This window comes from Physcomitrium patens, chromosome 7 (assembly GCF_059467195.1).
Source record: "Physcomitrium patens ecotype Gransden chromosome 7, ASM5946719v1, whole genome shotgun sequence".
NCBI lineage: Eukaryota > Viridiplantae > Streptophyta > Bryopsida > Funariales > Funariaceae > Physcomitrium > Physcomitrium patens.
The window spans coordinates 2,599,620-2,671,708 of NC_143416.1; the positions used below are offsets into that span (position 1 = coordinate 2,599,620).

The 72,089-nt window shown below is 30.9% G+C and overlaps 3 protein-coding genes across 4 annotated transcripts; 1 reads left to right on the forward strand and 2 right to left on the reverse strand.

Moving 5' to 3' along the window:
* Window positions 1-24,264: 24,264 nt before the first annotated feature.
* LOC112285025 (uncharacterized) lies at window positions 24,265-26,030 on the reverse strand. The gene is made up of 4 exons (XM_024525480.3): window positions 25,838-26,030; window positions 25,523-25,616; window positions 25,095-25,328; window positions 24,265-24,793 (listed from the first exon to the last, which is right to left on the reverse strand). The coding sequence occupies exons 1-4, from the start codon at window positions 25,868-25,870 to the stop codon at window positions 24,510-24,512; spliced, it is 645 nt and encodes a 214-aa protein (XP_024381248.1). The 5' UTR covers window positions 25,871-26,030; the 3' UTR covers window positions 24,265-24,509.
* Window positions 26,031-28,696: 2,666 nt separating this feature from the next.
* On the forward strand, window positions 28,697-33,197 carry LOC112285024 (receptor-like cytoplasmic kinase 176). Of its 2 annotated transcripts, XM_024525477.3 has the most exons (7): window positions 28,697-29,050; window positions 29,456-29,760; window positions 30,207-30,342; window positions 31,397-31,435; window positions 31,576-31,712; window positions 32,027-32,150; window positions 32,474-33,197. In XM_024525477.3, the coding sequence occupies exons 1-7, from the start codon at window positions 28,948-28,950 to the stop codon at window positions 32,950-32,952; spliced, it is 1,323 nt and encodes a 440-aa protein (XP_024381245.1). In that variant the 5' UTR covers window positions 28,697-28,947; the 3' UTR covers window positions 32,953-33,197. The 2 variants fall into 2 exon arrangements, with proteins under 2 accessions (XP_024381245.1, XP_024381246.1); XM_024525478.3 differs by lacking the exon at window positions 31,397-31,435.
* Window positions 33,198-33,661: 464 nt separating this feature from the next.
* Window positions 33,662-37,531, reverse strand: LOC112285023 (uncharacterized). The gene is made up of 8 exons (XM_024525476.3): window positions 37,392-37,531; window positions 36,377-36,654; window positions 36,097-36,240; window positions 35,754-36,012; window positions 35,476-35,646; window positions 35,236-35,361; window positions 34,500-35,089; window positions 33,662-34,319 (listed from the first exon to the last, which is right to left on the reverse strand). Exons 2-8 carry the CDS (start codon window positions 36,632-36,634, stop codon window positions 34,032-34,034), a joined length of 1,836 nt encoding a protein of 611 aa, XP_024381244.1. The 5' UTR covers window positions 36,635-36,654; window positions 37,392-37,531; the 3' UTR covers window positions 33,662-34,031.
* Between the last annotated feature and the right edge of the window lie 34,558 nt (window positions 37,532-72,089).

Genomic DNA, 72,089 nt, shown 5'->3' on the forward strand with positions numbered 1-72,089 from the left:
GTATTAGCTTTATGTCCTCAATCCCATTCCTAGCCCTTCTTATCTATTTTTGTCCAAGCCACCTATCTATTCCAACCCCATTCATGTATCCATCTTCCTTCTCAATTCTACTCTATATAACAAGTTTTTATGTAAGATATTCATATAACGTTTTTTTAATTACTTAAAAATATTCTTTTAATTATTTTATTTTAAAAATATAATTTAAAATATATTACTAAAAATAAAATTATATGTATTTTTGAATCAATTTTTTAAAAATTAAATAATAATGATAAGTTAAATTTTATTTTTAATAGCAATGCTTTTTTTAATTAAAGATTTGGATTTAAAGAAAACTTCAAAATTTTTGTATTTTTCATTAAATTATTCAATCATAAGACTACATTGTTAGTAGTATTATATTTTCTATTACTTGATAAATACTATATATAAATAATTAAAAATTTATTAATCAATAAATATTTTTAATAGTATAAAAAAATTAAAATCAAAGAATTAATCAACTTTAACAAACTATAGTATAATAACAACCAAATTATTATTAATATTAGTATACTGTAAATACTAAAATAATATTAATACTTGCAATACAAAAAAAATAATATATTTCTTTTGTTAATTATAAAATAAAATGATAATATTATTTTAAAGATTACTATGATTTTTATTTTATTATTAAGTAATATTAGATTTAATATAAGAAGGATTTAATCAAATAAAATAAGTGTCTTGAAAAATTTTATAATTTTTTCTAAAAATATTTTTTAAAATCATATATTATTTAAAAACTTACATTTAAACCACTAAGATTAATATTTCTTATAAAAACCTACCAAAAAACATCATAAATTTCTTCAAAGCTTAATAATTGTATATTAATTATATAGAAGATTAATATTTTAATTAAATGATATGCTAATTGGCTATGAGACTAACATATAAATGAGGACTCTTATACTAGGACAACATATAGAAGGGCTTTGTGGAATATCTTTTTATAAAAAGATTTTATAAAACTAAAAAATTACATGATGAAGCACATGTACAAGTTTATGATGGTGGTCGAAGTAATAATAAGGTAAAAATAGGAGTGGAGACAAGGATGGGATAGAGGCGATGGTGGAGAGGAGAATAAGGTAGTGGATTCAGAGGTGGAATTGGTGGCTAGAAAGAGGATACATGAACACGGAACATGAGTCATTGAATAGAAATAGGGTCATGGATATGTAACTAGTACAATTTGAATCATTTAGTAGAAGAAAAGAAGCGGAGCTGTGGCTTTAATAATATTGAGATGTAGCTTTTATAAATATCTAAATTAATTTTTTCTAATATATTATTTTTTATTTATTCTAAATTATATACTAACTATAAAAATAGAATTTTTATTTTTATTTTAAATTTGAAACTTTAATAACAAGAGTATTAAATAAAGCTAAGATTTGACAAGGCAAGGCCACTTAGCTATTCATCCTCATTAACTAGATGGCATATATTAATTATAATTTTTAATCAATGAAAATCAATAGAAATAAATTAATCATTGAAAATAAAAAATTAATAATTATGTATAGTAGAACAAAGTCAAATTCCAAATGTTTGATTACTTATTGGAGGTAATTAGTTTTTGAAGGATTAACTCTTAAAAAGAGTAAAGTATATATATATATATATATATTTAATAAGAATAACAGAAATATATATATATATATATATATATATATATTTATATATATAACTACATTAGTATGATTATTTATTTTTTAATTTTTTAAATAAATAAAATTATTAAAATATATATATATATATATATATATATATATATATATATATATATATATATATATATATATATATATTATACAATACTTAAATATACATAGATATATTATCTTTAAAAAAGATTTATTACTTTACATATAAAAAAACTCATATTATTTAGAATTTTAAAGAAAATCTATCAAATATAATTCAATCTATATAAATATTATAATTTTATTCATTCTTGAAAATACATAATTTAAATTTCTATTTTGAGATTATTTATAATAATAATCTATTTTATTAATTATAATCTTATTTTTTTATTTTTTATTATTAGGACTTAAATATGTACATAATTTATCTTATTAATGATTGTTACAAATATAATATAACTTGACGATCAAATAATTAGAATAATAAAATGATAAAATAATATGTTGTAAAATAATAATCATCACACATATAAATTTATAACATATAATATTAAATTTTAGTATTAATTTAAAAGTATATATATTTATGTTTTAAATTTTTTATTGTCATAATATATTTATTTTAAAAAATTTATATTTATGTGTAAATATGTATATAAATATAAATTTATATATAAGCATTAGAATTTTATTATTAATTATGTATTTTAAATCATATAAAAAGTATATTTTATAAAAAATTATCTTAAAAAAATTTAAAAATTAGATTCTTAATAAAAAATATATATATTTTATATTCAATTTGTCAATAATAAATATAGATCGAGAATATATATATATATATATTCTTTCTATATATATATAATATTTAATTTAATTTTTTATCATATATAAATTTATTATTTTATAATAAACTCAAATAGAAAAATATGTTTTAAGATAAATTTGGGTAATTTAAAATTTAGAATAATTTTTAGCTTTTAAATGATATATTTTTTTATAAAGTTAATGTATAAAATAAAATAATTTAAATACATCAAATCAAGTCTATGTATGTAATAATTAATATATTTATTAAAAGCATTGCATTCTAAATTATAATTAAGCCTTTATTTTAAAAAAATATTAAAATAACTCAAGTTTTTATTAAATTGACCCATTTGACTTAACCATCCTGAAAAACAATTAACTTCTAGATTTTATTTTCTACTATTGAATCAACAATCAACAAAAACCATTTGCATTCATCATTATTCTAATCTTAATTCAAAAATTAATCATAATAGAGTTGTGTGGTAATTCGACTTTATAGTAAAAAATAAAATCATGGATGTTATTTTATAAGAGCCTAATAGAAAGTTATAGTAGAAAGACAAGGATAAATAATAAGAAGGTAGTAAAAACTTTAGTCTTAATGCTCCTTTCTATAGAAAGAACTTCTATTTACTTTGTAGAGGTATAAATGTCTCAAATCAAAGTAAATGAGATAAGTAAATAATATAGACATCTTTAGGAGAGAATTAATAATAGGCTTAAGCAAATAATACTTCAAATTACCAAAAATTGATATCCAAAGAGGATCAAATGTAAACTTGAATCAAAATTAGACCTCAAGGCTTAAAATTGTGCATCTATAGCAATTTTAGAATTCTTTTATCAATCAAAAGCTGGAATTTGAAAGAACACTATTGAAGAGATTTTTAAAAGTTAGTTTCATATCGTTTGAATTAGTATTAAGGTTTTGAAGGATTTTCAAAGTTAATAGTATATTTAGTAGATTTAGATTTTAAAAAATAAAATTAAGTTTATAAATTTTAGGATTTTACAAATTATATAGCATGTTTATGGATAAAAATTTAGCAACTTATGTCACAAATATATATTTATTGTAATTATTATCTACATAATATGAATAGGTAGCAGTATATAAAGTTAAATTAATTTCATAATATCTTCTATAAAAGCCTCCTACAAGCTCCATAAATGTTGCTTTGACTTTATATATATTTGTAGTTGATTGGTTGGTTAAAAATTTGGTCAACAAGTTAACCACATACTATACATATTGGTAGCTTGTAAAAAAAAAGCTAACTATGTGGCACCCGTATAGAAAACTTACCTTAAAAATAAAGATACATGTTGTGCAAAGTCAATACATTTTGGAGGTCTTATAAAATGTTGTCATATAACTCCTATGTAGATAGTATATATAAAAGTAAGAGTGAAGCCTTCTTCACTCTTGTCAAATCTTTTCTTGTTTTTAGTTTAGTTTTATTTTCATTTAATATACATACTTCTTTATTTTTATTTTATTATACTTTATTGAAAAAGTTTTATGGTTTTTTTTTTTTTTTTTTTTTTTTTTTTTAATCAAATTTTTATCTTTAATAGATTGATAAGAATATACTTACAATATTTAAAATTTGTCTTTTTTTATTATTAAGAATAGATTACTCCTTTCTTTTGATCAGACATAAGTGTATTAGAAGTTATAAATTATCTTCTTCTAAACTGTTATAAATTTCTTTGTTTTTAAATTCCTTCTTTTATATATGTTCAATAATAATAGATATTTCTTTTCTTCTAAGTGTTATAATAGAGCTTTTCAAAATAAAAAGTGCAATGCCACAAATGTAAGAACAATTGAACGAATTAATACTTGCAATACATTAATTTAATTTATTGCCACAAGGAAGAACAAAAATGACAAAAAAATAGAGATATACAAATGATTGAAACTGCTTCAATATTTGTATGAAATTATATCCCTTTTCCTATTATGAAATATCATTCAAGCACTAGAGAATCAAGAATTGCCTTACTTGAGAAGTTTGATGGTACAAGATCAAATTTTTGAGGATTCATCAATCATGTATAATTAGCAATTGAACTTCAATTCTAAAACTATCTAATTTTAAGATTACAAGTCGAGTTTATTGGAACACTACTTTTTGATTCTATATTATGATAGTTTTCATCTTTTTTTGAATAACATGATTTAATATTAGATAATTTAGAAGCTTTTTTGGAAGAATTTTGATATATGTATGGAAAATATGATATAGTTTGTGTTGCAACAAACAAGATCTATATTTTGTGACAAAAAAATAAATTTTTAATATATTATGCTTTATAATTTAGACAACTTATAATTGATATCAAGTGGGATGATGTTGCACTCATTAGCCATTTTTTTATAGATTATAATATGAGATAAAGAAATTAATTTTTAATTTATTTGATCCTCAAATATTGAGTCAAGTAATTGATTTTGCTGTAAAGTATGACAATCTAATTTTGATCTAAGAATTGTATAAATAGGCCTCAATGTTATTATAATTCAATGGCAACATAAACATCTTTTGTGAATTAAAATAATCCCCCATTAGTTGAAAGTCTATTCTAATCCAAAATAATTTTAATTAATTCTTAATTCTACCTTTTTATGATTATCTTATAAATAATGTCCAATAAGTCGTACAACCCTCTTATTATGAAAAAAAAAAAAAAAAATCCTTCTAATTCTGGCTTAAGATCCTAAGGCTTTAAGTATTAATTAAATCTTACCTTTACACATTCCACAACAATACAAATCACTTGTATAATTCACAATTATAGACATAAAGATAATTTATCTTTTTTTATGAATCAATTTTTAATTCATGTAATTTTAATTTTAATTTTAATTTTAATTTTAATTTTTTTAATATTAATTTACATAAAAAAATAAAAATTCATCTAAAGCAATTTCTCATTTACAATCAAGTTTTTATCGAAGAATAACTTTTTATCCATATTTAAACCACCATTTATTTATAAATAATTTAATATTAAAATTATTTAAAATTTTAAATAATTCATCTAATTTAAAACACCATTCATTTATAAAGTATCATCCAAATTTAAACTAAGTTCATCCAAATTTTAAAAATCTGCCTAAAATAATTCATTCTTTAATTGCATCTTAGCCTAATTTATTCCTTGCTCGCAACTTAATTCATTCAAATTTCTAGAATTGAAGGTGAATTTGGGACGCCTCCACTTTGATTTATTGCTCTAGATGCTCCCACTTCTAAACTGACTACTAAGTAAATAAGATCGCCTTTTGCCAACAAGATTATCTTCCTTGCCTAATACTCTTTTGTCATCCTCTCAACTTACTACACTAAATTTCCTTCAATCACAATGCACTAAATGTTCTGCTCTTTCGTTAATGCCTTTGAGTGGATTTTGTGGTCAAAATTGAATTGGATTAATATTGCAATAATAGACATGCTAAACTATTCCTACAAAATCACGATCACCATCTAGTCTCAAAAGCTTGTGTAGCTCTAGATAATTCTCCTTGTGTATAGATTTGCTGAAATTCTATGAATTTATACAAGAATTATTGGGCTACTAGATTTATGATCTAAGTACCCAACCATCACATCTTTGCTACTTAGTACTAACACATGAATTTAAACTCTGCACCTCTAACCTAACTAACTCATAGCTTAGATCTATAACTTGCTAATAATCACCATTCCTTGAGTGATTCGACAACACTCTAATACCACATACCAACCTCCTTGAAAGTCAATGGCAGCTTGAAATAATCCACCATCACAATCTCTTTGTAGCTTGAATGGCTTTTGAATTTTATACAATAGCATTGAATTGGATCCACAACTCATCAAGTCAAAGCCCAATATGAGTTAGATCCAATTGAGCTCCCAACCCTTATTGACACAATGTTGACAATCTACCTTTCTTCAGCATCCACTCCATCTTAATCATTGCAACCAATGTAGCTTGATATTACCAAATCTACATCGCCCCTTGTGGACTATTGAATTGTAATCAATATAAGACTACAGATTAGATCTATAATTTTCTTGTAATAGAACAGAGTAGTGCCAACAATAGATCCAAGTTGCTTTTATGTTCAAGTATTAGATTCTAAGAATTGCAGCTGAAATTAGATTCAAAGATTATTGTACCCTTTGTTGTGAGTCACATACGTAACATGATATATTCCTTTGTATAGATTGCAAACTACTCTGATGAGACCCTTGGTGGTTGCGACAATTGTACTATAACCTTTATTGAAGAAAGAACCTTCAACTTTATATCTAGAGAAATTGAGTATAGAATATGGTTTGAGAAGCCTATACCAACTAGCTTAGACAAGACTCCTCTCATCTTTGGAAGGACCTTTTCGTAACTTTGTATGTTGATAATGATACATCCGCCAATTGAGGGAATCAAATGCATATATTAGCTACCATCCAACAACTTTAGGAACTAGATCTACGAGATCTCTAGCCACAACACCACAATTATTAGAAACAAGGCAGCTAATGACTATAAAATTGTTATCTCTATTATTGGAACAAATCATAGTACTAAATGGAAGAACTAAAATACTAACAACATAAACTTCCTTGTATCATTGACTCTAACAACATTGACATCAATGCATTGAAACATGCACTTTCTAAAAACTAGAGATTGTTGCCTCCATATCGTATGGAATTAAAACTAGTAGAAAAAGATCGGACAAAGAACCATTTACGACTCAAATCAAAATTACAATGTAGTTAAGCCTTACCAAAATCATAGCATCTAGTTGCTCTACTTAAATAAGTATGTGAGTGTAATCTCTACAGTCGACCGTACATCACTAAATCTGGATCTTGTTCCAGCTTGTTCAAGTGCTACAACTACACCAATGAAGAAAAAGTATCTTTTGCAACCACCTTGAACTTTGAAGATCCATAACAAAAATACACACTACAATTAAAAACCAGAAAAGAAAGTGCCACACTATAACATATCCATAATATGAAGGAGACAAGAGGAAGAAAAAAAAAAAAAAAAAAAAAAAAAAAAAAAAAAAACTCATTTAAATTTTAGCTCTATTAAATATTTAATGGAAATAAAACTACTATTTAAAATCTTAATTTTTTTTAGCTAATCTAAAGGGACGATTCTTATACTAACTCATTAAAATATTTTAGTGACTTAGTATAGGAATCTAAATTAAAGAACCTTTGCTTGGTTTTTTAGATGAAGAATTTATTCAATGACATAACATATTTTTAGTAAAAAAAATAAAACTTGTTCATGTAAAAGTTATAGATGGTCATCCATTGTCTTCTAAAAGCATTATTTATAAAATATTTCTTCTAGAAGTAGTATCTAATGGTCATAGTAATTTTGTAGTATTTAATATCATTAGATCTCCTTCTTATTCAGTTATTTTAGATTTATTGTGGTTAGAAAAGTGTAATCCTTGAATAAATTAAATTTTTCTTGACTTTTTTAAAATCATAATTAAGAAAATAATTAATCAAATAAAAAGTCATAAGTCTAGTACAACCAAACATATATTTGTAGGTGCAAGAGTTTTCTTGCATGCTGCAAAAAAAAGATCACCTTGTTTCATTTACATCACATTTGTTTTTAACGGTAGAAAGACTTCAAATAGAATTTTGAGCCAATATTAAGATTTCAAGATGTATTTGAAAAGAAGAACATAGATATTCTTTCAAAATATCATCCCTATGACTACTCAATTGACCTTCAAGAAAAAACCTAACCTCTATTTGGACCAATCTATAGTTTATCATAAAATGAATTGGTTGATTTCAAAGAGTATATTGAAGAAAATCTAGCTAAGAACTTTAAACACCATTCCTAATCATTACTATGAGCTTTAATTTTATTTATAAAGAAAAAAGATGGATCATAATTGATATATGTTGATTATCAAAGATTCAATAAGATCACTATCAAGAACATATATCTGCTATCTTTGATATTTATACTTCTTAATCAGTTGTATTAAGCTAATATCTATACAAAAATAGATCCACAAGAGGCATACAATTTGGTATGCATCAAAAAAAGAGATGAATAGAAGATTACATTTCAAATCAGGTATAGATATTTTGAATAAAATGTCATGCTTTTTGGACTTACAAATGTAGTAACAATTTTTCAACATTTAATAAATAATATCTTTTAAGAGTTTTTAGATAATTTTATTGTTTATTATCTAAAAAATATCTTAATTTATTCTAAGAATACAAAAGAAAATATAAATTTTATATTGATCGAGTAATATATTAATACATTAAAAAATATAGAACTCTATGCTAAGATAGAAAAGTGTATATTTTATACTACTCAAGTCAACTTCTTAAAATACATCATTTCAAATGATGGACTTATAATGGATCCTAAAAAAGTTCAAACTATTATGGATTGAAAGATTTCAAAAACGATAAGAGATGTCGAATGATTTTTAGAATTTGCCAACTACTATTGGATCTTCATCAAATACTTCTCTCAAGTTATAGTTCTACTTACATGTTTTACTTATAAAGATAAACTTCAATAGAATCAAGAAGCAAAAGTAGTATTTGAAGCTTTAAAAAAAACCTTTGTTTTTGCACCAAACTTACATTGTATCAACTTTTTTAAGTCATTTTTTATAAAAATGGATGCATCAGACTTTGCTTTCAATGCCATGTTGTTACAAATGGAAATAAAAGATAAACTTTATTTAGTAGTTTTTTATTTTAAAAAAATTTTACCAATCAAGATCAATTATGAGATTTACATCAACAAACTTCTTGCAATTGTGGTTTTATTTTAAAAATAGTGCCATTATCAAAAAGACACTCTTAATTCAATCACCATGTATATGGATTACAAGAATCTTTAGTATTTTATATCAATACATATTTTAAAACTTTGTTAAGCCTGCTAAAGCATGTCTATGTCAAGATTCAAATTCAAGATCACTTATTGACTAGAAAAACAACAAGGTTTGTTAGACGTATTCTTTAGATAATCTTATCTTACAACAAAGGAAGAAGATGCTACTTTTAATCAACAACAAGTAATTCTCTTAAAGACAGAGCATTTTCATCTTTGAGAAATAAAATCAATACTAATCATTGATTCAACTTTTATGAAGCAAATTCAGTCAAGTATGTCTTTTGATTTACTTATTTGTAATATTAAGAAAAATCTTTCAAAGTCTCATGATACTTTTAAGTTTGAATTCAAGAATAATTTATTATATTTTAAGAATGTTTATATGTTTTAAAAGGTGAAGCTTGATTATATGTTCTTCAAGCTTATCATGACTTTTCAATAATAAGATATTTTGGATATAATAAGACTTTAAAATTAATATCTAAGAATTTTTAGTGGCTCGAAATGTGGAAGGCAATTAAAGATTTTGTACAATCATGTGATACTTGTATAAAATCAAAAATTCCTTGTCATCAATCTTATAGACTTCTTCATCCATTATCTATTCCATTACAATTATGATCTTTAATTTCTATGAATTTTATCACAAATCTTCCAATTTCAGATTTTTATGACTCTATGTTTGAGATAGTAGATTATTTCACCAAAATGACATATTTTATGTTATGTACAAAATCTATCATAAATGAAGAAATAACTAAGTTTTTTCTTAATAACATCTATTACTATCATATATTATCTAAGGATATGATATCGAATAGGAGAACTTAGTTTGTATGAAGATTTTGAAGAACTCTTTTCAAGTTTCTAAAGGCGGATATAAAATTATCTTTGTCTTTCCATTCTCAAATTGATGGACAGCCAAAGTATGTAAATTAAGTTTTTGAAGAGTATTTGAGGTGTATCATCAACTACCAACAAGACGAGTGGACAATTCTTTTTTCATTAAAAGAGTTTGCTTATAATAATATGATGTATTTTTTTATATGATAAATATCTTTCTTTGTTAATTATGATTATCATCTATGATTTGATACTTTTGACTTTTCATAAGTTGATAATCTTGTGGCAAAAGATTTGGAAAATCATTTATTTGAGTTATATACAACAATAAAAGAACGACTAAAAAAGACTCAAGAACAACAAAAAAATAATGCGAATACTTATTACATGCAACATCATTTCTACATTGGTGATAAAATATCATTACATTCTCATAATATTAAAACTGTTCATCCTTGTAATAAGTTGGAATATCGTAGATTTAGACTATTTTCTATTTGTGAATAAGTCAATTCAATCACTTATTGATTATATCTATTGGAGTCTATGAAAATCCATCTCGTATATCACATGTCTCTTTTGGAGCTATATAAGATAGTAAATATCTTAGAAAGAAGACAAATAACACAACATCTTATAAAAGTGGATAACAATTAAGAATTTGAGGTTGAAGAAGTTTCAGATTTGAAGTAGCACCAACTTGGGTTAAAATATCTTATTCATTGGCACAAATATGATATTAATGAATACACATAAGAACCACCAAAAAATCTTACAAATGTAGCAAAGAAGATCAAAGATTTTTATTAACAACATCTATCAAAATCAAGATAAAGGATAGCAAATCTTTGCTACAAAAAAATATAATTTAGGAAAGATTTTATTCTACCTTCTATCAATAGCTAGTAGATTCAATTTAAGAGCCATCATTTGTTGACTTATCAAATAAGACATTATAATAATCAGAGCCTTTAAGACAACATAATAGAGATAAAGATCTTCAAGAGCGACATATTTTTCCTTGAATAGATAGCAAAATATAATACATTTGATATTATAACTTGGAAGGAAGTCTCGATATATGGTGATTTTTTTAGAGGTAAGAATAACTTTTGATGATATTATAAATATTTTATTTGAAGGAAGTTACAAAGATCTCAACAATTTTTAAATAACAAGGTGATTTTCTTGCCTTGAAATCAAACATTATTAATGGTTGAGAAGATTTATCAACTACCTTTGAAGGGAACAAAGATCAGATTATGTAGCAAATATAATTCACCTATCTTAGACTTCTTTGATATATGATCACCATTGTTTGTAGAAGTCATCCTTAGAAGGAGAAGTAATGTCACAAACATGTATTAACTGTAATTATTACTTTAAAAATAAATAGATAGAAGTATGTAAAAATAAATAGATAGAATATGTAAAAATAAAATAATTTCATAATATCTCCTATGGAAGCTTTTTTGAAGCTTCATAGACTGATTTGACTTTACATGTGTTTGTAGTTGATTGGTAGGTTAAAAACTTGGTCAACAAACTAACTACATACTATACATGTTGGTAGCTTGTGGAACAAGCTAACTATGTGGTGCCTATATAGAAAATTTGCCTTGTAAGTTAAGACACATATTGTATAAAATCAACACATTTTGGAGGTCCTATAGAACATTGTCATATAGCTCTTAGGTCAATAGTATATATAGAGGCAAGAATGAAGCATTCTTCACTCTTGTCAACTCTTTTCTTGCTTCTAGTCTAGTTTCAAGAAGTCTTTAGTTTCTTGTCTTTAAGTAATATCCATTCCAATTTCTTTTTAATATACATACTTCTTTATTTCTATTTTGTTATAATTTTTTGAAAAAGTTTCACGTGTTTATTTATTTTCATGAAGTTTTTGTCTTTAATAACTTGTTCTTGTATCTATTATGAATGTATTTGAAAAATTTGATATCAAACAAGTAGTTAAATTGAAGAATATGAGAGTTTTTGTAGGTAGTGGTCTCAGATAATTAGAATTTAGGATTAGTGAGGGATTTCATAATCTAATAATATCTACTAGTTTGATTGAAGCAAAATTTAGTGAAAGAAATTTAGACTTCAATGTTTATATATAACCTAATTTTAGAATATTTTTATTATTCAATAAAAAGAATATATGTTGAAAGATCAACATTCAAGTCGAAAAAGGAGGGTGGCCAATAACCAAGAGGTTTTGAAAGTTTTTCTTACAATTAATAAGTTTATTTTTTTTCAAATTTTGTATGCTTTTTAATTGCTTGTTAGTTGAATTTTACATTAAAATTTAGTTAAGATCTACAATTCAATTGATATTTCTTGAGGTTTCAAATAGCTATAATTTTTTATTAAATTTTATTTTTATTTTTCTTAGAATTATTTAAGATTTTATTAGAGTTGATCTAAAATTTAGAATTTGGTTAACATTCATTATAATTTAAATTAAGTTTTTAATCATAACTTAATTAGAATTTGACCTAATATTTGATTAAGATTCATTAAGGTTTCAATTAGGATTTTAATTAGGATTTGATCTAAAATTTGGCTAAAATTCATAAAGATTTTAATTTGAATTAAATTAGGATTTAATTAGAATTTATTTAATATTTACTTTTCAAATTTACTTATAATATTTATTTAATATATTTAATATATTTATTTAATATATTTAATATATTTAATATATTTATTTAATATATTTAATATATTTATTTAATATATTTAATATATTTATTTAATATATTTAATATATTTATTTAATATATTTAATATATTTATTTAATATATTTAATATATTTATTTAACATATTTATTTTTTAAATATTTAATTCTTATATTTCTTTAGAATTTTTTGTTATATTTCTTTGAAATTAATTTGTGACTTCTTTGTGTTTCTTTTGTAGCTTCTTTTAAATTTACTTGGATTGATTAAAGTTTGATTAATATGATTAAAGATTATTTAAAGTTTATTTAAGACTCTGTTAGACTTAATAGAATTGTTGTTACATTTCTACTTATCTTCCACAACAAGACGCTCAATGTATTTTTAAGTAAGAATAAAATTAATATGACAATGGCTACCTAAGCTTCCGTCTCTCATGGAAAAAACTTACATGTGTATCTAAAAGGAAGCTAAAAAAAAGTCTTTATCTAATCTTCTCTCTATTCCTTTCATTTCCCTCTAGTATTATGTTCTATCTCTTATAAAGTGTTCTTATTCCATAGTTGAGAAATTGATATATGAAGAGGTGATATTGATGCAAGGAGACAATGTATAAGGAGATGATCATACTATAAGGAGACGATATATGAAGAAGTAATCCTATTCCAAAGAGACAATACACAAGGAGGCAATCTTGCTATAAAAAATTAATTCATAAGAAGACGATTCTATTGCAAGATAATCATGTTGTAAGGAGTTAATCCATAAGTGGATGATCTTGGCACAATATGATTCTCTTATGAAGAGACGATGCACAAAGAAGTGATTTTATTGTAAGGAATTGATCTACAAAAAAATGATCTTGCTACAATGTAATCATTATGCATGGATACAATATATAAATAGGTGATTTTGTTGTAAAGAATCAATCCATTGGAGTGGTATTTAAGCCTTTTAATGATGCATAAGATGAGCTTGTGAAGATTATTATGTTGCTACAATTAAACTCATTGGCTTATCAATACTTTTTAACTTCTTGTAAGGCTATTATTAATAAATAAATAAAGTAATATTTCAACTTCTTTATTTTTTTACTTGAATTATTTCTATTTGTTTGAGTAGTCCTTAATTACTATGTATTTAAGCCTTATATTATAATATTAGCAATGCTTGAGCACAGAACTAAGAGCCTTTTAGTCTTAAAATAAATCTTTTATTTAAAACCACATAATTTGAGTATCATAATAAGATTTGTCATATAGTTCTATAATTTAGTTAAGTTTTGAGTTTCGATATTTTTAGTATATAGGCTAATTCTTTAGTTAATGTGGATGTAGTTCATTAGAAGCAAAAGTATTTGGATTGAGTGTATCAAGTTTTGGAATATTAAGCATGGTAGAAATAATTTTTTTTACTTTTATTGATTTTATTTTTAAATCCTATTTCATAGTTTTCTTCCCTTCATTATACAAAGTTATAAATAAGACCACATTAATTCTTCTACAAAAAATTATATATGACTAAATAGTATATTGTTAACTTCAAGTACAATATAGTGAGCATCTTGATTTATTAAGCTTATTAAATAAAGAGCTATACTAGCACTCAAGTAATTTGGTCAATCTCACATATTTTAACTATTATACATCAATAAGAATAAAAAGGATGATTTCATGTCCAATGAACTTATATTAATCCTTAGACACTATAATTGACAATCTATAGACTTCACTCCAAGATTCTTCAAATTATTGGTGTAGTTCCAAAAAAACATCTGATTTCAACCTTAGTGATTTATGGAATTCTTTTCATGAATGGAACAAGTATAGGACTAGTGTGCCTTTGACATTGATTACTGATAAGAGTATGGTATAGTCCTATATATCTTATTTGTCAATCCTTTAGCTATATACAATGGTGTCTTGGCAACTAATTTGCTTCTTTGATATGTGTAAAAAGATATTTGCATGTACATACAAATTCTAGGTAGTTGAAAAGATGTAGGTTTGCAAGTTGGAATCATTGAGTGTGTTCTTTTGGAAGCTCTATTCTTGCTAATGGTTATCTATAGTTGTAATAGAAGTTATCTATGTAATTCCATATTTAATAAACTACTCTCAAGTTGATGTTTAAAATTCAAAGTCATATTAGATACTTATAAATATCCTAAATCAACATTACTATAGTCTTAGCTTTAGAATCTATTGTAATAATTATATAATGATTATTAGATGTGGTATTTTTTTTGGTAATTTTCATACACACTAGTATTGCAATCACCAAGGGAGGTAAATATTCATGTTATTCTACTATTGCAATACGAAGATAATTTCAAGATGTAATTTAAAAACACTCTATTATTAATTTTGTTTTATTTTTTGTGTTTTTGAAGATACTACAATTGATCCCATGTTATTAGGATTTTGAATCCTTGTTGATTTTAGATCCTTATTGGCTTCTTTTGGAAAGATATAAATGTATAACCTTATACATTTAATTATAATCTGCTAACAAAGAGACTTTTTTTAATTGATATGTGTATTATTATTATTTAAGTTGTATTGATGTGTTAGTTTATATTGTAGAACAGTAGCTAAAAGATAATGTTTGGTAGATGATGGTGCATGCTTATTTGATGCAACTCAAAAGGATTTACTAGCTCTTATGGCATAAATATTTTTGAAATGTTAAATTGAATTTTAAAAAATCCATAACTAAATGCATGCAAATCACTCTAATTTGACCAATTAATGTCACGGCCATAATCATGTAAGCTAATAATTACACATACAAATAGGTAGAAATAAGTAAAAGTAGGTAAAAGTGAGTTAATTCTATAATATTTAATATGAAAGCTTTCTAGATGCTTCCTAGACGCTGCTTTGACTTCATAGGTGTCTTTAATTGACTTTTTGGATTAAAAACGTGGTCAACAAGTTGGCCATGTGCCACACATGTTGTTAGCTTGAAGATCAAGCTAACTATGTGGCCCACACGTAGAAAAACTTGTCTTGTAAGTCAAGGCATGTGTCCTACAATGTCAACACATATTGGAGGTCCTATAGAACGTCGCCACGTAGCCCCTAGTTAGATAGTATATATAGAGACAAGAGTGAAGGCTTCTTCACTCTTGTCAACTCCTTTCTTGCTTCTAGTCTAGTTTCAAGGGTCTCTAGTTTTCTTCTCTTTTGGCAATAGCCATTCCAGTTTCTCTTTCAATATATATATATTTGTTTATATCTATTTTGTTACTTCTCTTTGAGTGAAGGCTCACTTGTCTGAATTGTTTTTTCATCGAGTTCTTGTCCTTGATAGATTAACAAGAGTACACCTACAATATCAGAGCTTTGTCTAATCTTGATTAAGAGTGGATTACCTCTTTTTCTTGATAAGATATAAGCATATTAGAAATTACGGATTACCCTCTTCTAAACCGATATTGTCCTTAGTATTTTCTTTGTCCGCAAGTCCTCTCTTCTATTTGTCTTGAGCGATATTAGACATCTTCTCTCTTCTAAGTGTTATCATGGTAGAACTTCTTGAAATGAAGAGTGCAATGGCACAAATGCAAGAGCAATTGAGGGAGTTAATGCTTGCAATGCATCAACTCAATTTACCACCACAAGGAGGAACAAGATAGGCAGGAAGTGAAGATATAGAAATGGTTGGAGCTGCTTCAATATCTGCACCAAACCATGTCCTTTCTCCTATGGTGGAATACCCTTCAAATGTTAGAGAACCAAGAATTGTCCTACCCGAGAAGTTTATTGGCACCAGATCCAAGTTTCGAGGATTTATCAATCAAGTGTAACTTGTGATTGAACTTCAACCCCAAAGCTATCTAACTCTAGGATCACAACTTAGATTCATTAGTACGCTTCTTTCAGGTTCGGCACTATCGTGGTTTTCATCTTTTCTTGAACGACAAGATCCAATATTGGATAATCTAGAGGCTTTTTTGGTAGAGTTTCGATCCATATATGGAGAACATGATGCAATTCGTATTGCAACCAATAAGATCCGTATTTTATGATAAGGCAATCGATCAGTAACGTTATATGCTTTAAAATTTCAACAATTTGCAACTGATATCAAGTGAGATGATGCTGCACTTATTAGCCAATTTCTCTACGGATTATAATATGAGGTAAAAAAATTAATGCTCAACTTACCTGATCCTCAAACATTGAGTCAAGCAATTGACTTTGCTGTGAAGTACGACAATCGCCTTTTTGAATTCCGATCTGAGAACCGTACAAGTGGACTTCAACGTTACTATAATTCAATGGCAACACCAACATTTCTTCAACACATACATTCGGAAGTAGACGATATGCAAATTGATGCAGTACGTTTCAAACCTCTTACTGAGCAAGAGAAGACTCGTCGTCGTCAAGAAGGATTATGTTTATATTGTGGAGAACCAAAGCACACTCCTCAACATTGTCCAAAGAAATGACGCAATCACAAAATGAGGAGTATGGCTATAAAAGAAGATAATATGTCGGAAAACGAGTTTGTCCAGCTATAATAGGGACCGTGCGGCTGGAACCTTGCACAACATCTAGTAAAGGTCCTATTCTCTCCTCAAAGCCCTCTCCTTGTTTTACATTAAATGTTATTTTAGGACCTAAACATTACAAAGTCTCTGCCTTATTAGATTCAGGAGCCTCAGCATGTTTTTTAGATGAAGAATTTACTAAAAGACATAGCATATCTTTAGTAAAGAAAACTAAACCTATTCATGTAGAAGTCATAGATGGTCGTCCATTGTCTTTTGGAGATATTACTCACGAAACCCTTCCTATAGAAGTAATAATCAATGGTCATAATAGTTTTGTAGTATTTAATATCATTAGATCTCCTTCTAATCCAATCATTTTAGGTTTATCGTGGTTAAAAAAATATAACCCTCAAATAGACAAGATTTCTCGAACTCTCACTTTCTCTAAAAGCATAACTAACAGTATAGTTAAGCAAGTAAAGAGTCATAAGTCCAGTTCAATTAAACCCATATTTATAGGTGTAAAAGCTTTCTTGCATGCTGCTATCAAAGAATCACCATACATTATTTATGCTACACCCGTTTCTACTGGTGAAAAGATTTCAAGTGGCATTCCAAGCCAATATCAAGAATTTCAAGATGTATTTGAAAAAAAGAATGCGGATACACTCCCGGAACATTGTCCCTATGATTGCTCAAGTGACCTTCAAGAAGGAGCACAACCGCCATTCGGACCAATCTATAGTTTATTACAAAATGAGTTGGCTGAATTCAAGGAGTATATTGAAGAAAATCTAGCCAAGAATTTCATACGCCATTCTAAATCTCCGGTAGGAGCTCCAATTCTATTTGTGAAGAAAAAAGATGGATCATTGCGGATGTGTGTTGATTATCGAGGACTCAACAAGATTACCATCAAAAACAGGTATCCACTATCTTTAATATCCAGACTTCTTGATCAACTGAATCAAGCTAAGATCTATACAAAAATAGATCTTCGAGGAGCATACAATCTAGTACGCATCAAAGAAGGAGATGAATGGAAGACTGCGTTTCGAACTAAGTATGGATATTTTGAATACAACGTCATGCCTTTTGGACTTACAAATGCACCAGCAGCTTTTCAACATCTAATGAATGATATTTTTCGAGAGTTTTTGGACGATTTTGTGGTATGTTATCTAGACGATATCTTGATCTATTCTAAGAATCTAAAAGAACATGAACTTCATGTTCGTCGTGTGTTACAAAAATTAAGAGATGCAGGACTCTATGCCAAGATAGAAAAGTGTGTATTCTACACTACTCAAGTCGATTTCTTAGGTTACATCATTTCAAATGATGGACTTATGATCGATCCTAAGAAAATTCAAACTATTATAGACTGGAAGATCCCAAAAACGGTAAGAGATGTCCAATGTTTTTTGGGATTTGCCAACTACTATCGGATCTTCATCAAAGACTTCTCTCGAGTTGCAGCTCCACTTACATGTTTGACTTGTAAAGAAAAACTCCAATGGAATCAAGAGGCGGAATTTGCTTTTGAATCTTTGAAGACGGCGTTTGTTTCTGCACCAATGTTGTATCGTGTTGATTTTTCCAAAGCATTTTTTATGGAAATAGATGCATCAGACTTTGCTCTGGGTGCAGTTTTATCACAAATGGGAACAAATGACAAACTTCATCCAGTAGCCTTTTATTTAAGAAAATTCTCAATTGCAGAAATCAATTATGAGATCCACGACAAAGAACTTCTTGCAATTGTGGATTCTTTTCAAGAATGGCGTCATTATCTAGAAGGCGCTTCCAGTCCAATCACCATGTATACGGATCATAAGAACCTCGAATATTTTATGTCAGCACTCGTATTAAATCGTTGCCAAGCTCGTTGGAGGATGTCTTTATCAAGATTCGAGTTCATCATCACTTATCGGTCAGGAAAACAACAAGGTTTATCCGATGCTTTGTCTAGACGTTCTTATCTTGCACCAAAAGAAGGAGATGCAGCTTTTGAGCAACAAAGAACGGTTCTCTTGAAGCCGGAACAATTTCATCTTTGAGCAATAAAATCAACATTGACTGTTGATTTGACTTTTCTTAAGCAAGTCCAGTTAAGTATGTCTTCAGACCTTCTTGTTCATGATATCAAGAACAATTCTTCTAAATCTCATGATCCATCTAAATTTGAATTCAAGAACAACCTACTCTATTTCAAAAGATGTCTATATGTTCCAGAAGGAGAAGCTCGTTTACGTGTTCTTCAAGCTCGTCACGACTTCCCAATAGCAGGATATTTCGGATATAATAAGACTTTGGAGCTGATATTTAGGGATTTTTGGTGGCGTCAAATGTGGAAGGCAGTTAAAGATTTTATAGAATCATGTGAAGTTTGCTCAAGATCGAAAACTCCTCGTCATCGACCTTTTGGACTTCTTCAGCCATTACCCATTCCAGAACAACCATGGTCTTCTGTTTCTATGGACTTCATCACGGATCTTCCAATCTCAGGTTCTTATGAATTTATATTCGTGATAGTAGATCGTTTTACTAAGATGGCACATTTTGTACCATGTACAAAATCTATCAGAGGTGAAGAAACAGCTAAGCTCTTTCTTGACAATATCTATCGCTATCATGGATTACCCAAGGAGATTATATCAGATAGGGGAACTCAATTTGTATCAAGATTTTGGCGAACTCTTTTCAAGATTCTTAAAGTGGATGTAAAACTATCTTCGGTATTCCATCCTCAAACTGATGGACAAACGGAGCGTGTTAATCAAGTTTTGGAGCAATATTTAAGATGTACCATTAATTACCAACAAGATGATTGGACAACTCTTTTGCCATTGGCAGAGTTTGCTTACAATAATACGGTACACTCTTCTACAAAACAAACACCTTTTTTTGCTAATTATGGTTATCATCTATGACTTGATACTTTTGACTTTTCAAAAGTTGATAATCCTGCTACGAAAGATTTGGCAATTCATTTATCAGAGCTACATGCAACAATGAAGGCGCAGTTAAAAGAGGCTCAAGAACAATAAAAGGCCAATGTGGATGTCCATCGAAAGGAACAACCATCATTCATATTAAGTGATAAGGTATGGCTACTTCATCGCAATATCAAGACCACTCGTCTTTGTGACAAATTGGACTATCGAAGGCTAGGACCATTTTCTATTTCTGCACAAATCAATCCAGTTGCATATCGTTTACATCTATCGGAGTCAATGAAAATCCATCCAGTATTCCACATGTCTCTTCTTGAACCATACAAGACAGTGGACATACCAAGAAGACGACAAGCTCCACCTCCTCCTATAGAAGTGGACAATAATGAAGAGTTTGAAGTAGAAGAAGTCTTAGATTCAAGGCGACGCCGAAATAAATTAGAATATCTTGTCCATTGACACGGATATGGTATTACTGAACGCACATGGGAGCCAATAAAGAATCTTACAAATGCAACAAAGGCGGTGGAGGCTTTTCATCGACGACATCCATCAAAATCAAGATGAAAACCTTCTTTATAAAAGAAACAACATCTAGGCAAGATAACATTCTACTTTCAATTCTTGTTCGTAGCTTCGTTGTAGTAGTGGCGCTCAAGAGATGGAGAACCAACAACCAGTGGATTCAACTCAAGAGCCTTCATTTGCTGACCTACCGGGCGAGACATTATGATTGTCACAACCTTCAAGACGACACAATCGAGATGAAGATCTTCAAGAACGACATGTTCTTCTTCGAATAGATGGTGAGATACAATGCGTTTGGTATCACGATTTAGGAAGGGACTCCCGATGTTTGGTGATTTTGCTAGAGGTAGGAACAACTCCTCATGGTATTCCAAATATTCTATTCGAAGGAAGTTACGAAGGCCTCAACAATGATCAAATAACAGGGTGGTCTTCCCGCCTTGGTATGGGACACTACCGATGGTTGAGAGGCCCTATCAATCATCTTCGAAGAGAACAGAGATCAGAGTATGTGGCGAATACAATTCGTCGCATTATAGATTTCCTCAACATATGATGACCGCTCCTCGTGGAACTCGTCTCTAGAAGAGGGGGTAATGTCACGGCCATAATCATGTAAGCTAATAATTACATATACAAATAGGTAGAAATAAGTAAAAGTAGGTAAAAGTAAGTTAATTCTATAATATTTAATATGAAAGCTTCCTAGACGCTTCCTTGACGCTGCTTTGACTTCATAGGTATCTTTAATTGACTTTTTGGATTAAAAACGTGGTCAACAAGTTGGCCATGTGCCACACATGTTGTTAGCTTGAAGATCAAGCTAACTATGTGGCCCACACGTAGAAAAACTTGTCTTGTAAGTCAAGGCATGTGTCCTACAATGTCAACACATATTGGAGGTCCTATAGAACGTCGCCACGTAGCCCCTAGTTAGATAGTATATATAGAGACAAGAGTGAAGGCTTCTTCACTCTTGTCAACTCCTTTCTTGCTTCTAGTCTAGTTTCAAGGGTCTCTAGTTTTCTTCTCTTTTGGCAATAGTCATTCCAGTTTCTCTTTCAATATATATACTTGTTTATATATATTTTGTTACCTCTCTTTGAGTGAAGGCTCACTTGTCTGAATTGTTTTTTCATCGAGTTCTTGTCCTTGACAATTAAATACAAACATTTGAGAAGTTGTATAAGAACTAAATGTAGACTTCTTGCACAATTATGACCAAAATCTTCTTTACTTCATAGAACAAAATAATTCTTCACTAATCGCATATGAATATTCTTTTTATTAAATAAGTATTTGTACATAATCGATAAAAGCTACATATTATTATTGAGAATCTCTTATAGATGTTTGTCAACTTATCATAGGTTGTATAAGACAAGTTTAAACATTATGTCCACAACCATTGCAATTTTTGCAATGCCTCCCACTTTTTGTCCCTTCAACAACTTCAAATTCTAAAAATATTTGTTGAGTAGAACATTTATTTTGTCTTGCATTATTAAGTGTTCCTTGTATTTGTTCTTTTTGTTGATTGACAATGGATTTTCTAACCTTATATTCATTAAAGCAAGCTCTAAGAAATAAATACAAAGTCTTTCTTGTTGATGAATTGGTAGTAACTCAAATGAGCAACTAATTATATCAAAGACCATTTGAAGGTCATTAAACAATACAAATGTATGTCTTTTTGGTAATAGAAGAAGTAAATTAGTTATATTTACTAAGTGGTATTGAGAATGAAAGTCGCCTATTGTTAAAACACCTCCATTTCAAACAATACTTTGAATTATATGTTTATATATAATTCCTAATGTCTTTGTTAATGTACTTGTACAAAAGTTGACATTTAATGTTCTTTTTGTATCTTTGAATTGCTCAAACACAAGGTTGAAAGCAAACATGAAGACTTTTTTCAGAATATTTTTGTAAAATGAAATAGTATGTTGATAACATATGCAAGTTCTTTCTAAACTTTCTTAGGCATTAACCTCTTTTGTTGTATTTTCAAAAAATTAAGAAACAAATTTGTAATTACATAAATAAGAAAATTTATATAAACTATTGCATTAGACTTCTATAAGTGAAACTATTAAGAGCTATTTGACGCAATTTATAATAGTCTTAATAAATAGTACAAGCAATAATATGAGTACTAGGATTTCTTTTATATAATACAATGATAATTTTCTTTGGTAGAACTCATCCTAAAAACATTTCAACTAGCATTTCTTTTTGTGTTGGTTGCAATTGTCTTACTAACAAATTTCTTATAAGAGAATGTGATAGGCCATGGTTATGATGACTATTTCAAATTATTAGTTGTTATTATGTATTACTTTGGATAAATTATGCATGCAATACAAATAGACATTCAATTAATCAAATTGCAGTATTATGTTGGCAAATTGGATTAGTCCACTTATAATAAACATATCTTCTATCATATTTAAAATCTATACAATCTTTGTCACACCAATGTTTACAAACAATATAATCTTAAGTAGAAACAAATTCATTTATACTATCTTTCATTTGTTCTAAAGAACCAAAAATCCCCTCAAGTGGAAGATACATATGTGACATATTATTTATTTCTAAATTTAAATACTCTAAAAAATACCTCCCTTTGAATATAAAATACAATATCACAATGTAGAATGATTAGCAAACATCTTGAATACATGAGAATATATATACTAACAATAGAAGGCAAAGAAAAGAAACCATTAAATATAGCCATTTATAATTAGTTGTTATTGAAAAGATGACTATCATTACATTATATCGATTTTTAAAAAACCATTATTTTCTTAATGGAAATGCAAATAAGAATAATGATGATGTACTTACAACCTTTGACTAAATTGATCCATCCATCATCACATTAGTAACATCAATGGGTGAAGAACATCAATGGATCAATTAAGACCATTTTAACATTTCCTTAATTTTAAATTAAACTTTAGATATCCAAATTAGTTATGTTAAATATTTTATTTTCATTTAACCTTATTAATCCTTAGTAATTCAAACGCCTTGTAGATCCTAAGCCAACATGTCAAAAAAAAATCAAAATTTCAAAATTCGACTTTATCCGCATGCATCAAAACCATTTAATACTTTTCTTCCGTTTTATTTTGTTTTGTTTTGTTTTGTTTTTTTTTTTTCATTACATGCGAACATTACATGGTAGCCATTTCAATTAGCTACATGCTATCTAATGTTTTGTAAGCCAGCGATTTGTACAACCTTCAGTTTGATGGTACTGAAATGTTTCTAAGATTGTTCAATTTTAAAAATCACATAACCCCCAATGATGATAATCGCCAGTTGAAGTGAAAAAATAGTCACTGCATCAGTCGGGAATCAACTTGTATATTTACTGTTCTCCCATGAAATAGAGGCATGTAGAACTTCAGGTACGATCCGAGTCTTCCAATACACTGTAGTCTTTAATAACAACCAGAGTTTAAGGGTAAAATTCTTTAAGGTGTAGCTGAAAATAGTCCCCAGCAAATCTCTGATATTCGCTTGCTTCAGTACGATCGTAAGAGAAAATGGGCATGGAAACCAGATCACGACTTGCCCCTAGTTCGCAACATCCATTTGATATCTTGCAACATGCGCGCAGACATTAGTTCTTCATCTAACCTCTCTCTGCGAGAGATTAACAGGAGTACCACACCCACGAGTGTGTACAGTGTTCCCAAACATGTGAATCTTGATCTCCAAACCTGATGATTGGAACATTGACCTGTGTGTCTTCTTAAAAGCTTGAAATTCGTCAGTGGTATCTCTCTCAACGAAACTACACTTTCAAGGGTTCGTGGGTCGACTTGAAAAGTCCACTCTTGAGGCTCTGTAAACAAAAGCTAATGTTATTCAAGATAGACCAAAAAATCGCTGTCTAGAGTGTTTCATTTGTAGGAAATCAATGCTATTTAGTTCCGTATCAAGTACATGCAAGGTACTGAAATTCTATGATGTATAGGTTGGAAGAGCTGTCATTTGCTACCGATGGAGGCACATAATAACAATTACTTTAAAGAGGGAAAAGTTCCTTCCGAAACAGATAGCATACAATGGTTATAAAACGTTATGAAGAGAGAAATAGAGAGGGGGGAGGGGATAGGGAGAGCTCTCCCTCTGAACACACTTGCCTGCATAGCATGATGTCCCTGTTTCTTCACAATTTACTGCAAATGTGTAATTTCCCTCTCTGAGATCTTCAAAAGCCAGTGAAGGTTTTGCAGGCATTTTTGACAAAAGCATACACTCCCTGCGGCCAGGTTCACTGCATGCATGCAGGGATAGGCTGCATGTCGCCCAGCAATTGGCATCATTCTCTGTGCTTTCAATTGTGACTGTATGTAAGGTTGACGGTGAAAGAAAACCTGCATGGCGAGTAAGGTAAAAATTCAAAACCAACAACATGAACTGCCTCGAAAATTGTCACAGATCCTATTCCGAAGAGCGGTACGCGTCAGAAAACATACACCCGCATTATTTACATCTTAATTTACCACACTAAAAGCTAAACCGTCATTAGGAAGTCATGGAGGTGTAAGTGATGGAATTAGACACAAACCTGCAGAAAATGACGTCGCTCTGTATTCGTACTTCTCATCGTCGTCTTTGAATATTTCAAGCGGCTGGTCACTCACCGGCTGTAAAACACAATTCTGCATTCAATCCGCATAGTAAGAAGTGAAAAGAAATAGTGTCCCAACGTAAAATCGAATGCAAGAAGTGATTTTCCGACATCTCTATTTCTTCGTCCAAGTAATAAACTCATTAGGGCTCTTCCGAATTACACAAGGAAATAAAATCAGAAGTAGCTAGAGGAGGACACCAGCAAGACCTAGCCACGGTAAAATCTGTCTGTACAATGAATTGAAAGTACCGTGAACAAAAGGCTAGAGAAACAAAGATCCATACAACTCGAAATCAAATTCTCGCTTGTAGCCCTAGAATTGACAACAACGCGCAAAATAAAATTTCCTGCACCAATTGTAAACGATCGACGACGAAAGGATGTAAGCTTCGACTCTGCGAAGGGTTCTTGTAATGGTTCTTGTAATGCATCACGTTCCAATACAAAGGTAGCTAATCAATGGATACACTTAGTAAATTTCACAAAAAAAAAAAAAAAAAAAAAAAAAAAAACACACACACACACACAAGCATGAAACTCGACCAAACCAAAATCCAAGGCCCTAATTCAAAATTGCAGAAAGCTTCCAGAACAAGAAAGGTAAGTTTCTCAAAAATCTACATAGCAAAAATTGAGCGAGTGGAGCGAATAGATCAGCGCGAAGACGGCGATGAAGAGCGAGACGCTTGCAGTGCGACGCCTCCAAGCGGGGCTTCTATGGCGAAGAGGTACTACTTCCATCGCCTGAGTGACGACGCCAGTTGAGGACAACGAAAACAACAACAACGACGACAACAATAACAACATCAGCAACAAAAGCAAGCAACGAGAAATAAAGTAAAAAGGTACTAAACTGAACTGACGACGAAGACGACATCGCGGGGTGTGGCTCCCGCGCAGCACGGTCTCCCGGACCTGCTGACTCACCTACTCATCATGATTGCGTTTTCACGGATTAAGGCCCTCGAGGAGCTCGCCCAGAAGTCGGTCAGTCATACCTGGCAGCTGGCCCCGATGTGGACACGGTGATCGGTACCTTTTCCCACCTTCTTCCTTGCTCGTGCACTTATGCGTGGACCACAATAAATCAAGAACGAACTAAATTTTATCTATGTATTTTATTTTATTTTATTTTTTTGGTGCATTATGCGGTATTTACAGTGATTCCAGTACAGTGACGTTGAGGAGAGCTCAGTTTTAACATATTACAGTAGATTGAAAATAAGTAAAAGCGTGAGGTTTGATTGGCCTATATTTGTCATGAGACTAAGAGAAATATTAATATTTGTGATTGAGATTAGAAATTTTAAATCCGGATAGTTCATAAAGTGCAATTCAAGCAAGTAAATAACAGTTAATTTTTGGTGTAGTAGATGTGCCATTATCCCATAATTTCGTTTTTGGTGTCAAACATATACATGTTTGACGAAGAATTTTGTGTCCATGATATTATTGGATATATATATATATATATATATACACACACACATAAAAACTGCAATCTCTCACATTGTCATCCATCCATGTTTTATATTTGACTAATGAGAAGGCTTATTTGTCTCTTTGTCTTATAAAGATTGGAATTGCTACACATAATGTTATACTTATGTCAAATATATATAATTTAATTAATAATTTTTAAAAATATTATTTAACTAATATACTTTATAAAATACATTTTATATTATTTAACTAATATACTATATAAAATACATTTTATAGATTGTGTCATTTGCATGTAAAAACTATCATGATGTTTGTTGTATTAATTCAATAAATACACAGATGTTTATTTATTTATTATTATTATTTTATTTTTTTCAAAGACGTATTGTACAAAATATCATTGAATCCTATATATATATACATCAATAGTAAGTGATGATGATGATAACAAAACTTTTTGTTGATAACGACTGCAAATATGTCTTTACTATACATAATACAATACACCAATAAACTAGTACAAATGTATGTATATTTTTTTGTTTATTTTTTTTGGATAAACCATGTCAATATTTTTTTTAACATTTTTCGCTTTTTACAAATAAAGAGAAACAACATAATCTCACAATCAATACATTAAAATAACAAGGAATGAAGGCTATATATATATATATATATATATATTTGTACATTTGTTTGATAAATTTATCCTTATCCATACGATTATTTATATTTTCTTCGTTTAGTCAACTCATTAGTTTCAATTGCAGAAGTGCACCATTCAAAGTGACGAGACTTCACAAAACACACCAATTTTCACTGTTATTCAAAACAAAAGTCCCAAGAGTCTTTATCAAAAGCAGCTCTTTGAAAAGGGGAAAAACCAAGCATCCTATGAATCCAAAACGATGCAAAAGCCAAAGAATGTGAGGGCTGGCGAGGGAGGGAGGGAAAGGGAGGGAGGGGCAAGAGTGGAGAGCGAGTTAGAGAGAGAGCTAGAGAGATCATCGCCGCACCATCGATCTCCACCGGGCTGGGCTGCCTTTCCTCCTCTCTCGTCGCGCTCATATTTCCGTGCACGCGTTCAATAGCGTGCGGACATGATCCATTAGCACGCGGTATTAAAGAGAGACAAAGCGAGAGAGAGGGAGAGCGACCCTGAACTTTGGAGGGCCGGGTGAGACGACGACGAGGACGACCAGCAGCAGCAGCACTACCACTAGTATTAGTACCACCACGAGGACGATGAGGAGGAGGGGGAGGAATCGACTACTGTCGCGAATGGGGCAGCAGGGGCTAGAGCGGTAGAGATCGACGCGGGCGACCACTGGCAATTCCACCCCCCGCGAGGCCTCAATTGCAGTCGTCGTCGTTGTCGTCGTCGTCAGAGAGGCGCGACTGGGGAGCAACGAACTCTGCTCGCCCGTCTGGTCTCTGATTTTCGTTTGATGTGCGCGTCGTCGTCGTTACTCGGGCATGGCCTAGCCCAGTCAAACCCAGTCCTCCTCGTTCTCCTCCTCCTTCCCCTCCTCTTCCTTCTTCGTCGCCACCCTCGCTCGCTCGCTCCCCTGCTTCCTCGCTCCCTCCCTCCCTCCCTCGCTCGCATGGTTTTCCTCTGCCTTCTTCTATCACTCTCCTTCCTTCCATCGCTCCCCTTCTCTTTCCTCTCCTTGCCTGGCAGTCTTTACGACCAGGGGAGCAGATTTTGCTTCTTTTAGTTGGTCGTGGGCCTCAGCTGCTTTCCGTTTTCGGCTCTGCCTGTCGGAGTCTTGTTTCTTCTCCACGGCATGGTGGCTCGTAACGGAGCGTCGTTTGGTTTACTAGAATCTTTCTAAAGAGTGTGTGAATGGATGTAAGCTAGGGGGCAGGACGCAACTGCCTCGTTTTGTAAGGTAGGACGTTGAGGGGGCATCATGTGCACTTGCTGGAACGCCCTCGATGGGGCGTGGCTCGGTAACTGTTGGTGGTCTAAGGCAGGTGGTACTCCTGCGGCAACTAGCAGTGTTCACCACTCAGGTTTGAAAACCTTTTCAGTGGAGCTTCTGATTTTAGTAAATATTTTGGTTTTATTTGCTGACATATATATATATTTTTTTCTTCGTTTTCGTGCGTTTTTGGTTTTTGGTTTTGATTTTGGTTTCCCTGTTTTCTTTCTTTCTTTTTTTCTTTTTCTTTGTCCAGTCGCGCCGTGTTAATGGCGTGCCTCGTCTTTTCGACTCGGTGAAGTGTTATGTGTCTGTATTTGGTTCTCGTGGTCGCCTTTTTCGAGCTTCCTAATTTAGGTTTGCCACTTGGAGCCATTTTGGCGGTGCCGACAGAGGTTGTCTGCTATCTTCTAAGTATTCCCGTTTCAATTGATGGATTCACACTAACTCTAACCCTGGTACCGATTTCCCTTTTTCTTTCTTGTGGTGTGGGTAGATAATAAGAAGGATCCGCTTCATGAAAAAGCCCCCAGTGAGCAGGTGTTTGTTCCGATTCGTGAGCCAAAATCATCAGACGAGATACTTCAGGGAGGGAACCTTCGCATCTTCAGTTATCTGGACCTAAAATCTGCGACAAGGAACTTTCGTCCCGACAGTTTGTTAGGAGAAGGAGGTTTTGGTAGTGTATACAAAGGGTGGATTGATGAACATGGAACAACAGCTGCTAAAGCGGGTACAGGGTTGACTGTTGCAGTCAAGCAATTAAATCAAGAGGGTCTACAAGGTCACAGAGAGTGGCTTGTGAGTTCTTTTTTATTTTTTATTTGTCTTTATATTTTTAAATCAATATATACACACATACACATGAATGATGATTTGTGCGTTAGTTTTCTGAAAATCAGAAACAGCTGATCAGGCATGCATGCTTGAACTCGAACACCGCATTTTTATTTGATCACCTCCCCTCTCCCATGAAAATGTCAATAACTGTGAGGAAGCACTACCGGTTTTGCGGGGAAACTCACCCTCATTGGTAAGAGGGCGGAAAAGTTTCGAGACTTTTTTTGTGTGTAGTTGTCCTGTTTCTGGGATCCATGGTGTTCGTGGATTTTCTGGTCGGTGGAAGGAAACAGGGATAGAGAAGGAGAAGTAGAAGGTAGGGAATCTTTAAATATTTCCTACTTTAGTGATTCAGCTCTTAGTTCAAACAGACCGGCACTTACATAGACGTCGTTATCGTAATGCAGGCTGAAGTTAATTTTCTTGGTCAGCTTCACCATCCGAATCTCGTGAAGCTCATTGGATATTGCTCCGAGGATGATCAACGCCTGCTGGTTTACGAATTCATGCCCAGAGGAAGTTTGGAGAATCATTTGTTTCGAAGTGAGTTATCACAAATTTTACTCGCATACTAGGTGTTCACTAAAAGGTCGTAGAAGTTCAGTTGCAGCTGAAAGATTTTGTCTCGGAAAATGTGGCACCTAACTGGCTAGCAATAGTGCAACAATTTCCTTCTTTTACCCTAAATTATGGCGTAGGATCCATGTCTTGTTTCTCTGTTCCTTTCACTTCTGGGTCTTTTCCACGAGGTCTTCTTTTTCTCTTTCTTTTTTCTTTTTTTGCCATTTCTGGGAACCCTGCTACTTCCCAAGCCATTGTGTACGACATCGGAATATTTTTTCATTTTTTTCTGTTTACTTTAGTTCCCACGATGGAGGAAGTGAGGGGATACAGTTTTTATTTATTTGTTTATTTTTGACGGCTGTATATATCTTTTTTGTGTGAGAAGTGAATTCGAAAATTATATCTGGTTGTTTCTTTACTAATTTTGGAAGAAAGCAAATTTGAATGACCTATGCAGATAATTCTTACCTTCTTTGGAGCAAGATTACTAACTCTATTGTAATGATGCTGTGAAAGTCATTTGCAAATTGATTTGCTAAGTTACAGTTCCGAAATGTTGCATTTCTGCTTTTGCCCTCTCTTGCGTGTTCTTATTGCGAGATTTAAAGGTTGCTTTTACATATGTCGACTTCTTTAAGTGTTATCAGTTCTTCAGATTTATTCTTACACAATGAAAATTTTCGGTGTCATGATTCTTCGTTAATGTTTGGCCCCGTATACGTCCCAATCCTTCGGGTAGCTTTCAGTGACGTGGATCTGATTTCGTTTCCTGTATTTAGAGTCGCGTAGTTTTGACATGGTGGGCAGTTCGCATTGTCTTCGATGTTGAGATCGTTTGTAATTGAACGTTCGAAGATTTGGTTGATAACTTCCGTTTTCACCTAGTAATCGTAGCATGTCTTCAATACAAACTAAATTCTGTTTAATGTCGGGTGTGTATCTTTGAGGCACTTGCAATGATGCAGTCTCTAAGGGGTTGTGGTGTGCTCTACTTATGGAGTAAATTTGTTTCTTTTTTTGATGCCTCCTCCAGGTGTTTGGCGATCTTGTCAGTGTCCTCGTCAAGGACAGAGTAACATCTGTACTACCCGGGTCACAGTCACAGAGATATCGACCATCTGAAATTATGACAAAGAAGTGGATAATCTTGGGTTTGTGCAAATAAGAAATGGACAAAATTATCTAGATCTAACTTGATCTGGACTTTTGCAGAGGGGACGATGCCATTACCTTGGTTGACGAGAATCAAGATAGCTTTAGGAGCTGCAAGTGGATTGGCGTTCCTCCATGAAGCAGTGAAACCAGTCATTTATCGTGATTTCAAGACTTCCAATATATTATTGGATAGTGTGAGCGACAAACCCTTTTAAAATTGAAACTTAGCTTAGCAAATTATTTCTAGGTTGCAAATATCAGATTGCTTGTGAATTGGGTTTGCAGGCATGAGATTACTCTAGTTCTGCCCAGGCTAATGTGGATTTTCCCCCCTCGCTTTATTTGCTCTCCCCCGCCTCTCTCTCCCCTTTTCTTCCAAAATAATGACATAAAAACTTCTCGTCGACTCAGTAACGAGTTGCGTGGAAGTAACGTTATTATAAAGCGTTATTGTTGCATTATACCTCTTAGTTTGTCCTCTGTCCTCAGACTTGTTTATGGTTGTCAGGATTACACAGCCAAGCTGTCTGATTTCGGGCTAGCGAAAGATGGACCTGAAGGAGACAAAACTCACGTTTCAACACGTGTTATGGGCACCTATGGCTATGCTGCCCCTGAGTATGTGATGACTGGTGTGAACTCTCCCCCACTCTATCATGTCTACTCTGAAAATGCTATGACGTCTTTTCCAGATCACTTTTCTTTTTTACGTATGATCATAAATTCAAATGATTGTGTGGTAGGTTTGCCGTTAAGTCTGACATACTATGGTTTGTGTTTCATGATGGATAAGGTCTTTGTAGAACGCTTTTCTATGTCGTAGAACGGCTATCTTCGCCGTTAAATGGGTTTTGATATCTTCAATTTGAGAGTTCTAGAGGTCAATTGTTGGAGTTAATCAGTTGATTCTGATGACCTCAGAAGCTCTTATTTCGAAACAATGTTTTCTTTGCAGGGCATTTAACATCTAGAAGCGACGTGTACAGCTTTGGCGTGGTGTTGCTAGAGATGTTGACAGGGCGAAGGTCGGTGGATAAAAATAGACCAAGTGGTGAGCAAAATTTGGTTGAATGGGCGCGGCCTTACTTGAACGACAAACGCAAGTTGTATAAGCTCATTGATCCACGCTTGGAAGGTCAATTCTCAGTAAAAGGTGCACAGAAAGCAGCTATACTTTCTCACCATTGCCTGAGTCGTGAGCCAAAGTTGCGACCTCTAATGGGTGACGTGGTCGATACGTTGAAACCACTGCAAGATATGAGAGATATGGCAAGTAGCTCAAGTGTTCAGATATCTGCGAACTATCGATCCACAGGCATGAATGGCCATGGAGGAGGTCGCCCTTATCACAATGGTCATGGTCAAAACAGGTATGAACAGTTGCGGAATATACCTGTGCGGGCAACTGGTGCATCGCCTGTGTCATCCTACTAATATTAATGGAAGTCACTGTTTGGTGTTGCATTTTAGGACTAGCATTGCGTTCACTGGATACTGATGGTAATTGTGTTATCTAGTGTTAGTTACTGAAAGAACTGTTCTGCATGATGGTGCAAACTCTGTAAAGGCTAGGAAAGTTTCGGGCTAGGCTAGATATGGTATGCGGGCTTCGAACAATTATTCTTATATTTATAAGTTCTTGAGGCCTCCTTTTGATGCCGATTCTGGTTGTGATGGGATATGAAGTTCTCACCATGCTATAATACCCCAAATTTGATTCTCCATTCTCCACTGCTCACGTATACGATCAATAAAGAATCAATGGTGTGGCGCTCATCGTGAATAATGGTGTGTTACTAATCTGTTCAGACGAAAAAATGCCCTTCCACGCATTGATTATGCGACATGTCACTGAATGGGATTTTTCCCATGTAAGCGGGAAGGTGAATGTATTGAGCTAGTATTTTAATATTGTACAAGATGGTGTTAGTGTGAGATTTATTGTGAATGCTACATATTTAATATAGTTGGCTGTTTTCTTCTTTTGTTCGGAACATTCGTTTGTTCGACTTTTTCTTTCGCAAGTGATGGTTGCAATAAAGAAAGAGTTACGTCGTTAAGTTGCAGAGTGTCAAAGATAAATGTCACAGGATGAATTTACACATGTTTTAAGTGAAAGGAACGGTATAGTTTGCACAGAAGATAATGGACATTTCAAAAAATCTCAACTCAAAAAAATGTAATTTACATAGAATTTAAATATGGCGATGTAATTTTGACACAACTTCAATGTCATTGAAGTTAGCATGCATCCTATCATTACTGGGAATTGTGATTATTATCCAGACTTGCGTACCACTGATACGAGAAGTATCTATTAATGTGGCTTGAATGAGAAGCTCCAACGTGAGGTTGATACTTGTCCTTGGATATACTGAGATGAGCTGGTGAGCAACTGTGTGCATCGTCTGCAAACGCTTGCGAAGTGCAGATGACACTCACAATATGAAGCTTACCAGCTCCGGAAGAGAGAAAGTAATCTAAGGGTAGGTAAATGCAATGGGTCGGAACTGTTAACCATCAGCAAGATTTTTCATATGCACTTTAAATGACTCCATGTTGGTGTTGAACCAGTTCTTGACTGCCTTTTTGTCGATGTTCTTAATCGCACCCAGCTTGTTGTCGATTTTGCTCTGGACGTTTCCAAACCTGCCTCCAGAGTTAGGGGCATTCTCATCGGCGTATCGGGACTGCCATGTGGGCTTCTTCTCTACGACCACTTTGATGGGTGACTGATCTTTCGGGTCCAGGTCAGGTAGACTCAGGAGCTCGGGCATCAAATCTCGACAGGAAGACCCGTGCTGCATAGTCAAGACAATCCCAACATCAGCTTTACGAAAAAAGGGCTTTCCACTCTCCACTGAAGCTAATACAATATCGCAAAATGTTATTGTTGGTGACATTCCCCACACAATTAACAAAGCACTGCAGAGAAACAACGGAATCCGATCTGGGCTTCGACCATGGAGTAGTTTACTTACAAGGTCGTTGGCAGTTAGCTTCGCCGACGGAATATCTTCATCGTCGTCTTTGCTGAATGTAATCTTCTTCGCCGAGGAAGGTGCAGTGGTACTCACTGAGTGATCTTCAAGAGGTATCTTGGGTGGCAAAGGACCGCTTCTGGGACCGCTTGCTGAAAGAGGAGACTTCATAGGGGATTGCTGAGGGGTATGAGGATTAGGTTTAGGATCTAGCATCTTAGAGAACGACAGGGACCTAACACCCGCTGGCTTAGTTTCTGAAGTAGGTCTGCGACCTTCGGGGGTACCCCTAAGATTGGACCCATGGCCATAGCGTTCATAGTGACTGGAGGGTGGAGTTCTCATCGGACTTTTCCCTGGTGTTCTCACCATGGTATCTCCGAATGGCTGTTGCTTCTCGGTAGGAGCAGGAGAAGGATCTCGTTCCACCAAAGGCGCAAGAGTTCGCTTGAGCTTCCTTTTTAGGTCAGCAACTGTGTCAGAGGAAATCACTGGGATAGTCAGAGTACCCTTGACGTGTCCTCTGCTTGTCCGCATCAGTTTTAACTTTGTAGCATTTGGTTTCTGCCCCGGAAATTCCTTGGGGAGGGCTGCAGGAGACGCAGGACGATGGATTCACACTTCGGCAATGCACACTTGTGAAAAGAGGCACGCATCTTTACAGTTACTCCGGATATTATAGTATTGAAATCTAAAAACAACGTATACTTTAAGCGCTTAGGTGTGTGTATGTTACCTCCTATATCCTCCACTGTCGGCTTTCTGGAATTCTCGGTTAGACACTTTGACAAGGTGACAGTCAACACACTATCTGGTTGAATAAGATAGCTTCCGAGCGTTTTCTTTTCCTGGAGAAGTTTCCCTGCGATGGTCATCATCCATACTTCAAACACCGAACGCAAGAGTACTTATCCAAGGGGATGTGGACTAAAAATCAGCTTTGGACGCCTCATACACCTTGAGGTGAGCAACACACCTGAGTAACTGATCTTCAACTGCGACGGTGCAATGCCGATGCGAGACTCCACACATCTGAGAACGGACAGCACAGTGTCCCGTCCTTGAACGACGATGGAAAATTCTTCCTCACCGACAACGTTGACGTGTACCACCATGCGTTTGTGCACTTGCTCGGCGTTTTTATCCTCTGCGTCGACAATTAGCAATAAGCTCGTCAGAGAATGAGTGAGAGTTGTCACATCTCAGCATGCTAAGATCCATGCCCTTCTTTAAGACCTAAGGCTTCTCGCATACCTGATTTACAGAGATCAATCACGGAATCCTCGTACACCTTGTGCAGCACGTCAAAGTCTCTTACGAGAAATTCATCATGCATGACGCGTCCCACGGATGATAGTAGCTGCTGAGAGATGGGTACGCCAGTCAATCCTTCCAGATGATGCTTGATGCCGGAAATAGGAGTAAGAGGTGTTACCCCCAGCAACGGTATGATACCGTCTTTACACTCGACGAATACTCGTCCGCCGTCTTCAGACAGTGGACGAGGAAGCCTCTGTAACCATAAATAAGGTGTGGATCAGTAGGTGCAGTTGCAAAGCAAATGTATTCTCACGAGGATGGGGTTGCAATTACGCACTCTGAGATGAAGGGTGCTCCTGTCAAGAATGTGATAGTCTTCGACCCGTTTTTCACCAACAAGATCTACAAATCGTCCACCTTCGCGACCATACATCATGAATGTATCCTCATCTAGGTGAATCTCGGAAATTTCCTGGTCAGCCTGTAGTTACAACAATGGGAAACAGCAGTAAGCTTGGAGAATGTGGAGAACCCGAAGTGCGAATTTCCTCGGAATGTGAGGATGTGATTGATTAGTAAGTAAAAGAGACTAGGGGACAGAGAACATTCGACCGCACCTGGCAGGAATATCTCTTGTAGATGTCTTCAACGTTGTCTTTATCACTCAATCGGGTGAACAGAGGAGCTGAAAGTAGCTGGCACTCCTCCGAGATGAAGAGATTTTTCTGAAGAAATGTGACCAATGTGTCCCTTACAGTCCCATGAAAATCCAAGTTGGGCACAAGTACGGTGCGTGATTTATCCGTCGTTGAGGCAGTAACTAAGGAGCTCACGATCGGGAAGTGATCCACTTTCACAGCCACAGTAATACCCATCTTTGCCGCATGCAACGTACCTACAGTGACAAAAGTTCGGATTCAATTAGTATGAGGACACGTCTGTACAGACTGAGGTTGGAGCTACAACATTCCGCGTGCGGATTCAACTGTTCATCGAGGAGGAGCTGGTACCGCGTGATTTCTTAAGGTTAGTCCACAGCAACCGTTTGCGCCCATACTCCCAGGGGTGTTGTAGGGATACCAAGAGACTAGAAGGCAACGGAGAAAAAACCGGCGTTCATATTCCTTCAAAAGTATGAGCCTCAGCAATCGCAGCTTCCCAACCTACCTGTGTGCGACCTCAGGAATCTGTCGCTACGAATGAGGTGCTGCTACCATGGTGAGCAATATTTACCACAAGCCGGACAACTTACAGTGTCCACGTGACTATATCCCAGTAAACATCTGAACAAAATTCATGATGATGAATATAAAAGGTGGTGACTACTTGAAGCAACCACGCGAGTGCGACAATGATCGAGATGTGTCCAGGCGGCTATACACAGTAACACAGTGAAATCGTAAACCTGGCTTCAAAGAGCACGACTCTCGACATTGCACTCACGGGGGCAGCAAGCGAAGTTCGCAAAGGCAGATATTGACAGCGCTATCAAGAATTGCAAGGAATGTCACCGACAAAGGTGAACAACACCTGGAAGCGAAACGCACTGAACGAAACGACTACCCCACCACACAGCCCTGTGGTTTGACGAAACCCACAAAACCTCGCGAAGATAAGGGAAGTGAGAATTACCTCAGAAAAATAAACCCACAGCGCAAGAGCTTCCCAGCATCGACTCGCAGTCCAGTCCACCTCGCTCCTCAACTGCAACGCTGCAGATCCACAAACGAAAATTTCCAAAGACCGAGCAACCCGCACTCCCTCGTCGTGCCCAGGGACGAAGGTTCCGACTCTGTGAGGCTCTGCAATGGCGAAATGAAACACTACGAAAATGTAAGGGGACCGTGAGTAAAATGTAGACGACAAATGGGCAAGAGATGGCGAAGAAAATGCAGCATTACGCGGAACGGCTTCGGCGGATTATTCAAACGCGCCTCGATCTCCCTCCTCTCCCTCCGTTCCTGCGGCATTGATTGCGACCTTCCTACCGTTTATTTGCGACCTCCCTTCTCAACGGTCATTTTCCAATCCGGAGCAGTCGGTACTGTGTTCCCTTTGGGCCCACGCCGGGCTGCATGAGCACCGACCTTCCCAGCGATTTCCGACGTGACGAATCGAATCGCATGCTACGTTGGCAACTTGAATATTCCATTAGATTCTGTAGATGATCGATATCTTTTTAAAAGTTTTGATTTGCTTTTTTTTTTTTTTTTTTTTTTTTGTTTGTTTGTTTGTTTTGGGTTGTGTGTTTTTTTTCATGATTTTTTTTGTTTGTTTTTTTTTTTGGATATTGTGGTTTTGTTATTTTAAGCTGAAACTTGATGACTTGTAGTTGGAAGTTGATGACTTGTAGTTGGAAGTGACTTTTTGGTTTGAATACACAACGATGGGAATTGTGTTCATGTAAGTTTGTTTAAATATGTGACTATTATGTTTGAACTTTTCATTTTGGGTGTTACAGATATTTTGTATAGTAATCATTCTAATTTATTTAACGTATGCTGTTTTTATTTTTTAAAATTTATGAATATAAATTTCAAGATAAAATTACAAAAATGTTTTAATTTTATATAATACACAAATAAATCGTATATACAAAGATGATATTTCTTCATCTTAAAATATATTTCTTTTTTTTAATAATTTTTATTAATTTTATATTGTTTATATGAAAAATATAATGTTATTGTTAGCTTGTAAACTATACTTTTTGGAATAGATTTAAAAATATATAAGATCATAAAAACGAAAGATTTAAAAAACATATGTGTAATGCAATTCAAGTTTATACTTTGTGTTAATATAGTATTTTAATAGTATGGATTAAACTTAAATATTTAAAGGTTTTATGTCATAGATTAACATGATTAATAATATTTTTGTAAGATAAAAAGTTAACATGTTTTAAATTTTTTATTTATTGATTGAAGCTTAAAATATAGATTATGCTTATTTTTTAATACAAAATATTTAACTTGTATTTCAATGAATTTGATTATTAATATAGATATTTAATTTATTTTGTTACATGTCATACAAAAAAACTTGTACTAGTATTCAAGTTATATCTACAAATATATATATATATATATATATATATATATTATAACAATTGAACACAATTTTTTTTTATTAAAATTTGTAAATGTTGATTATCACCATATAGTTTTAAGAATATTATCAAAAACTATTTGCAATGTGTTAGATAAAATTGTAGTAGATTTTATTAAATATTATTTTATTAATTTAAAAGTATCATAAATCTAAAATTTACAAATAATTTTTAAATTTAAATTATAATTCTAAAATAAGTCTACCATAGACATATCTAGATTTGTTTTAAAAGTAAGAATCAAAACTAAATAGTTGAAATGAAATTAATGTATGGTCTTGGATATTGTTGGTTTACAGAAAAACAAAAACTTAAGTGTTTACCAGCATTTCAATATCATTATTCATGTAAATTACAGGATTACAAACAAATCAGTGTTTTTAGTGGTCATGTATAAGTTTTGTTGCTTGTTACTTTTTGATTTGATTAAATTAGCACATTGTTGCACATCTATTATTACTAATTCATGACATTAGATTGTCTTTGTTATTTCTAGTGCATTGTAAAGCACTTTGTAAGAAATGAATTCAAAAGTTGATAAATAGTTTACTAAAATTTTCTACATTTTTATATCAGGATGACTCTCTTTAATGATTCCCTTATTTATTACATTACAGATTAACAAATGATAATATTAAATGAAAATTTTAATAATTTAATAAATAAAATAAGCAACATATACAATATCAATATTGTAAGATATCCAAAATTCATGCCAAAATTTTACATGACCTTTTCTAACTTTTTTTTAATTGTGCTTTTAATAATTTTATCATTTAAATAGTTTTGATATCAAAATATTATTACAATTTCTATATATATTTATTTTAATTAAATATAAATATAAATATAAGTATAAATGAGAATATACAAATTTTTAGAACTTCAATGGATTTGAACAGAACATGATATTATTTGTCTTAATCTATTCATCATATGGTGTACTATTACAACTTTCACTTTTAGTTGGTTCTTTTTTTGTAGATTGAAAATGTATTTTATTTAAAATCAAAGAATATAAAGTTCTCTAATAGGGTGTAGAATTTAGAGCAAGACATAATTGAATTTACACATTGAAGTTTATCGTGCTAAATTTTACAGACTAGCAAATATGTGATTTAGGTACACGAAATTTTACTTTTTTAAGATATATAAATAATTGTTATAGTTTAATGTTCAAATTTCTATTTATTATTTTAATAAACTTTATATATTTTTTAATTTAATAAGAATTTATTACATAGCTTTTAAAATATGTATACACATTATATATACGTACATACATATACTTATATATACACAAGTTCACACACACACACATATATATATATCTGTATGTATGTGTATGTATATATATATATATATATATATTAGCAAAACTATTGTTCAAAACTTAATGTAATAAACTGTAAAACTATTTGTTAACATTAAATTGTCTTGTATATAGATAGCAATATTTTTAATTTATTAAAAAATATATAAAATAATTTGTTCAAACATGAGTATAAAACATAATCTGATTTCAAAACATGCAATAATTAATTTTAGATTATCGATAAGTTTAATTTCTACTAAAAATTTGTTCTTAAAATCTGAACTTGATGTGATTTAAATAGTGATCATTCAATACATTTTAAAACAATTTGGAATTTAGTAAACTCTTAACTATTTTTCAAATTGTCATTTTAGATTATTTTATTTTAAATTTTGCATGCTTATAATTTACAACTAGGACTTGAACTGCCAACTTCTTTGGTGTATTTTGATCAGTTAATGTACAACTTACCATTTTCTAGTAGTTAGTAATTAATCCAAACATCAAATTGTCACTTTGGTGTATAATTTTGAAAATTAACATACTCTCTTAAGGAGTCTTTTGAAGCGATTGATTCTTGGTTCTTAAAACTTACTTATGATTCTTGGTTCTTAAAACTTATGATTCATGTTTGATAATATCTTATTATTACTATTATCATCTTAATGATTAAACATATATGTTTAATAAAAAATAAAATTTCTTTAATTTAAAATATTTAACTTACCTCAAACGATTTTTTCATTTTATATTTGAGTTTATGTCATAGAATTTTGAACAACTATTTATTTTTTGTTTTTATGAAGTGTATAGTTTTTATTCAGAGTTTGTTGGATTGCATAGTCTTTTTACTTTGTTATAATTGAATATTTTTATTACATAAGATTCTAATAAATATACAATGGCTTGGGCACATGTCCTCAAAACTTTCAAATATATATATATATATATATATATATATTCATATTTATATATATATATATATATATATATATATATATACACATATATACGTAGATTCAGTATGAGACGATGAAAAAAGAAGAACGCATTTTCCTTAATAATGTGCTCAAATGACAATGTTGTACAACAAACTAGGAGCAAAGTTACAGCTCCTCAACGTGAATTAGAACTAGAATTAGAATTGCGCGCCGCCGAAGTTACCAGAAGTGCTGGATGCCAAAGAGGAACCCGGAATCAAAGCTCTTCAAGTCGAGGCTACGAATGGACCCTACCTCAACTCCCGCACACACGCATGGCTTCTTACACGCAGGAGCCAAGCATCTCTCTGTAAATGCTTGCGCCCACGGATCGCTGATCTTCTGCAGCAAGTTTGGATACTTTCCAGCCCCAATTTTCAAGAACATCTCGCTCGTGGTCTTGTACTCCTTGTAAGGATACACTCCCCAATTATCATCTCCAGCACGCTCATGACCAATTCGTACCAGTCCACCAGCTGGTTGTAGTCCCCCTCCAGAATCTCTGGCGCCACGTATATCAGCGTTCTATGTATACCGATTTTTACCTCGCCATTGCCTCCATCTATGAAGATGTTGTCACATTTGATGTCTCAGTGGATAATGGGCAACTTCCGGGTGTGCAGATACTTCCGCCCTCACAAGATCTGCCTCACCCAACACTTCACCGTGTTCAATGCCACATACTTCCCATACTAGCTTGTAGTGGTCTGCTAGGGTTCCAGGATTGATCAGCTTCATGATGAAGCTTACATTCATGTCCTCGTCAGCCCAGCTCACTTTGCAGCTGATTATGTTGTGGTGCTGCAACGCCCCCAGCAAGTCGATTTCGCACTCAAGGTGGTGCACTAAAATCGGGTGGGGATCAGCACCGATAGAGAGACCTGATTCCAGGCCACCTTAAAGCCTTAATCCATGTCGAATGCTCGGCACACCACCTTGCTGGAGCCCCTCCTGAGGACCTCCTCGTAGTATGTGTATCGATAGCATGGATCTATGTCTTTGATGTCCTGATTGCCGCTTTCTATCTCCATCTCCGTATGCGTGACTGACGGGGACTGAGTGGGCACTGACGCCGATCATTAAATCATGCATGCATGCACGCAAGTAGACAAAGATTGACCAGCAACGATGAATCAGAGACCTACTGTTGGCGGTAACTCCACATGTCATCATGTCTAGTATAGATTGCACAAGAGCCATTTTTTTAACGCTATTACCAACAACAAGAGTAGGATTCGAAGCAACAACACTCATCATTGAGCAAACAAAGGTATCTAAGATTTAAGGTTAGTACATCTGACACTTAATGCACTGCCTCTCAGCTAAGAAGGCTTCACATAAGCAGTCGTAGGCCAAGAGCAGTTACCAATCTTTGATTGATTATGTGGACTGTTATTGTACAAAGAAAAAAGACAGAAAGTACTACCTAACACACAAGGTGAGGTACTAATATTTTCAAATTTCTGACCATACAGAAGAAATTGGAAACATTAACACCATAATTTGGGCAAAGGCACACAACTCCAAGGCTCAAGTTTGAGCCAAGCCAATAGACAATACAAAGGACCACAGTAAAATGGACATTGTAATAACTACAATGTATGGAGGCACATTGCTTGCAAGTGTCTATACTCCAAGAGAGTCAAAAGAATGCAAATCACAACCTCAAGCACATTCAGTAGCAAATAACACCAAATGTTCACAAGACCACAAGAAAATATAAAAAGAGGTAGAACCTAATTTTTTAAATATGGAAATATTGATGCTCAGCCTCAATAAACATAATGAATATTGGTATTTAGACTATGACATAATAGTTCACATCACTGGCATATAATCAAATCTCTACGACATGACAACAAACATAATACATTTTAAACTAAAGTCAAAAGCGGCACACACACAAGAATTAGTACTTTGTCACCCTTATATATGACTTAAGTAAAATGACATGGATTTTTTTTCTTTGTATAGCCTTTGAAAAATTTGAAATCTTTTAAATCCAAATCAATAATAAAAACCACTATGAAATAAAAATACTACAAATGGATAGGAGAAGGGAATTTATGTTTAAGGAATTTTTGACCTACTATGAGCAAGCAAGAATTAAAAGACAACTAATTGCTCTACATATCCTATAGTAAAATGGAATAGAAAAAAGAATGAACTATATTATTTTTGATACAATCAAGACAATAGTAATAGATTCACACTTTCTTCCAACATTATGGCTAAAACATATCAACAATGTTGTATATTTGATAAACATCAATTCAATAAGATCCAATAAAGGTATCTCTCTACTCCAAAAATACAAAAGCAAGGTTATCAATCTTAAACATCTTAAAGTTTTTAGATATATAGCATATTATTACATGTGCAAAAAAATAAAAATCAAAATAAAATCAAATATAATTTTATACATGATGGTGGAATATAATATTATATCAAAATTCTATAGGCTCTACAACTTTACAAGATGCAAGATGTTTGTAATAAAACATGTAAAGTTTAATAAGTCTAAAAGGGCCATTATCAAAAATGCCAATATTATATTGATACCACTAGAAACAACTATCATCTTCCTCTAATTAGATGATGACAAACTTGAATCAAAAAGAGAAGAAAAAAGAAGCCAATTTTTTTTTTTATAAAAATGCTATAAATCTTCCCATATAATAAAACTAAGGTGATTATTACTCTATCACCTTCACAAGAAGAACCTCCAACAATTCTAATATAAAAGCACATGTGATGACTACAACCATCTTCTATAACTAAATCTTCAAGATAAAAAAGGAGCATCTAAATTAAATTCAAAGAATACATCTTTGTTTTCTTTGCAACACCAAAATCAGAGTACTTTAAAGCAACAAATTAATACATAAGATGACACTGCAATGTCATGATGTAACACGACTAATAGGTGAAAGGGGTGAAGAATCTATTATATTATAAAAGATCTTACTTCAAATATTGTAGCAAATTATCTTAGTAAATAGACAATAGTCCAAAAGAAAGTAGAATTAAAGATATAAATACTACCTTTTTATGAAGTAGGCTTCTATTTACTTTGTAAGGCCATAAACAAGGTAAAACAAGATAGATTAGAAAAATAAAGAATATGAGCATATGAAGGAAGAAGTTAGGAGTTGATTGAAACAAAAATTAATTCAAAAGGACAAAATTTGATATCAAAAGAGGACTAGTTATCAACCTAGGTCAAAATCAGACCTTGAAGCATAAAATTAGGCATTGATGATAATGTATTACATGTCGTCCTATTTGAGAATGCACGGGGCATCTAGCTTTAGAAGATAGGATTGTATTTTACAAATATCCAAAAATCTTAATATGTTTCATTTTTATAAGAAGAATGCAATTTGAATTTTAATTAAAAAGTTCTTGAATTCAATATAAAGTGTTCAAAAATACTCTTCTTAATAGTCTCAACCATATATAAATTCTAATTGCCTTATTACTTCAATAATTAGCAATTTCAAACTTTCTTTGTAAACCTTAATGCTAATCAGCAAGCTTTAATGAATTGTAGTTCGGAATTTAACCATTTAATTTGAGCAAAATTTTGCATATAAATACCATTATAAGTCTTCTATGTATTTAAAAAGAAATCACTCCAATCCAACTTATAAATTGTGAAAAAACCTCCAAAAACTATAGTGTTGTTACTTGGCTGCCAACTTGAAAGGTAATACAAAAGTTTCAACAATGATTTTTCCTTCTCCAACCATTGACTTCAATTCAAAATTAGTGTGTAGATTGATCTTCAAGTCCTCCAATACTATACCAAAATTCACCTTCATGCGACTAGTAGATCTTTAGAAATCATAGAAACCCTATCCAATTCCAAATTGCCAACTTTTGATATGTTCTTATACCAAAATCCAAATATCTCTCAATTACACCATTGGATTATCATAAAATTTCACATATACTTAGCACACCTAATTAACAAAGAAATTTCAAAATTTAAACTATAGATGTGACACCAATTTTACGAACTAGTCAAGAGTGCTAATTCTAATTTTATTATATAAATCCCAAGTTGCCAATACAAACCTTGACTTCCAATAATAATTGCAAAGACCAAAAAAATCCTACCAAATCTAGCCTTGCATCTTTGAAAGAAGCTCCAATCTAGCTCTCAAATTCTAATCTCCGATCTTTGATTGATATTCTATTTTGCCCTAGGCGGTTGTTTTAGTAGCCAAAGGTCTCATTTTCACCATGTCTCACAAATAGTCGATCCCCGGATATCAATCTAATCTATCCTAAGGATTTTTTTAGTCCAATCCTACCATCAACTTAACTCTAGTATCAACCATACTAATTATTTACCTCTTCCAATCTGATTTTATTAATTTTTGGTCTTTCTAAATTAGTAAAAGAGTCTCTATAGCCTAGAAGGTAAAAGTACTAACCAACCTTCAACCTACTAACTATTAAGATAAAAAATAACCTAAGAGGCTTTTATAAAAGCCATGTTTAGATACTTCAAATTATTATTGAACCAAAATAATTAGATTTTAATTAAAAATTTAATTTTGATTATAGTTTCACTATATAGTCATATTACATCACAACAACAATAACTTAAGGATTCTTTGGCAAATCAAAGAATAGGATTTGAAAGAAGACTTGATAGGATTTCTTTAAGCATTGATTTTGAAGAAATTAAGTGCATAATAACTTTGCAAGAGCTTTGCAAAGTCACAATTGTTTTAGGTGACTTTGGAATTTATGAAGTAAAAAGAGTATTACGTTTTAAAGAATTTCATGAGTTTGGTAGTAGATTTATAGTTCAAACTTTAATGACTGATAGAAGTAGTTGTCTAAAGTATATGCTATAAGTTTGAGCTTGATTAAATAGTTAAATTGAAGGCTATTGAATTTCAAGTAGGTTGAGGTCTCGAAAATTGGACTTTAAGAAGCAATTAGGATTTCTAAGATCTTTAGCAATCTATTAGTTGGATTAGGATAAAATTTATATTTTAAGATAATAGACTTAATTTTCTATATACATGTAAAATTTGAAAATGATTGAATGGTTTGATAAGGAAATATTGGCATGGGAAGTTCAACATTTAGATTGGAGTAGGAGGTTGGCCAATACCCAAGTGGATTTTAGGATTTTTCTTCTATTTGATAAGTTCAATTATCTTCAAATATTGTGTGCTTGTTGCCAACTTAGTTTTTGAAAGTTGTGTAAATTTTTAAGCAAGATGAATAATTCAATTAATAGATATTGAGGTTCTAAATTGTGCTAGGATTAGATTGAGTAGGATTAGGGTTTGGTTTAGGGTTTGATTTAGGATTTAGGATTTGACTAGGATTTGGTTTAGGATTTAGGATTTTCTTAGTATTTGATTGAAGTCCATTAGAATTTCAACTAGGATTAAATTAGAACTTATTTGAGATTTATTTAAGATATATTTGTGATTATTTTAATATTTTTTAAGGCTTCTTAAGGATTCTTTTAAGATTTATTGTGGATTTTTTGTCAATTCCTTTAAGATTTCTTATTATTTCTTTTATAATTTATTTAAGGTTTCTTTTGAATGTAATTAAAGCTTGTTTAACACTGTTAAGGTTTAATTAAAGTTTATTTAGTATTCTATTAGAATTAAAATTTTATTATTATAATTTCTATTCTATCTTATACAGCTAAGTATCTGGTGCACTCTCGAGTAAGACTTCACATCATACGACAATACCATGAGTGAAGAACATAATTTTTTTATGACAAATAAAATATGGATACAAAAATAGTTACTAATAGATAAATATCTCATAATAATAAAGTGGGTTTTTAGATCCAAAATCTCAAATGATTAAAAAAACTAAGAAATTAAAGATTAGCCTTGTAGCTTGCAGATTTCAACAATGTTTTAGAATAGATTTTAATAAAATACTCTTATTAATTAAAAAATAGATTATTATTTAAATAATTATAATATTTGTGGCTTAGAGAGGATAGAATATAAAACATCTTCATGTTAAGGTTGTATATATCAATGGTATTATTATTGAAATAGTTTATATGACCAAGTTACAAGGATTTGTTAAACTATAGCAAGAAAATTTAACTTTTTGATTAATAAAGACAATCTATGGCCTCAAATAATCTCAAAAAGCTTAATACTTAGATATTGACAACTTCTTATAAAGTATTGAACTACGACAAAGTAATAATGATTACAACATATACATGAAATCCACCAATACTAAAAAACTTATAATTTTGATCTTGTAAGTAGATGATATTGTGATAGCATGAGATATTATAGATAAGCTTTGAAACCTTGAAGCTTCACTTCAATCCAAATATCAAATATCAATACTTTGCATATTTTTCCTCTACATTGGCCATCAATTCTAATACACTAGCAATGGTATCTTTTTATTTGAAGATCATTATGTCAAATAATTCTTCAATAAGAATGGCTCATAGAAATATAATCTGATATTTATATTGATGGAAGAAAGTATCAACCTACAAATATAGATAGATTTACCTCTAGTTAACAAATACATATATCAAAGCTTAGTAGGAAGTTTAATTTTTTTTAATTTATTTATAATTTAATATATTATATTTGATTTTTATATTAAGCATATTCATGATATCTCTATTCATAACTCATATGGATGCTGCAAAGAGGGTCTTACGTTATCTTAGAGGTACCACCAATCTTGAATTATTTTTTTCTTTAAACTATCATAATCTTAATTTTGAAGCCTTTGCCAATTCAAACTAGACATATAATCTAGATAGCTATAGATCCACATTGGGTATGTTATTGAAGTTAAGAGCAATATTAATTGTATGGCAAAATAAGCTCAAGTCTAAAATAGCTATATCGACCATGGAAGCTAAATATTATGCCTTTGGAGATGCAATAAAATAAATTATTTGAACAAAAGAATTATTAAGCAAATTAGATTTTTTTTCAAGCAATCCTATATGATTATCAATGACATGAATTTCAAAAAAATAAAAGATCAATATAATCTTGTGATACTCAAAAATGCTAGAAAATCATTCAAAGATGGAATAATATTAAATTAAAATGACTATTGCCAAAGATAAGAAGATTAAATAATCTTAAAATAAAACTAAAGATTAAAAAGGCATTGATAAGAATGAAGAAGGCTTCATTCTTACCTCCATATATACTTTCTAACTAGAAGTTATACAATAGTATTCTAAACAACTTCTAAAATATATCCAATTTGTAAGACATGTGTTTTAACTTATAAGCCAAGTTTCTTATATATATGCCACATCATTAGATTATACTTCAAGGTACCAACATATGCAATACATGGCTAATTTGTTGGCCAAATTTCTAACATGTTAATCTCCTATAGATATGTATAAAGATAAAATTTCATCTATGAAGCTTTTAAAAAGATTTTCTATAAGATATTAAATTAACCTACTTTTATCTATTCATAATATTTAGATATCTATTGGAATAAATATATAAGTCTACAAAATTATCCCTTCTTCTAAGAATAAGTTCCATAAAGAGTAATAATCACATGTTGAAGAAATCTAAGGTGTTGCAAATTATATATGTTACATATTTTAATCTTTATTTTCTTTAAAGGTAGTTAATAGGTTTTCTACGCCAAAAATAATGTTACAATCTAGAGTAGAAAAAATATCCGATTATTTGATTATTATTGATGTCTTTATAACTTCTTTTAAACAAAAAATTTGTAACACCATGAAGAGTCATTTTTATCTCCAATCAAATTATCAAACATTGAGAGTCTCTTCTAAGGTTGTAATACCAAATGTGTTGTATCTCATCATCTATTTAAAAAAAAAAATGTTATTCTTGAAGGTCTTTATCTTCATTATGTCATTTTAAAGGCTATGATAATCACAATGTCTTATTTGATAAGTTAGCAAATAATGGCTCTCGAGTTGAATTTGCTTGTTGTTGATTCTCCATCTTTCTAGCACCACAAATACAAAGAAATTACAAACAAAGATAGAAGGTCAAATATAATCTTTTCTAAACTGTAATTTTTTTATAGCAAAGATTTACTATCCTTCATCTTAATTTTGATGGATGTTGTCAATAAAAAGTATCAACCTTCTTCATTGCATTTAGAAGGTTTTTAACTGGCTTCCATGTGTATTTATTAATATCATATCTATGCTAGTGAACAAGTTATTCCAACCTAACTTAGTGCCTCTTTGAGTCTAAAACTTCTTTAATCTCATACTTTTAATTAATATCTACTTCTATACAGTGAAGAGATATTTGTTGCTTTCTTAATATATCTATTATTGTGTATGGCTTAAAAAGAGATACATGGAGCACAAGATGGATCTTTATAGACTTTAGTGGATATAATCAATAAGTAGATAGATTAATCTGTTCACATATAAAAAATGGTCCAAGTTTATGATAATCTAACCTATCACAAGGACAAATATTTTTTATATTATGAGAAACTAATCATATCATGTTGCAAATATGGAATTGAAATTATTCCTTGAGATAAGCATCTATATTGATTTTTTTTATTGTTCTTGAGTTTTTTTTAGTTGCACCTTTATTATTGTATGTAGCTCTAATAAATGATTTGGCAAATCTTTTGCTATAAGATTATCAATTTTTGAAAAGTTAAAAATATCTAGTTATAGATGATAATTATAATTGACAAAAAAAGATGTTTGTTAAATAGAAGAATGTATTACTATATCATAAGAAGTCATGCTTGAGAAAATGCTAGATACTTGATTATAGAAGGTAAAAAAAATTATAATCACAAGCACTTACAACTCTAATAAAATTATATATAAATTAAAATTAAATTTTAATAAATATAATAAAATATCCATGAAGTCCAATTAAAATTTCAAATAAATCATAAAAAATAAAAAAAATCCCAAATAAATCCTAAATTAATTTTAATCAAATCCTAGACAAATCCTAAATAAATTTAAAAATAATTCTAAATAAATCCTAAATAATTATTAATAAAATCATAGATAAATTTTAATCAAATTTTAAACAAATCCTAAAGAAATTCTAATCAAATCTTAGATTAATCTTAATTAGATTCTAAAAAAATTCTAGACAAATACTATTCAAGTTTTAGATAAATTTTAATAAAATTCTAATCAAATCTTAAATAAATTTTACAAAAATCGTAATCAAATCTTAGACAAATCTTTATAAAATCCTAGACTAATCCTAAAGAAATCTTAATCAAATCTTGGATAAATCTTAGACAAATCCTAATCAAATTCTAGATTCTAATCCAATTCTAAATCTTAAATAAATTTTTAAAAAATCCTGTGGCAAATTTAAATCTCTACAAATAATAATCAAATCATTGATTTCAATTCAAATTTTGAATACTTCTCAACAACTAAGCTAATAATAAGTATAAATATTTTTAAGTAGATTGAATTTATTAAATAGAAGATAATTTTAGAATCCACTTAGGTGTTGGCCAGCCTCCTTCTCCAATTATGATGCCAATCTTTCTAAGCCAAAAATTCATAATTCTATTATTAAATACTTCTTAAAATTTATAAATATATTAAAAATCAAGTCTACTATCTATATAAATAAATTTTACCTCAATCTAATTGAAAAATTTCTAAAAATATTAGAAATCCTTATTAACCTTTAAAACCCTATTTTTAAAATTCTAATCTACTTAACCTTGAATAATCTTTAATTTAACTATTTGATCATGTTTAAATTTAGAGTACATAATAAAAATAACTATAATCACAAATCTACAAATTTTTCCTCATAGATCTACTATCAAACTTAAAAAATTCTTTTAAATATAAATTCTTTTTTATATTTATAAAATCAGATTCACCAAAATAATCTTGACTCTACAAAGCTCTTACAAAGTCATTACAGACTTAAATTATTCAAAATCAATTTTCAAAGAAATCATGTGAAGTCTTTGCTCAAATTTCACTCATTGATTTGCAAAAGAACCCTAGAGTCACTATAGGTGTTCAATTTTATACCTTAAGGTCTGATTTCAATCTTAGTTGGTATTTAATCCTTTTCTTATATCAATTCTTATTTTTTTGATGTAATTTTTTCTAAAATAAATTTCTAATTTCCTGGTATATATGCCTATATTCTTTATATTTCTAATATATCTTATTTTTCCTTATTTATGGTCCTATAAAATAAGTAGAAGCCCACTTTATAAAAATGTATTTGTATTTTCATTTTTATTACCTATTGATTATTATTTATATTTTAAAGATAATTTTTTATAATATTTTGAAATAAGATATTCTATAATATAATATTTTTTTATTCTTTACCTATTAATCATATCATAATAAATAAATTCTGCCAATAGCAAAAGAGTTATTCAATCATCTTGTTGGTAGTGGATGGTATACTTCAAATATTGCTCTAAAGCTTGATTTACTTTTTTTGTTTGTCCATTAGTTTGATGATAGAAAGTCAAAGATAGTTTTATATCTACCTTCAAAATCTTAAAAAGAGTTCTTTAAATTCTTAATACAAATTGTGCCTTTCTACTCAATATAATATTCTTTAATAATCCATCACAGTAATAGATATTATAAAAAAAAACTTAATTATTTCTTTATTTATAATAGATTTAATATATAATACAAAAGTACCATCTTAGTGAATTGATTTATTATCACAAATATTAAATTATATAAATTTGAGATTGAAAGATTGATGATAAAGTCCATAGAAACAAAAGACTATGATTATTTTGAAATAGGTTATGGCTAAAGAAGTCCATAGGTGAATGACAAGGAGTTTTTGATTTTGAACAAATATTATATGATTTTACAATATCTTTAACTATCTTCTACATTTGAAGCCACCAAAAATCTTTAGATATTAGCTCCAAAGTTTTATTATATCTAAAATGTCTGATTACTAGAAAGTTGTGATAAGCTTGAAGCACGCATAATTATACTTTGCCTTCTAGAACGTATAATTGTCCCTCAAAATAAAGTAGATTGTTCTTAAACTCAAACTTAGAAGTATCTTGAGATTTTGAAGAATTATTCTTAATATTATAAACAAGAAAATCAAAGGACATATTTGATTGAATTTGCTTGAAATATATTCAATCAATAATTAACATTGATTTTATTGTTCAAAGATGAAAATGATTTGACTTCAAGAAAATTATTTTTTGTTGATCAAAAGATGCATCTCTTTCTTTTGATACAAAATAAGGGCATCTAAAAAGAGTATTTGACAAACCTTGTTGTTTTCTGGATTGATAAGTGATCTTAAAATCAAATCTTCATAATGACATGCTTCAATGGATTTGGCAATGATTCATAATATATACTAACATGAAATATTTGTCACAAACACAGAAATACAAACTCGAGATCTAACAAGAAGTTCAAGAAGAACTAGCAAGAACTAGATTAATCAGATGAATACAAGAACAACACCAGAGAGGTGAGCTAGAGCTCCAAGAGATGTGTTGTCGAGACTGAAGAACTCTTCAGCCTCGATTCCAATATATACTCCTATTTAGGAAGCTTCTCAAGCAACTTCTACCAACTAAGAAGCTTCTAGAAGGTTTCAGAGACTTGCTTCTAGAAGATTCTAGAAACTTATCTCTAGAACGTTCTAAGGACTATGTTCCTAACATCTTCTACTAACTAAGAAGCTTCTAGAAGGTTCCAGAGACTTGCTTCTAGAAGGTTCTAGAAACTTATTTCTAGAAGGTTCTAAGGACTATGTTCCTAACATCACCCCTTCCTTTAGCTTTGAGGTCTCTGAGAAGCAATGTTGTTGTTAATCAGTACCAATGTAAGAAAATGAAGATCTGTTGCATAACGTCTGCTATGAACTCCAACTGTTGTTCACGAGGGAAGTGGTTCATCGGCCCTTGAAGTCAATAGTAGTGGCCCACTTCTTCAACTTCTGACCAAGCATGAACTTCCATGTCCTCATTGCAAAATTGTCCTGCAAACATGCCTTCTGGCTGACCATCGTAAGCAGGCTCGGACTCAAATACAATCACCAGTGATCGGTTACTTGGTATCCTTCGTCGTCATCGTGGTGTAGGCAGTTCTTCATCTCGGGGTCGCCTTCGTGAGCTAGATGGTTGAGATAATCTGACTGGCATAGTATCTATCTCTTGGCTATCCATATCAAAAGACCAAACTATGGCTACTGAAAAAATTCTATTTTATCTTGAAGAAAATAACTTCATCAACTATGAATTTTGGTGGTGCTCTCTCTCTTTCTTATATTCTTGGGTGAGCAAGCTTCAGAAGGAAGCTATCGTCAAACCGACTTAGGTTTGTGAGGATGTTGTTGATGAAACTCCTGTACCTTTTGCAGTGCATTGGCAAGATTTTCAGCTCGCTCCCACGTTCGCTCATTAATGTCATAGCCACACCAATGAACAAGATATTCCAACTTGTCCCACCTTCGCCGTGAATCTAGCATCTTTTCAACCTCGTATTCCTCGTGGTTCTCGATCTCAATACTAGGTAGCAGATATTGCACTCTTCCAAGAAAAGACGACTCTCGATAAGGTTCCAACAGAGAAACATGAAAGATTCGATGTACCTTCATAGAAGTCGGTAATTCAAAACGGTACGCCACTGGATTGATTTACTTTTGGATGATAAATGGTCCCAATCTTCGATAGTCCAACTTATCACATGGTTACTTGGTCTTGATATTCCGTCGAAGAAGCCATGCTTTATCTCCAATTTTGAAAGTAGGTGCTTGATTCCGAAATCTATCTGCAAACGCCTTGTAGGATTCTTGAGCGGATTGTAATTGAAGCTTCAAGATATTTTGAAGCTCTGATAGTTATTTCGCAAATCCTTCAGCTGTTGGATTGTTATTTGTTGACAGACTCAATAAATCAAGCTTCGGATGATACCCATAGTTGGAAAAGAATGGTGTGTATTGAGTCGACGCATGGAGGGTGTTGTTATATGCAAACTTGGCTAGCAACAGATATGTGGTCCAATTGTCTTGCTAATAGTTGATGCTGCATCGTAAGTATTGTTCCAAGACTTAGTTCACCCATTCCATTTGACCGTCAGTTTGAGGATGAAAAGCCGAAGAAAGCTTGATATCCACCTTCAGTATCTCAAAGAGAGATCTCCAAAACTTTGATACAAACTGGGTTCCTCGATCTGATACGATATCATCTGGTAGTCCATGATATCGATACACATTATCAAAAAAGAGCCTTGCTGTGACTTCACTGGGTGATGTCTTCTTGCAAGGGACAAAGTGTGCCATCTTTGTAAGCCGATCTACCATGACAAAGATGCTGTCAAATGAGTTTGATGATGGCAGATCCGTGATGAAGTCCATGGAAATTGAAGACCATGGTCGACGTAGAATCAGCAATGGCTGTAGGAGTTCATAAGGGCAATGCCTAGGATTCTTGGATCTTGAATAAATGTTGCAGGAGAAGACAAAATCTTTCACATCCTTCCACATTTGGAGCCACCAAAAATCTCGAGAAATAAGCTCCAAGGTCTTATTGAATCCAAAATGTCCCTAAGCTGGAAAATCGTGGCAAGATTGAAGAACTCGGAGTCGTGCTGGTCCTTTTGGGATATATAACCGCTCTTCAAAGTATAAAAGATCTCCCTCCACCTTGAACTTGTTGTCATTGGTATGCTGCTTAATATCAATGGCTATTGAATCTTCAATGGTCATGGCACGTACCTGATTCAGGAAGTCAGCATCAATTGGCACAATAGTAGCACAAAGCTGAAATTGCTCTGGCTTCAACAATGTGGTACATTGTTGATCAAACGCTGCTTCTCCAACCTTTGGTAAAAGATACGATCTCCTCGATAAGGCATCAGATAGTCGTTGCTGCTTTCTAGGTCGATAAGTGATAACAAAATCGAACCTAGATAGCAACATACTCTACCAAGCTTGACGTCGATTTAGAACTCGAGCCGACATGAAATACTCCAAATTCTTATGATCTGTATATACGGTCACTAGGTGTGCAGCTTTTTCATGAAAGTGACGCCATTCTTGGAAAGAATCCACTATAGCAAGAAGTTCCTTATAGTGGATCTCATAATTGATTTCAGCAGCAGAGAACTTTCGAGAATAGATTGCAACCGGATGGAGCTTCTTGTCTTCTCCCATTTGTGAAAGTACAGCTTCTAAAGCAAAATCTGAAGCATCAGTTTCTAAATAAAAGGCCTTTGTAAAGTCTAGATGTACCAAGATTGGAGCCGTAGTAAATGCGGTCTTCAGGTCTTGAAACACCTTTTGTGCTAAAGGTCCCCATTCGAGCTTATCCTTGCATGTCAACTCAGTGAGAGGAGCAGCAACTTGAGAGTAATTCTTGATGAAGTTTCGATAGAAGTTGCCAAAATTAAGAAAGCATTGTACGTCTCTAACCGTCTTTGGAACCTCCCAGGACACGATTGCTTCCACCTTCTTGGGGTCCATCTTCAAGCCTTCCATAGTCGCAATGAACCCCAAAAATTCCATCTTTATTTAGTGAAATAAACACTTCTCCAACTTGGCATATAGTCCTTACTCGCTTAGTTTCTCTAAGACCAAACGAATGTGCTTTTCATGCTCTTCCTTATTTTTGGAGAATATCAGAATATCATCCAAATAGATGACAACAAAATCGTCAAGGTGCTCTCGGAAAATGTCATTCATCATATGTTGAAAGACTACTGGAGCATTGGTAAGACCAAAGGGCATGACATTATATTCAAAATGGCCATACCTTGTACGGAACGATGTCTTCCTTTCATCTCCTTCCTTGAATCATACGAGGTTGTAAGCTCCCCTTAGATCATTTTTTGTAAAGATCCTTACACATCTAAGTTGTTCTAAGAGACCAAAAATCAAGGATAATGGATAATGATTCTTCTTTGTTACCTTGTTGAGGCCTCGATAGTCCACGCACATCCGCAACGAGCCATCTTTCTTCTTCACAAATAAGATGGGTGCTCCAATTGATAATTTTGAATGACGGATGAAATTCTTGGCTAGATTCTCGTCGATGTACTTCCGCAACTCCGCCAACTCCGTCTGCGATAGATTGTAGATTGGGCCAAAAGGCGGTTGTGCTCCTTCCTACAAGTCTATGGTGTAATCATATGGTCGGTGTTCCGGTAGCATGTCGGCATTCTTCTTTTGAAACATGTCTTTAAAATCCTTATATTGCTCAGGTATACTTGTTGTTAAGATCTTCTCCTCGGTAGTTGAAGCCGTATAAATGACAAACGGTGTGCCTTCTTTAGACAATCTTATAAACGCTCTTGCTCCAATGAATAAGGATTTCTCTATTCGGGGTTTTCTACTAGGCTTGTTCTTGGGTGGTTTTGTGGGAAAGGTCATCTTCCGCAACCTCCAATCTATGGATGGGTTATGCTTTTCTAACTAGAAAAGACCAAGAATAATAGGATTTGATGGAGTTCTAATAATATTGAAAATAATATGACTATTATGGCTTTTAAACGTCACTTTTATAGGTTCTGATTCATAGGTGACACTACCAGATAATAAAGGTCGCCCATCTATGACCTCAACGTGAATAGGTTTGGATTTTTGTACTAAAGGGATCTTTTGACACTTCGCAAATTCTTCATCTAAGAAATAAGCACATGCTCTTGAATCTAATAATGCTAAGGTTCCCAGTTTCTGATGGCCAATAAGTAAAGGAATTGTAAAGCAAAGGGCAGATTGAGCGGAAAGAAAAGAACCTGGTTGTTGTTGCAATATTTCACTGTCCAGTCGCATGGTTCCTATTGTGGCTGGGTATCCTCGTTTTCCTGAACAAACGTGCCCCTAGTCTTGACAATACGTCGATTTTGCTTCTTAGGGCAGTTTCCAACTTTGTGGCCTTCTTCACCACAATACAAGCATAGACCTTCCTCCCTACGTCGCTTTTTTTCTTCTAGGGTAAGGGATTTGACACATATCGCATCAATTTGCATGTCTTCTACCTCTGAATGTGAATTCACGCTGCTTGCTGACATAATTGTGGCGTGGCGAACCGTATGTTGTCTTGAACATTGGTCTTGGCGGCGTTGGAATAGGTGATTATTGCACTTCACAACTTGGCTAATAGCTTCCTTGAGCGTTTGTAGATCAGGAAGAGTTAACAGCAAATCCTTCACATCATCCCTTAAACCCCAATAGAATTGACTCATCAACGCTTCTTCGTCCCAATTGATGTCGCATGCTAATTGCTTGAAGTTCGATGCATAGACTGATGTAGAACGCATCCCTTGTCATAATAACTGGATCTTTGTTGTAGCCCATCGAACCTTGTCGTGTTCACCAAATGCTTCCGCAAACACCTCCAAAAAGGTTTCAAAGTTGTTTAGTATGGACGATTGTTTCTCAAACAAAGGAGCAAATTATGATAGAGCTTATCCTATAAGTAAGGTTCCAACAAGTCCAACACGTGACTCCTCCGTTGGATAGCATTCGGGCTGTAAAATTGTTATCAACCTGATTTGATTAACAAATCCTCAAAACTTGGAATGCATACCATCAAACTTGTCCGGAAGGCTAAGTGAGGGTTCTTTATGTTGTAGAACCAGCGGTGCTTGTCAAACTTGAGGCAAAGTTGATTCTCCAAGTGCAGAAGTTTGAGGCTGGTGCAACTTAGATTGTGCCATCCCAGATGCTCCATCGTTATGAAGCCTTGCCACGACTCCTTGAATCTCTGCAGTTCTTTGCGATAATGTAGCAAGGGCATTCATGATAGCATCCAACTTGGACTCCGAACTTTCCGTCATACTAATGTCTTGGCCTCCGGCCATTCTAAGAGAAGGACAAAAATGATTCTACAAGAAGACAATATTGGTTTAGAAGAGGGTACTCCGCAACCTCTAAAATGCCTTAAGAGCTTCAAGAAAAGGGATAATCTATTCTCTCCAAGAAGAATAAGACTCCAATATTGTAACAAAAGAAGAATCAATTTAGAGGAGGGTAATCTGCAACCTCTAAAATGCTAGTACACTTCCAAGCAGAGGGAGAATCCATACTCTAACGAGGAAAAAACTAACTCTGATATCTGAGGTGAGTGCAGTCTCGACAAACTGTCACGGACACAGAAATACTGACTCAAGATCTAACAAGAAGTTCAAGAAGAACTGGCAAGAACTAGATTAATCAGATGAATATAAGAACAACACCAGAGAGGTGAGCTAGAGCTCCAAGAGATGTGTTGTCGAGACTGAAGAACTCTTCAACCTCGATTCCAATATATACTCCTATTTAGGAAGCTTTTCAAGCAACTTCTACCAACTAGGAAGCTTCTAGAAGGTTCCAAAGACTTACTTCTAGAAGGTTCCAGAGACTTGCTTCTAGAAGGTTCTAGAAACTTATCTCTAGAAGGTTCTAAGGACTATGTCCCTAATATCTTCTACCAACTAAGAAGCTTCTAGAAGGTTCGAGAGACTTGCTTCTAGAAGGTTCTAGAAACTTGTCTCTAAAAGGTTCTAAGGACTATGTCCCTAACAATACTACAAATTCTTGCGATTCATATACATGGTGATTGAATTAAAAGTGCCTTTAAGATAATAATGCTATTCTTAAAATAAATCTATGATTATAAAAAGCTCTTTATTGTACATCTTATAATTAATTTTAATTATTGATTTTTCTTGAAATAAAAAACTATTAAGTAGAACTTGTCATCTGCTCCTATTTGTAACAAAATCACATCCATAGCAAAGTCTAATGCATCTATTTCTATAAAAAAATGCCTTAAAAAAATCAATATAATACAAGATTGGTGCAAAAATAATTACATTTTTTAAGGCTTCAAAATTTGTTTTAATTTCTTTGCTTCATTTAAGTTTGACTTTACATATTAGATGTATAAGAGGATCTGCAATTTAAAAAAAATTCTTGATGAAGATCTAATAATAATTAGTAAATTTTAAAAAATAATGAATATATTTAATTATTTTTGAGCTCTTCTAATCTATAATAGTCTAAACCTTTGTAAAATCTATCATAAGGTCATTATTTAAAATGATGTATCCTAAAAAGTCAACTTGAGTAGTATAAAACATACATTTTTTTATTTAGGCATATGTTCTTGCATCTCTTAATTTTTGTAACATACAGAAAACATGAAATTTATGCTCTTTTGTGTTCTTAGAGTAGATTAAGATTTTGTCCAAATAATAGATTTTAAAGTTATCAAGATACTTACAAAAGCCATCATTCATTAGATATTAAAAAAAATAAGTGCATTTGTAAGTCCAAAAAGCATGACATTATATTCAAAATATCCATATCTGATTTGAAACATAATTTCATATTTATCTCTTTCTTTAATATATACTAGATTGTATGTTCTTTGTAAATCTATTTTGATATAGATCTTTGCTTTATTGAATTGATCAAATAGTCTTAAAATCAAAGATAAAGGATAGAAATTTTTCATAGTCATCTTCTTGAGTCCTAAATAGTCCACACATATTTGCAAAGATTTAACTTTTTTCTTTATAAATAAGATAGAAGCTCCTGCTAGAGATTTAGAATGGAAAATAAATTTTTTAGTCAAATTCTTGTTAATGTACTCATTGAATGAATCCAACTTGTTTTGTAATAGGCTATAGATTGATCTAAATGATTATTGAGCTGCTCATATTTTTGATGAAAAAAGATTTCAAGTAGCATTTAAATCAATATCAAGATTATTAAGATATTTTTGAAAAAAAAATACAATTTTTTTTTCTAGAATATTTGTATTTGTATTTTTTTTTTCAAAAACATCTTATCTCTATTGTTCCATCAATCTTCCATAAGCTCCTTTTTAGAATATTTTCTCTATAAATGTTCCATCAATCAAGATTATAAAAAATCCAATCTATTTAAAAGTTATATTTTTTTAGCCACAATAATCTTAAAATAATTAAATTAAAAGAAGATCTAATCACATTAAATATTACTAAGCTATTATGATTATTATTTTCTACATCTAAAGAAAAAATTTTAAGGATGATATTTTGAAAGATAACAAATAATCATTTATTACTTTTACATGTATATATTTGGTTTTTTTTAATTAAAGATATATCTTATTTTTTGACAAATTCTTTATGTAAAAATCAATCTAAGGCTATTCAATCTACAAAAGTTAAGACTTTGTGATTTTTGGTTCTAAAAAAATTTCTTTTGTAAAACAAGGTGAAAGATCAAAAAATAGGATATGACCTTTATTAGGTGCCATCAAGTCCCTATTATAGTTGGAAAAAATAGTTATTTAACATATTCTCCTCTTTGGCAACTATACGCTTCATTTTGTGTTTTTATTATTTTTTTAGATAATATTGAATAGTATGCTTAAGTTCTCTATAATATAAGCTCAATATTTTTTGACAACTTTGATTTTTTTTTTGCTGATTAAGAGATTTGAAATGTACCAAGTTTATTTGTATAGGTTGTGGTTTTAATGAATAAGCTTTTATAAATTTAGAAACTATTACTATGACTTGACTTGTATCTTTGTAACCAAATCTTTATTTTGGGCATCTTTCAAAGAGTCAATTGTTGCATGCAATGGCTTAAAAAATAAATTGCTCCAATAAGTCTATTCTTTATATCATCAATAATAAATTTTTGATGTTATTTTTTAATATATATCAAAATTAATTGATAAAGGCTTTATTATTTGAATCCATGTCACAAGTATAATTTTAGAATTCAATAATATATATAATAGCTGAATATGATTTTTATATCAAAGATATGAATTTCAAAGAAAGAAATCCTCAATATATTCTTGTCATTCAAAAAAATTTAAAAATCACTCAAAGATGGTAATATATTGAATTAGAATGGCTATTGCTAAAGACAAGAAGATTAAAAAGTCTTAAAATAAGACTAAAGACTTGAAAGACATTGATAAGAGTGAAGAAAACTTCATCCTTGCATCTATATATACTATCTAACTAAGAGCTATGTGGCGATCTTTTATATGACCTCCAACACATGTTGACTTTGTTAGATATATGTTTTAACTTACAAGACAAGTTTTCTATATGTAGACCATATAATTAGCTTATTTTATAAGGTATTAATATTTTTGATATGTGGCTAATTTGTTGACCAAGTTTCTAGCCTACCAATTAATTATAAATATATTTAAAGTCAAAGAAATATCTATAAAGCTATTAAGAAGCTACTTTAAAAGTTATTATGAAATAAATCTATTTTTATTTACTTTTATTTAAATATATAGGTAATTATTAGAATAAATATGTATATTCATGATATTACCTCTTTTCTTTTAGGAACGAGTTCTACAAAGAATGGTTATCATATATTGAGGAAATCCAAGATACAACAAATTGTGTTTGATACATATTATGATCTTTATTTTCTTTAAAGATAGATGATAGATCTTGTCAGCCATTAATAGTATTCCATACTAGAGCAAAAATGCCACCCTATTATTTGATTGTTATTAAGGCCTTCATAGCTTCTTTCAAATAAAACATTTAAAACATTGTCACGACTTGTTCCTACTACTAATAAAAACTCCAAACTTTGGAAGTATCTTTTAAGGTTGTAATATCAAACATGTTGTATCTTGCTATAAATTTGAAGAAAGACATGTCATTTTCGAGGATCTTCATCTCCATTGTATAGTCTTGAAAGTTGTGACAATAATAATATCTTGTTTGATAAGTCAGCAAGCAATAATTCTTGAGTTGAATTTGTTGGTTGTTGATTTTTTATCTTCTTAGGATCACAAATATACAAAAATTACAAACAATAGTAGAAAGTAGAATGTTATCTTTATTGAATCTTATTTTTTTTATAGTATTTTATTTTTTATTTTTTATTTTGATTTTGATAAATATTATTGCTAAAATCAATCACAAATAAGAAAAGATTTAAGCTTATAATAGTCTAATTTATTACAAAGATAGATGGTCTTGATATTGTGATGAAGTAATCATATCTAATCATAAATGTAGAATTGAAGTTGTTCTTTATGATAAGCATCTGCATTGATTTTTTTATCATTCTTATGCTTCTTTTAATTGTGCCATTATTGTTGTATGTACCTTTGACAAACAAGTTGCCAAATCTTTTGTTACATGATTCTTAACTTTTGAAAAGTCAAAAATTTCAAGTTATAGATGATAACCATAATTGATAAAAAAAATATTTATTAATTAGGAAAATATATCAAATTATTATACAAAAACTTTATCAATGGCAAAAGAGTTATCTAATCATCTTAACGATAGTTGATGGTATATCTTAAATATTGCTTCAAAACTTAATTCACCTATTCTATTTATCTATTAATTTGATAATAAAAAATCAAAAAAAGCTTTATATCCACTTTTAAAATCTTAAAAAAGTTTTTTGAAAATCTTGATATAAATTGAGTTTTCTTATTTAATGTAATATCCTTGAATATTCCATGATAGCAATAGATATTGTCAAGAAAAAATTTAGCCATTTCTTTACATATGATAGATTTTTTATATAGTATAAAATATGCCATTTTGATAAAACGACCTACCATTAGAAGTATGAATCATACAAACTTGAAATTAGAAGATTCATGATAAAATCTATAGAAAAAAAAGACCATGGTTGTTTTGAAATAGATAATAGTTGAAGAAGTTGATGAGGTTGATGACAAGGAGTTTTAGATCTTGAAAAAATATCACATAATTATACAAAGTCTTTGACTACCTTTCATATTTGAGGCCATTATAAATCTTTCGATATTAGCTCTAAAATCTTGTTGTATCTAAAATTTCCAACTATCAAAGAGATATGACAAGCTTGAAGAACATGTAATTATGCTTTGCCTTTTGGAATATATAATTGTTCCTTGAAATAGAGTAGATTATTCGTGAACTCAAACTTAGAAGTAAGTTGAGACTTATAAAAATTATTCTTAATATCATAAATAAGAGGATCAAAGGACAAAATTTGCAATTGGACTTGCTTGAAAAAAGTTTAATCAATAGTCAATGTTGATTTTATTGCTCAAAAATAAAAACAGTCCAACTTCAAGAGAATTATTCTTTATTGATCAAAAGATGTATTTTTTTTTTCTTTTGTTGCAAGATAAGAATGTTTAAAAATGATTCACAAACCTTTTTGTTTTTTGGATTGATAAGAAATCTTGAAATAAAATCTTAATAAAAATATACTTTAATGGGCTTGGCAATGATTCAAAACATGTGCAAACATAAAGTACTTGAGGTTCTCATGATTCATATATATGGTGATTGAACTTGAGGTACCTTCTAAATAATGATGTCATTCTTAAAATGAATCTGTGATTGCAAGAAGCTCTTTTTCATAGATCTTATAGTTAATCTTAGTTATTAAAGATTTTTTGGTATGAAAAGCTATCAAGTTGAGCTTGTCATTTGCTCTTATTTGTGATAAAACAACACTTATAGCAAAATTTGATGTATCTATTTCTATAAAAAATGTCTTAAAAAAATTAATATGACATAAAATTGATTTAGATACAATGTTATCTTTAAGGCTTTAAAAGATGTATCTACTTCTTTATTCTACTCAAATTTGTCTTTACATGTTAGAGATATAAGGAGAGCCAAAACTTGAAAAACATCCATAATGAAGATCTTATAATAATTAGCAAATCTCAAAAAATATTACACATCTTTAATTATTTTTGGAATCTTCTAATTTATGATAGTCTAGACCTTCTTTGGATCCATAATTAGTCCTTCATTAGAAATGATGTATCCTAAAAAGTCAACTTTAGTAGTGTAAAATATATACTTTTTTATCTTAGCATATAATCCTATATTTTAAAGTTTTTGTAACACAAAACAAACATGAAGTTCATATTTTTCTATATTAGAATAGATTAGAATGTCATCTAAATAATAAATAATAAAATTATTAAGAAATTAAAGAAAAAAGTCATTCATGAGATATTAAAAAATAGCTAGTGTGTTTGTAAGTTCAAAAGGCTTGACATTATATTCAAAATATCTATATTTAGCTCTAAAAGTAGTCTTTTATTCATCTCTTTCTTTAATGCAGACCATGTTGTATCTTCTTCGTAGATCTATTTTTGTGTAGATCTTTGCCTAATTGGATTGGTTAAAAAGTCTTAAAATAAAAAGTAAGAAATATCTATTCTTGATAATAATCTTATTAAGTCCTTGATAGTCTACACATATCTAAAAATATTTACTTTTTTTTCTTTACAAATAAAATAGAAGCTCATGTTGGAGTTTTTGAATGGTATATAAAATTATTAGCTAAATTATTGTTAATATATTCTTTTAATATAGTCAATTCATTTTGTAATAAGCTATAGATTAATTTGAATGGTGATTGAGTTCTTTCTTGTAATCCAATTGAATAATCATAGCATTAATGTTGTGGAAAAATATCTACACTATTATTTTTAAAAACACCTTAAAAAACTTGATATTAGCTAGAAATACTACTTTATATCTTTTTACTATTAAAAATAGACATAGCATATATAGCAAAATATGATCCTTCTTTTGCTATATGTATGAAAGCTTTTACACCTACTAATAAAGATTTAGATGTAGTAGACTTATATATTTTTACTTGACTAACAAAATTTTGGATCAAATTATAATAAAAATTAAGATTATAAAAAATCTAATCTATTTAAAAATTATATTTTTTAAATTATAATAATTCTAAAATAATAAAATTAGAGACAATCATCTATAACTTTTATATGTATAGATTTAATTTTATTGACTAATAATATTAATTATTTTTTGACAAAGTCTCCATCTATAAAAGAAGTTGTGGTTCTTAAATCTAACAAGGCTTAGACTTTGTGATTTTTTGGTCCTAAATAAACTTCTATTGTAAAACAAGGTGAGGGATTTGAAAAAAGAATAAGACCTTTACTAGATGTTATACAAGATTTCAGTTGCATGATTCTTATGGTAGCTAAAAAAACTTTTTTTTTAACACATTATCCTCTTTGGCAACCATGCTCTTCATTTTGTGATTGCATTGATTTTTTGGATAGTATTGAGTGATATGCTTGGCTTTTCTATAATATAAATGCAAACCTTCTTAACATTAGCAAGTCTTTTCTCGCTCAGTCAAAGATTTAAAATATATAGTTGATAAAAACGTGAGCCTGCTTAAAAAAATATGTGGTCTTTAATTACAAGTGAGTTGTAAAAAACACAATATTATCTAAGTGAATTCAAATAAAAAAAATAGTCTCAAGGCTAAATAAAAATTTTAGATTAATTTCTTTTTAGTACTAGGATGTACTCAATTCTTAGCTCTATTTTTAAATCTAAATTTCTTCTTACTAAAATATATATTATTTATTTATTAATAATTCAATCTAAGCAAAGCTTAACTTGTTGAGCTTAATTCAAGTTATAAACTTCAAATTTTCAAAGTCAATAAATAAAATTTTAAAAAAATGATAGCCAAATTAAAAAAAATATTAGCTATTTACTATAACCATTGTCTTCAAAATCCCCATCTATAAATTAGCTTGGATTTCTCTCATTACAATCCTATTTCTCGCTAAGGCTTATTAGAAAATTAACAACAAGATCCAACTTTTCTCAAAATCTCAAATCAAAAAGAAGAAAATATAAGAAATAGCATAGAATATCTTAAACTAGTCTTGAATCATGTTGTTGTGTGGTAGCACGACTATATAGTGAAAAATAAAAATATGGATGTTATTATAGAAGAACCTAGCAAAAAAATGTAGTAAAAAAATAAAGATAAATATTAAAAAGGTAATAAAATATTTAGTCTTAATATATTTTTTTTTATAGAAGAAACTTCTATTTACTTTATAGAGGTATAAATATTCGAAATCAAAGTAAATAAGATAAAAAAAATAATATAGGCATATATAGGAAGGAATTAAAAATAGATTTTGATAATATTTACTTCAAAAAACTAAGAATTAATATTTAGAGATGACTGGTTGTTAATCTAAGTTGAAATCAGATCCTATGTATTATTGTCATTGTGTTCAAGCTTCAATATACCAAAGCAATTGAATTAATAGAGGTGGGTTCAAATACGGGGAAAGACTGGTTATATGAATTGGGTCTGTTAGTGTCACAATTGACTGTACTCTGGCTATTTGAAATCAATTATCAAACTACAAAACACCAAGGCTTACTACTTCCGTCTTAATTCAATCCATAATCTATTCTACGAATATAAATTCAATAATACTTTCATATTCTTATTTGTCCATCTCCTACTTATTCTCTTTGTAGTTTAGATATATTCAATTATTGATCTCTACCTTACCTATTGTATTTGGTTTTTCAATTCATCATACACAATTCAATATCTCGCCTTACGACTCTCACAGTTTGGCTCTCGATTTACAACTCTCACAGTTTGGCTTTGATCTCTCTTTCATCAATCTCTTTATCCTATGAAAAAAATGATTCGTTGGCCAGCAGATTCCAAAGGTTATGACCCTTTGAATTCTTAACCATTTATTCCACTAACAACCTACTGTTACTAACTAAACTGCCTAACCATAAGTCTAATTCTCAAGGTTGTCAATAACCAACTAATAACTTACCACAAAGTTTATTTATCTATTCTACACTATGGTACAAAACCATGCACCTATGGTGACTCTAGGATTCTTTGTAGATTAAAGAATAGGATTTGAAAGCAAACTTGAAGAGAGATTTTTGGATATTGGATATATATCAATTGAATCAATATTGAGTTTTTGAGGGATTTTCAAAGTTAATACTATTTTTAGTTGGTTTAAATTTTAAAAAATAAAAATATGTTTATAAATTTGAAGGTTTTTTAAGTTCTATGATCTGTATATATGTGAATTTTAGATAGTGTATTGGTATATTTTGAGGTCAATTGAATGGTTAGATCAAAGTGTATGAAGATTTTTGTAGATTGAGATCTTAGAAATTGAAGTTTGAAGGTCATTGAGTATTTCTAAATTCTCTAGCAATTTGTTAATTGGATTGAAGTGAATTTTTTTGAATAGATACTAAACTCGATTTCCAACATTTTAGGTGAAATTTTGAAGCAATTCAATAGTTTAAAAATGAGATATTGGCACTAGACATTCAATATTTAAATTGGAGTAGGAGGCCACCTAATTGGATTATCTTGCTTTTTTTTCAATTAGTAAGTGTAATTGATTTTATCTATTTTGTACTTATTTTTAACTAAGATATTAAAAAATGTGAAAAATTTGAGTTGACTTCAATAATTTGATTATTAGTTGTTGAGATTTCGTTTGCTATAGAGTTTATTAAGAAATTGTTTAAAATCTAAGATTTGATTAGGATTGGTTTTGGATTTGATTTAAGATTTGCTTAAGATTTAGTTTAGAACTAGTTTAGGATTTTTCTAGGATTTAGAATTTCATTATTATTTCAATTAAGATTTGATCTAGGATTTGATTAAAATTAAATTAAGATTTGACCTAAAATATGACCTATGGTTTGATTAAGATTCAATTAGGATTTCAATTAGGACTATATTAGGATATTTATTTTTAATATTTTTTAGAATTATTTATTATTTTTTAAATATTTATATTTTTAGTATATCTTTAAGATTATTATCATTTCTTTAAAGGTTTATTTTTATATTTTTTGAAATTTCTTGTTATTTTTCTTTGAGATTAGTTTGAAACTTCTCTGTATTTCTTTTATAACTTCTTTTAAATTTATTTTTCATCAATCAAAGTTTGATTAAGATTATTAAGGTTTTTTTAAGGTTATTTAAGATTCTATTAGACTTAGTGAGATTGTTCTTGTATTTCTATTTACCTTCCACAATTAGGCATCTGGTGCATTTTCAAGCAAGAACACACATAATAAATACCACCTCAAAAATTCTAGCAACCCCTCTTCCACAAACTTGTATGGATCTCTCTTGTTAGAGCTCTTCTTCTTGCATACTAAGGCTTGTTAAAAAGCTAACAAGAAGATTTAACTTCTTTCTAAGTCTTAACACAAAAAAATAAAAATTCAATAAGTAAATTTGATAATCCCAAATCAGCCTTGAAACTTACTGCGTCAAAATTCAAGCAATCTCCTTCACACATATTCTTACTTAAGCAAAAAAAAAAAAAAACACCCACTTATTGCCAAAATTTCTATACTAATTTTCTTTCAATATTTTTTTAAACCATTATAGAGTTGGCTATCTACTCTAAAAGATAGTATCCTCAAAGCTTGAATTATCCATTCAAGCCAACAATCTCTTATTCTAAATTCTATTCAAATTTATAAATATATTAGTATTATATTCCTTCTGTCCTTCAAGTAAAATTAATTACCTTCTAAATATCTTTGACGTCCTTAAATTAATTACATTACAACGCTTATCCCTTTTAAATTTGTACATACTCTAGTATGTACCAAAAAATTAGACTATAATATCTTTGTCATCAAAATCAAAGTTACTGTGAGCCATATCATTTTTGAACTATTAATCAAAATATTGAAATTCAAAAGCCTCTAAATCCTTCATAAAATTTATTTCATCTTGCTGCTTAAAGTTTTTAATTCGCTTTTGTGCAATCCTACTCTTTAATGCTATTCTATCTAACTCTTAAAGAGAATAAGTTGCATTGACATGTACTTCAACCATCACATAGAATCCAAACCAATGCCATACAAACTTATGAAGAATAGAATGTTGGTGCATCAAACTACTATTGTAAATCAAAAGCCAATCACCTTTTTTAATTGGCTTATGCTTCAATTAGTGAGTTTTATCAAACCTCTCTTTATTATTAAATCTTATCTCTTTAAGCCTTTTTATAGTAACTTGATGATCCTCAAGCAATCTCTCCAATTAACAAATTCAAAGCTTTAATAATTTTTTCCTATCCATGCTATCTTTTCAAGAAAAAAACAACCAAGAAGAAATAAACTCCTTTGTAGGCATTAAAGGCTTTTGTTTCAACATTAATTCTACTAATATATAATTAGTAATTATGCTATGAATAGTTTTATGTATTCATAAGGGAAATGATAAAAGTTTAAGCTATAATCTTAATTGATTCCTATATACTTCAATTAAAGCTTAAATGATTAGAAGATATAATCTCTCACTCTTATCATTACTTTTGAAATTATAGGAGGTGGTCAACTTTAATTGTACTCTATACCTTGTGAAGAAATCTCATACCTCATTAAATTCACCTTAATCTGCTCTTATTCTTCTAATTCTTCCATAATAACATTTAATATCCTCCAAAATAAATTAATATACTACTTTTATAAACTTTGACCTCAATGCCCTCCCTTCCACATAATTAAAGAAATCATTTTTTACCAAAACTAAATACTTCATGCTTCAAAGCTCCATTGGCATAGCAACCAAATCAATCACTTATTAAAAATAAATAGTAAATAGATAGGTGGGGCATAAGCCATCTCTATATCTCACCTTAGATTGCAATTGGCACTCTTTACAAGAGTTCACAAATTCGTCCACATCCTTGTATAAGTCCTTCTACTAATAGCATTCTTTGATCTTGGTGTGGATAGCTCAAACTCTTTTATGTCCAACCTATAATATATCATTGTGAGTCATTGAATTGACTCATTTGGATATTTAGTAGAAAAAATGCACTAATTGTACTTTAAATCACAGATTTTGTGAGTTAATAGTAGATTTTGTGAGTTAATATTAGATTTTTTTGAAAAAATAAAAAATAGATTGCTTATAACATACATGTAGCCTAGGATAAAATTTATTAAGAAAAATTTCAATAAAGAATAGGTTTTTTAATTAACATTAAATGATAGTCAAGGGGAGTAGCACTCATGGTCAAAAGAAAAAAAGTTTTTTTTTTTTTTTTACTAATAGTTCTTAAAACTTATATATATATATATATATATATATATATGATAAAAAAAGATCAAAAGAGCAAAAAGAAATAAAATAAAAGAAGAAAAATAAAGCAAGATAAAAGGAAAGAAAAGGATAGAAAAAGAAAAAAGAAAAAAATAAAGAAATAAAGGTGATCGAAAAGGTGAGAGGCTGCCCTTGAATGGTGGCAGCCTCTTTGCTAATAGAAGTCCTGGCCACCCCAAATTCCGGTCTCTTCTTCTATATTTTTTTTTTTTGTTTTGTTTTGTTTTTTTTTTTTTTGTTCAAAAAAGAGTCATGCCCTGGGAGTTGGATTTTCACACTATAAGTTTCTTTAGAATAGTATATTGCTTCAACACCACAAAAATAAAAAAACAAAAATAAACAAAAATAAACAAACAAACAAACAAACAAATCAGAGTTGGAGTTGAATTTTTTGTCTTTAGTTTTTTTTTTTTTTTTTTTTTTTTTGCGATTTTTTTGGCAACTATGGCACCACTAAGGTAGAGGTGGCTAATATGATTTTTTGTGGTTCTTGGTTTTTTTTATTTCTCGCTATGACTTGAATCTTCAGATGTAATTATTGGAAGAGCAGTTGGAGTTTTGCGCTATTTTGATGCATATCACATGCAAGAATGCAAATGTCACAAAAAAACATTGCTCTATCCACCAAACAATAAAGATAGGACCACACCTTATTAGATTTACTAATAAGAAAAAAAACTAGAAACAATTCAAATATGAGCTCATCAATGCCACTTCCGATTAGAACTGGATTTGCTTTGATGTCCTAAGATGACTTCTTTAAATTGAGATACTTCAACCTTGGTGGTCTCCATCACTAGTTCTACATCCAAGTTAGCTATGTATGACTAATTCTTTCCTTAAAATATTGATATTCTTTGTGTTGCTTTGGAGTTTGTTCACTATATGTTGATTATTCCACAGCACTCATACAAAGTATTCAGTTGACCTTTGCCATGCCGCAAGAGCTCAATAATCATATCATCTCACATCTTTGCAGCTCAATTCAACCATTGTAATGCCAAGTGCTCCATCCATAATACTCAAATGGAATGATGATAACTTCTTTATACAAAATAAGAAATTAGAGTATTCTAAAATAAAACCATAAGAGAGACACAAGTACTAAATCACAAAAAAGAACAAAAAAAATCCAATCCTCATAGATCATTTAGTATCAAATAAGCAAAGTTCTTTTGATCATGCATCAACTTACTACTTCTCTCAACCAATCGCAGCTCCCACAAAAAAATTTGCCTATGATATGTATCAAAATAGGATTTAGAAACTTAATAAAAATAATTCAGTCTCTAATAGTATATGAGCACCTATTAAGTAATTTCTCTCAATTTTAATGTTGTAAGTACATCTCAAAGCTTTCTTTTCACTTGTAGATAAGATCTTTATCTCTCAATAAAAATCCTTATTTCAAACCTAATTACAAATTAATTATCTTCCTTATCATCTTGTCTAATAGCTCAGCCAATCGCTATGAGACTTGTATCAATTATCGTGATTATTAATCTTCTATAATTATAGTCTACTTGTCTTAATATTGATAGTAATTTCAAATCTACCTTTAATCTATCCATAGCCAATTCTTGCTGTTCACTGTGTGTAAACTTTTTTTTCCAATAATCAATACAATGACTATACAATATGAGGATAATGGAGAATCCATATATAATAAAACATACAAGCATCGAAAAATCTTCTTACCTCAATAGTGCTCCTACATGCCTTCACCTTTGCTATAGTATCTATTTTATTCATATTTGATTTCTTTTCATAGTTTTTGCATAAATGCCTAATTGACATAATTTTTTAAAATTCAAATATGAATTTTTCAAAGAATAAAGTGAGATTTACCTCTTTAATTCTCTTCAAATTATATTCTATATCTTTAATATATTCTTTATAAATGTACGGCATCCATTCTCTTCTAAAGTCAAATTTTTAATGTCCTCTTTGTAATCCATGATTGAAACATCATCCAAAAATGATATGGTC

Coding starts and splice junctions, on each gene's coding strand:
- LOC112285023 (XM_024525476.3), bottom strand. CDS start 36,634: ATGGGTATTACTGTGGCTGTGAAAGTGGATCACTTCCCGATCGTGAGC. Junction 35,647..35,753: donor GATTGATCTCTGTAAATCAG/GTATGCGAGAAG, acceptor TTGTCGACGCAG/AGGATAAAAACGCCGAGCAA. Junction 35,090..35,235: donor GACAGTGGAGGATATAGGAG/GTAACATACACA, acceptor CGTCTCCTGCAG/CCCTCCCCAAGGAATTTCCG.
- LOC112285025 (XM_024525480.3), bottom strand. CDS start 25,870: ATGGATCTTTGTTTCTCTAGCCTTTTGTTCACG. Junction 25,617..25,837: donor TCTCTAGCCTTTTGTTCACG/GTACTTTCAATT, acceptor GATTGAATGCAG/AATTGTGTTTTACAGCCGGT. Junction 25,329..25,522: donor AGCGACGTCATTTTCTGCAG/GTTTGTGTCTAA, acceptor CTCGCCATGCAG/GTTTTCTTTCACCGTCAACC.
- LOC112285024 (XM_024525477.3), top strand. CDS start 28,948: ATGTGCACTTGCTGGAACGCCCTCGATGGGGCGTGGCTCGGTAACTGT. Junction 30,343..31,396: donor GGAGAATCATTTGTTTCGAA/GTGAGTTATCAC, acceptor TGCCTCCTCCAG/GTGTTTGGCGATCTTGTCAG. Junction 31,713..32,026: donor CCAATATATTATTGGATAGT/GTGAGCGACAAA, acceptor TATGGTTGTCAG/GATTACACAGCCAAGCTGTC.